At 45.8% G+C, this 54,024-nt stretch overlaps 1 protein-coding gene across 1 annotated transcript; it reads right to left on the reverse strand.

Moving 5' to 3' along the window:
* Positions 1-16,454: 16,454 nt before the first annotated feature.
* Positions 16,455-21,772, reverse strand: noc (zinc finger protein no ocelli). Its single transcript, XM_086916508.1, has 2 exons — positions 21,168-21,772; positions 16,455-20,710 (listed from the first exon to the last, which is right to left on the reverse strand). Exons 1-2 carry the CDS (start codon positions 21,252-21,254, stop codon positions 19,211-19,213), a joined length of 1,587 nt encoding a protein of 528 aa, XP_086772634.1. The 5' UTR covers positions 21,255-21,772; the 3' UTR covers positions 16,455-19,210.
* Positions 21,773-54,024: the final 32,252 nt, after the last annotated feature.

Genomic DNA, 54,024 nt, shown 5'->3' on the forward strand with positions numbered 1-54,024 from the left:
CCTGTCCCCTTCCAACCTTTCCTTCCTCTCCGAAAATTTACCGCGCTTCCACTGTTATAACCGTTCGATCCGATACACAGTTTAAATGTGTAGGCAATCGATCGTGAGATAACGGCGGCCGACCACACGTCGAAACTAATAAAACTGTTGCACAATCGCGTTGTGGGAACGGCGATCGTTGTCTCTCCTAACCAGCCTTATTCTTCGTTGTGTACGATTGTGTTGATTACCCGTTCGACGCTATCTTGTACGCGCGAAACCTTGCGTTACCTTGCTTGCTAGAATAGGGAGAACGCAGCCAACGTCGATTTTTGCTCAACAATACCATTCAGGATGGATGTTTGGTTGGGGAGGAAGCAACGTGGAGAAGGAAGAAAGTATGCGGGTTATAAATACAGAAGCAACGTTTGTAAAATATCGCCGCACCTGTGACACATAAAACTGGTTGAAATCGCGCGTGGGTAAAACGCGTTTGAGAAAAAGAGAAACGAGCTTCTTTAAAGGAGGGCCGGATGAACGCACCCTCCGCGTGACTCACTCGACAAACTATCGATGCAAACTCCCTTCTCCTTCTTCTATTCCGCGAGAAGGAGGAGGAGGAGGAGGAGGAGGAGGAAGAAGAGGAGCAGCAGGGCGTCTATTTTTGCGTTTAGTTTCGACTTCCTTCCTTCCTTCCTTCCTTCCTTCCTTGCTACGGTTACGGTTCGGATATATATACGATCGAGTAAATTCTTTTTACAACACGGTTAAATCAGCGTGAGATGAAAGGCAGGGTGTAGGAGATCGGTCGGTATTAATGCGGACAACGCATTAGACACGTCTCCGTGAGTAGTATCTAACAAAGATAAAGGCGTGGAACGAGGAGCGAGAGAGAGAGAGAGAGAGAGAGAGAGAGAAAGAGAGAAGTCTCTTTGATCCGCTTAGGCTGGCTGCGCCATCAAAGTAATCCGACGGTAGATTACTCTCGATACATACGTGTACGCTCGGTTGTCCGGCACCCGCGTTAAAATCCCTCGCGTGTGGGTGTATCCGCGTTTGTACTCGCTCGTGTCTACACGTATCTACCGCCGATTTATGCGGTCAACATCGCGATATCTCGTTCGTATACCGTCTCGGCTACGAAAATAGCGGCCGGGTATGCAGAAAACTTTGTATGCCTACGATTTCTCCGAATCTCTCCTCCAATTCCAACCGATTAGTCCGCCGGAATACGACGATTTATTTTACGCGCTCCTTCTATTTCCCGCCTAATAATAATAATAATAATAATAGTAATAGTAATAATAATTCTCCCCTCGACGAATCTTTACAACAGTTGAAAAGATGGAGTTGGATTCGCGTTGGATTAATTACACGCGGCAGCCACCACCCGTCAATTAGCGCCACTGTCGCATTACCATAACTATATATATATATATATATATTACACGTAACTCTCGTTTCCGTTCGAGACTAGTCGCCTCTTATCCGCTCGATTAACGTTCAATTAGGTTGGCCTGACAGCAGCCGTTCAACGCGAGCGCACCGAATTATTATTTTCACCCGTTCATCTCTCCGTTTCTCATCCTCTCCCTCGATCAATCCAGCTAGTTCCAGCCAATTCCTACCTTTCTAATATAATCCCGCGCGGCAATACCTCGATAAGGTATAGCTGTCAGCCTGTTAATTCTCGTTTCCACTAAGGTTACTTGCCTGTTGCTCGTTCGATTAACGGTCGATTAAGCCTGTCGGGCGGCCGTTAAGGAGATGCGGGGGGAGGGGGGAAAGATATGAAATGCGAGATACTTTATAATTTGAGATAACGTTATGAATGGTAACGAGCGCTCCCCGCCTTCTACGGTGCGTGCGAGCGAGCAACGTAACCGACCGAGCGTCGGTGTGACTAGCCAGCTCCACAGGAATATATATATATATATATATATAAATTCCTCTCGGCCTTTAATCGAATGGAAACTAACGAAGCCGAGCGTTATGCCGCTATAAATTTTTTTACGCGATTCGCGCGTTTATCGCGAAACCCGTCATACCGCGAAATCCAACTTGCTTCTCAATTTTATTATTATAACTTTATGAATTTCGATAGCCCCTCTCTCTAGCAAATTTTATTATCCCGCGCGTATAAATTTCAGGATCGATCGCGTTGTAAAACCTGCCTCGCGATATCTGTTCTTCCACTTTTAAATTTGTCACAAATTACACGAATGTGTGTGCGTGTGCGTGCGTGTGCGTGTGCGTGTGCGTGTGCGTGTGCGTGTGCGTGTGTGTGTGTGTGTGTGTGTGTGTGTGTGTGTGTGTGTGTGTGTGTGTGTGTGTGTGTGTGTACACAAATATTTACGCGCATAAATTAATGATCAACGAGCGGAAATATTTACGATCGAAGATAAAATCCGTTTTTTCGTTCGTTTATCCGGCCGTAAGATAGCCTACTTTGTGTACCGCGATTCAAATCTTTTTCGAAAAGAATTATCCCCCTTCCCCTTCTCCTCGAAGAGGATTAATTTTTCGAAAACGATCTCGTCATTTCCGATCATCGAAATTTTAAATGCGCGAAACCGTCTCGAATAAGAAATGAAATTTATAAAGACGATTGATATACGACGTGTTTTTAAACCGAAGCCGATATTGCGAGCGCGTGTAATATGCAAATAACGAAACGAGCGACGTTTTCTTTGAACCACCTTTTATTGCGTACGTGCAACGTGTGACATACTGCCGCTAAAATCAATAAACAAATTTTGTTTGCCGAAACAAATTATTATTATTATTATTATTATTATTATTGTTATTATTGTTATTATTGTTACTTAATAGCCGGTGGGCGAACCGTAAATTCCATTTGCACGGATAACGGGTATATTTTATTCTCGCGACTCGATCGATATTCTCGATCGTATATTCGTATACGCCGCTCGATTATTGCGATTCTAATTGGCGCAAACATTCCTATTTCCTATTTGCGTCGCGATACGCCTCAAAAAAAAAAAAAGAAAAACGTATGTTATTATTTCGATCGAGAGAGAGAGAGAGAGAGAGAGATTTGCGTCGATTTTCTACGACGCAAAAAAAAAAAAAAAAAAAAAGGAAAAAAATGAAAACGAAATTATCGATCGATCTCTTCAATTCGATCGAATTATTCGCGCACGATGCTTTTCTACGCGTATTCGTGGTCGCGTCTAATCTCCGCGTGAATCTTAATAACCGCGCGAATCACGTTCAGAGACAATTTCGCGAAAATTACGGAATAATTCAAGCGAAAGCGTTATCACGGTGGGAAAGTGGCCCGGCTATTGTGCTCCGTTTAAGCCGCCTCTTTCATATTACGCAGCCGTGTTTCACACGCGTAGGTGTGTAGTATCGCGTAATCAAAGAGATTAATTTCAACGTTGCTTTCTCGTTTTAGAAGCGGCTCGATTGAAAACGTTTCCCCACGCTCGCAATTCCCGACGCGTTCCACGATTATTATTATTGTTATTATTATTATTATTATTATTTAATTATAACGTAATTAATACACGAGCGGATAGAATTTTAAATATTTTTTTTTTTTTTTTTTTTTCACAATTAAAAATAATCGAGGCGAGGCGAGGAGCGATCGTTTGTACGCCGATGCCAATTTTCCAAAGCTCGCGTATTTTTCATTTCGGTTCGAACGCAACAATGTAACGCGTAATTTTCAACGTTTCGATAAACTTATCGCGAGTTATGGCATTAACCTTGCGCTAATTGAACCGATAAACGCGCGTATCTACGTTTCTTTACCTTTTTCAAAAAGAGAGAAAGAGAAAAAAAACACGAGCAACACTATAATTCTATAATTCGCGAGCGCGAAATAATTATCGCGAAATAACGATGAATAAGCGGTGGAACGACGGGTGGGGGGAGGAAAGTGATAATTTTCACCTCCTAATAGTTTAACACACGAAACTGTACGAAGAGTAGGATATGGAAAGGAAAATCGCGGCAAAACGCGACGATACATCGAGACGAATACGAAGGAACGAATTGATCGCTGGAGGCGGCACGTCGTTACGACACACCGTCGTGTCTCCATCCATCCGTCCGTCCGTCCGTCCGTCCATCCATCCATCCATCCGTCCGTCCTCTTTGAAATCGCGGTTCTTTGTTCAACTCCTTTCTCGACGCCTCCCCTCGGCCGAGCGGAACGAAACGTATTAGGTTATGGACCTCGGTTTTCCAGGCGCGCAAGTTATAAATGGCCGTTGCACGCCGAGCTGAAACGTGTGTGTATACATATATATATATATATATATATATATATAGGTTGGTTGGTTGGTTGGGTGGGGGGGGGGGGGGGAGGACGAGGACGCGGTTAGGCCGCGAGTTAGAAGCAGGAGCGAGATCGCGACACGGTGGCGCGAGACTGGAAGCGGGACTAGCTCGACGTGGTCGATGGAGGCGCGCGGGCTAGTGGACTCGGATTTATGAGACCGTCATATTTCGCAAGTTGCGAGCCGGTAATTCCTGGCCGTGCGCCGATTTATGGCCCTGCTGTGTCCCGCCTGCGCCATTAATCCTTCCCTTTCGCCCTGAATCGAACTTCCACCTATCCTCCGCATCCCCTCCCCTCTCTCTTCTTCCCTCTCCCAAATCATTCTATCCGAAACTTAAACTTTCGTCTGATCGATCGATCGATCGATCGATCTCTCGTCTTCTTTTTACGAGATGATAATTTCCTTTCGAAATATTTCATCTCTCTTTGTACATAACCTCTCCCAAATCATTTTATCCGAAACTTAACTTAAACTTTCGTCTGATCGAATCGATCGATCGATCGATCGATCGATCTTTCGTCTTCTTCCTCTTTTTACGAGAAGATAATTTCCTTTCGAAATATTTCATCCGTCTTTGTGCATAACCTCTCCCAAATCATTTTATTCGAAACTTAAACTTTCGTCTGATCGAATCGATCGATAGATCTATCGATCGATTCGATCTTTCGTCTTCTTTTTACGAGAAGATAATTTCCTTCCGAAATATTTCATCCGTCTTTGTGCATAATCTCTCCCAAATCATTTTATCCGAAACTTAAACTTTCGCGTAAATCTCGTCGAAATCGATCTTTTATCTTCTTCCTCGTTTCGAAATATTTCATCCGTACGTATCTATATGCATATACGGTAGCGCGATAATCTTCGTTCGAAGAAACGAAGAAAAAAAAGAGTACTTTCTTCCGGATGAAAACTCGTATCTACGAATCGATTAGACGCGTTTTACGTAACGAGGATAGCCGTCGAGTGGCCGGCAACGAAATAATTAATCCCGGCGCTGTCAGCGATCCTTATAGAAACGGCCGTCGAGCCAGAACTCGTCCATCGTACCATTTACAAGCGACGTCCGATAAACGGACAAATTAGCGATCGGAATCGGAGGGTTTCGAAATAAATAATTCGAAAATTTTTCGTGTTGCTACTATTCCTATGAAAGAGAAAGAAGAAGAAGAAGAAGAAGAAGAAGAAGAAGAAGAGGGAAAGAAAAGTGGTCGGTGGAGAAAATAATTAATCGGAACGATCGGCACGACGCGGTGCCTCTCTCTCTCTCTCTCGTAGAAACGAAGAGGAGCCGGTTGCGCGTCAAGTATTCGCGGAATGAAAACTGTCAGCGGGCTGACACGACGGACTGGTTGGGGGCGACAGCTCGCTAAATGCGCAACCACCCCGGCTGACTCTAGTCAACGTCTGCATACCATCTACCTGCCTCCATCACCGCCTCTCCAAAGTACGCGCGCGCTTCCCGATACATCCGCCATTTTTCCACGCTTGGAAAAGGAAGCCGTGTGCGTGAAAAAATATTACACACAGAAATGAAGAGGAGAAGATTCTTTCTTTTTTTGGATGCGCGCGACATCGACGCGTCCAATAGTCCATTAACCTGCCGGCAAGGCAAGGTTGGAAAGATAGGACGAAAACCACTTCAACTGGTTACCGCGAGACCGCAATGATTCGACTTGTCGATATCGATTTCCTGGACCGACGAGACCATCATCTTTTTCCCATCCATACGCGCGTATGCGACGAGCGTCAAAACTTGGACGAAAGAATGGAATAATTTATGGTATTCTTATCGACGAACGGAAGGATCGTTTTATTCGTTCGTCGTAGGTGAATTCTTTGTCCGCTCGTGAAAAAATTGGATGAATTATTTATCGCGACGATAATACTGGAATCTCTCTCTCTCTCTCTCTCTCTCTCTCCCTCGTACGAGTTTGCGCACGAGGGACGGTGACGTGGCCGATATTAGTATAACGTCAAACTTATAATTGGCGTGTCCCGATCGATATTTTAATTTATCTAAGGGGAACGCTCCAGTGATGCTGTCAGTACACTTAACGAGTAAGGACAGCTTGCCGAACCGGTGAGTAGAAAATTGAAAACGTGACGCCAGCTATTCAGATGTCGCATACCCGCATCGTTCGGCCTGTCAGGAAGTAATAAGTAAAAATAGATCTTTCTCCTTCGAGCCGCCAATTAGTTTGACAATTATTCGATTTACCATGCGGCGATCCCGATCGCAAACAGCCTTTCTTCTTTTTTTTCCCGCGTAACGAAACGATTAGAAAGTGTTCCACTCTCGAATTCGCTCGATTCATTGACGAAATTTCGCCAAATAAGGTGGTGCGGTTAGCAAATTTTCGAGAATCGTAAATATTCCAAAGACTTTGTTGCGCGCATGCCATTTCAATAGCCTTCTTCGATTTCCAATCGAAAGCGAAAAATAAGCAGAGTTGCTCAAAAGTTGGTGAAGACTCTCGTTAAAAACGAAAGATCAAGAGTTTCGTAAAAAGGACATTCTCGAATCGCCGCGTAACGGCTAATGTTTCGCGTTTGGCGAAAGGACGAGGGAAGAAGGGAGAAAGCGTTCTCGGAACGAGGGGGGGGGATGCAAAGCCGGCGAGACACGATCGAATCATGCAACGGGCCCATTGTCCCGCGGTAGATTGGCTGATTTCGTCGGGACGTTTGACGAAGCCCCACCGCTGTTGCGTTCGAGATTGATTGGCAGTGATAGGGCCCGATCGACAAGTACGACCGGCACAGAAGCTCGACAAAGGTAATTAATGGCTCGATCCGACTGTAGGTGTTCCGGTCGAGGACGTTCTTAAACGAGAGTTACGTCGATCTCCCCCCCCTCTCTCTCTCTCTCTCTCTCTCTTGGTTTTATTTGGGACGACTCGAGCTACGTTCCTTATATATATATATATCGAAACAAATAAGTAATAGATTCAAGGAGAGAAGGGATGATATAATATTTTATAGAGATAATGCACGAGATCTCTAGCCTCATCAGGCGAGGAAAATTCGAGAGTCGCGCAACAGGTGCGAATCTGGAAATTTCATCGAGTATGATTTAAGCGAGATTACTGTTTAAGATAGAAGGCGTGGAAATTAAGATCGCCCCGGTGTGGGAAGGAAGGTTTTTTTCCTCGCACTTTCTCTCCTCGCCGTATTTAATCCGTTTTATCGAATTATCGTAGGTCGAAAAGGAGATTCTTTTTGCGAAATTCTTGCTCGATTGTGGACGAATAATCGATACTCCTATCCCACGAATAGGTATTTCCAACCTGGCCGTTATTTATTTCACGACGCGATCTAATCCGACATCTTATCTCGATTATTAACCGAAAATAACGAACACGATCCCCCCACGATGTATCAACAATCATCGTGTACAAACGAATAAATTATTTTATTTCGAGTATGAAATGTCCACGAATGCGTTTAAAGATCGATGTAAACGTCGAGGAGGATTCGAATAGGAAAACGCGGTGGCGGGCATTCGTTTCAATTTAAACGGGGAAAGATAATTACGACGGGAACACGGAGTGTAACGCTGGTGTTCGGGTATGACGCGAAACAAGGGCGGAATAGGGCGAGGGGGGTGGAGACGAAAGCAGAGAGCGCGGAAGAGAAGAGAGCGAATCACGTTGGTCTGGTTGGTTGGCAGACTCGGTTGACGTTACTCCGAGACAGGATAGTTCCTGTCAAGCTACATGGAGACAAACGAGCGACCGGCAATCAACCGCTGTTAGCCCCGTCCGACCTTTCGCCAACCGCCATCTGACCGTTCCTTTTTGCCCCTAGAACCGTTTCATCATAATTTATTGTGATACTGTCACGTTAATAACTCAATTTATTTCGCTGGAAACCCTATTATTTTTATAGCTACAGCCTCCAGCTGGTCACCCGTCCTTCTTCTTCTTCTTCTTCTTTTCTTTTCAATCTCCGGTTCGATCTCGGATATTTCTCGAAAATTCGCAAAACAAGAATTTTCCTCTCGTGTGCGTCGTTCGAAGATACGAAATTTTAATTCGGAGGATCTTGAATTTGGGGGCGAGGAGAAGAAATTATCCGCGCGGTTGAAAAACTGGTGGAGCTTCGATCGCGGACATCGAGAAACGATGCGGTTATAAATCTTGGGCTGGAAATCGTGGGGAGGAAGAAAGAGGAGGATGGAATTATAGTTGCGAGCTGTTGAAGATCCGTAAAGTGTGCTCGTTAATTTGAAACTTTAATAGGCGGTTGTTCGTTCCTACCGGCTAATCACTTCATAAACATAGTGTGCCAGATACAAGGCAGATACAATGTCCGCATTAATCGTAAGAATTGCTGGTTTACGAGCGATGCGCGCCGCGATGTGTCTTTCGTTTCGTTCCGTTTCGTTCCGTTCCGTTCCGTTCCGTTCCTGCGCCGCGTCTGCATTACATCACGTGGCTAATTAAGCCCTCATTATTCTTCGTGAATTATGGCAGTAATTCACCGACTTTCTCTCACACGCAAACCATCGCGAGGATCCATCCAGTTGAATTTCAAATGAACGCCCATTTCCAGCCGATTATAAAGAACCACTTTCCCCCCTCCCCTTCTGCGATACTTTACACACCGATATAAAATATATCTTAGGCGGCGTGTAACTGCTAATTTATTCGATTTCGGAATAATGTTTCGGTTGCCCGATAACGTAACAACCTGCTGACAACCTGCGAATGAATCATAAGTTATTGCGGGTATTAGAGGCTTAGAAATTTCGTTCACTTCGTTATCGCTGCGATAATAAAACGGTGGGGAGGAGGAGGAGGAGGAGGAGAGAAAAAATGAAAGAAAAGGAGGATTGTATACGAAACTCGACCATTTTCAAAATCGAAATCGGTGTCCAAAAGATCGGGTTTCGTACGATCCTGTAATTTCCATAGATACATATACATATATATATATATATATGTATATGTGTATGTATAATTAACCCGTGCCGTCGATAACGAAGAATTACGACGTATTTTGATTCGAATCACGATCTTCATCGGGCATTTCTGCGTTAATAGGATTATAAATTTTAACGACGGATTTTTATCCAAAATAACACCGAATGAATCATTACGTTTAAAGGATGACAATCGTAAAACTTGAGGTTTATAATAAATGTGTCCTCTGAATAAAGAGAGAGGAAGAGAGAGAGAGAGAGAGAGAGAGAGAGAGAGAGAGAGAAAGGAACAAGACGGAGAGAACGGGTATTTAAATGTAAGCTGTTTCGTCTTGAATTTTAATCGAACCTGTCCGATCAACTTTCATTACGAACATTTATACTAATTTAAAGAAACGAAATTGCTCGTCTCGATCGGCGAGGTGTAATTCGATCGAATGAAATATATAATTATCACTTTTTTCCCCCTTCCCCGGGCTATATTTTATACCCATAAAATAAACGGACGTTTCTCGAATAATCCATTATCCCCAAGTTGCTTTCAATTATTTATATTTGAATAAACGCACAAACGATCGAAAATTTAATAAGCACTTCATCCATCCATCCGCGTATCATCGTCCTTCCTCGTAAATTCGTCGAACCAACGATCGTCGAGTCGTAAATTGAGAAACGAAGTCGTTCTCGAGCCGAGAGATAAATTTTCCCTTTCCTAACAATTTCCAGACAAGATGAAGAATAGATCGACGAATTCGTCTTTTTTTTTTTTTTTTTTTTCTCTCCTTTTCTTTTTCCTTTTTCTTGTAACGTTTATACCACGTTCGAGACGCCTCGCTCGCTCGCTCGCTCGCTCCTTACTTGGAATTCGTTCCAGCCACCAATTGAATCGCCGTACTCGGAATCGCTTAGCCGCACGCACACGCGCACCCCACTTGTATAATTCTGTTTGACGTTAATGAAATAAGTGTCAGAAACGATACGCTCGAACGTGATTACGAGGACAGCCACGTCGAGGATAATCGACGCTTTCGTTATTAAAACGTAATTCCAATCCGAAATCGAATTCGATATCGACACTTTTTTTCGCCCGCAATAACATACTCTTCGAAGGCTTACGTTTTTTAAGTACGTTCCTCGCGAAATGTTACTGTCGGAAAGTCGTAAGAACGAAAGTAGTTTTAATATTTTTATTTTACATATATAGGTCTTAACCTTTTCATTAACCAATTCTGTTACAACACCAATTAGTTGTTTTCAGTGTCTCTGCTTCTATTTCTTCGCTTCCAAAGCCAATCTTAAGCCTCTAAGTTGACTTTAGTCCAACTTTGTACGGTATCGGTGGAAATTCGTAACAACACTTTTCATTCCAAAGTATATTTTATATTATATAACTGTAAATGGTTAAAAATCATATTTTTCTTGAAGAGGAAAGCGTTCATACGTGTGATGATTAATAATAACGAGCCTTGTTCGAACGAAAATCTGTTTAGATTTAATTTAGCTCGTGTTTGGGAAGGGAGAGAGGTTCGTTAAGACGAGATTCGTACGTGTTAAGATTGTTAAAACGGCGCGATAAGGAGCGCGTCGTTCCACCCGAACCTACTAGCTCGAGTACTTATATCTAGCCTCGATTCGGCCGGATATATACGGGCTGGGAGGATAACGCGAGGCAAGAGATAGCTCGGGTTTAACCTCTCGGCACAAGCACCGCTATACCTCTCCTCTTACTTACCAACTCCTTGCCTCCTTATCACCAGCCCCGGCTATAACCAACCCAACTTTCCTCATCAATGTCCCATCCAACCTGCCGTCTCCGACTTCCTCCCCTCCGCTCCCTTTTGTCGCCAACATTTCACTTGGAAATTAACGATATCGATCTTTCGGTTTAAGGTTTTCGAAACAACAAATTCCGCCAATTCCGCGGAAAGGTATAATGAACGGATTCCACCTTTCTTTCCTCCTCCTCCTCCTCCTCCTCCTCCCGATCGAAAGAGTGGAAAGTGTATCGTTGTTTTGAAATAAATTTAAAATAAAACCGGAAGAGAGAGGATTCAAAGTTTTTCCAATCGAATTTTGGAAATCGGTAAAAAAGCGGGGAAAAGAGAAAATTTTTCTCGAAGAAGAAATTAAGTAAATATGCGATTGATTCGGTGGAGATGCGACGTAGTAACGTCCGTTGTCAGCCGGCTCCGTTACACCGATCACAATTACTCGGGCGGTTCCTTTGTAGTCGGCTAGATTGAGAGATAACTCGCTCCTTCATGCTCGATCCAATAATTTAACGTAATTACAAGCGTAGCATGCTGGTAGATAGGGCGGAGACGAAACTGCGTTCCACGCCGTATCACGGGATCGTAACGTGAAATGTCTTTTAATCGGGTTTGAAATTAATTCTGAATTCGCTTTGGCGGGGCGAAGGGAATCGTGGTAAAAATATTTTGTCGCCGTTTCTCTATGAATTTCGAAATAATTCAACGACGCATCCAATTTAATACTCCACCTCTCGGCTCAATCACGCTCGACCGCGCGATTATTTAATTATTATCGCAAGGTGAAAATCTTCGTTTCTTCTCTCTTAATATCTCGCGCGTTTAAGCGTTAATAATCGATATAATTGACAAGCTTGAATTAACGTTATTCGTTTTAACCGATCAAAATTATATAATCTTATTTGCATTGTCGTACTCTTCTACCCGATTTACAGACGCGTTATGTACATTTTGTTTAAATTTGTCTCGAATCGTTTTCTTCCTTCCTCGCCGTGTAAATCGCGAATAAATTGTGCGAGTTGTTGTTACGTTTATATAATATTCGACGATACGATAAAATGTGGTGGAATAATGATACGATGATTCGAAAAAAACACGTTTTTCAAATTATTCGATCCCCTTTTTTATCGCTTTGCATAAATATAAAAGTCGTGTTTGTATAATTACATTGTAATTTATGTTTCTCAATTTTCGTTACAAATATCTCGACATCTTACTTCTCGAGAGAATGCTTCGATCGTAATATACCGCAAAATCGTAATATACCTTTCAAAAGTGAATATTTATATACGTAAAAACGCGATAAGATATATTTTATTATTATTATTATTATTATTATTCCACGTATATCGACTATGTACGGCTATATAGCGTTATAAAAATATACTTGGTTTTTTTGTTACGCGTTCCAATATGCGAAACAAATGGTCAACGGTTCGTTTTTGTCCGAATATTACCGCGCAAAAAATATACAAGTACACGGGTACTTGGGTATTGGAGACACGAAATTCTAGCCTCGCTTTATCTCGTTTTCCCAATTAAACGTCGAGCATAGACAATAAACGATGAAAGACGAGAAGCGAGAGCTCGAGCGCGGGAAGAAAAAAAATTGGAATGAATGTCGTCGCGTTATTCGCTTCACCGGGTTCGAAGAAGATATCTCCACCTCGGAATGACTGCCGAGCATGTATCCGCGAGAAGAACTGGACGGGGATATAACGAACAAATACACGAAATTCTAGCCTTATTTCTCTCTTTTTTTGCCGATTACGAACGATGGCGAAACGCAGGCAAACAATGACAGGTAAGGAAGGAGCGAAAGAGAGGGAACGAAAGCTCGAGCACTTGACGAGGAAAAAACTTAAATGGCCGTGTTTCGGTGTCGCATTAGTCGGTTGGCTGGGTCCAAGGGAGATATCGAGGAGTCCAAGTGGCGAGAATACTCGAGCCGTGTATGTATATATATATATATATATATACACCTGCGAGAACAATTTGTGGCCGGTATCCAAGGCATACAAGGAGATAACGAAGGAAAGAAAAATGTTCGTTAACACCGAGAACGTTTTCGTTTTCGAACGGTCGACGTCGCGACGCAGACTCGAAGAGCGGGGGGTAAAATTTCCCGGGGGGTGGAATTTCGAAGGAAGAAAAGAATTACGGATGGAATCGCGCCAAATTCCATTTTGATGGATGAAATTAAACGAAGATTCGCGAAAGCGTCGATCGATTATTACCGTGCTTAGACGTGTAACGTTTTAGCGACAACCAACTAATAAAACGTGGAAGAGAGAGACGGTAAAGTGAAATGGAAGGGAAAGGAGCCGCGTGAAAAATGGTTAACGCTATACCATTAAGAAGAAGGCTACGATATACGACTCGTGCAACATTATCAGCCATCCGGCGGAACCTATGCCTTTCCTTTCCTTGCCTTGCCCCTTTCACCATCGCGACTCGACTCGACTCGACTCGGTTGATCGCTATGCCACTGTCGTATTATGTAAATTCTTCACATCTCGACATCTCTGACCCCGCGATTAGTTATTCGCGTAAAGTTTCGCGTAAGTAACTCTTTCCCCCTTCTCGAATTCTCCCCCGTATTTTTCAATTTTTCACCGCTTTCGATATCGATCGAAAATTGAATCGAGCACCGATTATGATTAACCTTATTATATAAGGGAGCGAGAAGAAGGATGGACGGTGCGCGCTCGATCGGGGAAAGGGAAAATGGAAGAAGCAGCAGCAGCAGCAGCAGCTCGGAGGTGATCCTTTACGCCGTTTCCAACGAGCTGTCCGACGATCGAGAAGATGAACGCGCATAGTCAATACCGAGTCAACGTCCAGAAACGTGTGGACGTACGTCGTGGAAGAGGAGAGAGGAGGACAGAGGGGGAAGAGGGGAGGGGATAACGAGCGGCGGAGAAGGAAGGGAGATGGAAGTGAGGTCGAATAACAGGGTACGCTCCGATCAACATTAATCACTATCCGAAGCGAGTAGATAGCCGTCGAATGCTCGCTTTCTAAAGCAAGGTGAAGGGGTGGCTGATAGATGGAGGTGATGAATGGCTCCGTGACGGGGAGCGATCCATCATCTCGGGGCCGACATCACGGGAGCTGCCTACCGCGAGAGCTAGCAGGAGAGATTTCGCGCGAGAGGTCACCTCGGCTAATTCATCATCCGGTCCGTCGCACCACCTCCCCCTCGCCGCTTAGCACACACTTCAACCCTCTCCTCTCAGTTTTTCACCCACTTTCCTCTCCACCTCTCTCTCTCTCCCTCCCTTTTCTTTCCTCTCCTTCCTCGTCTATCGCGATAACCAATAAGGCCGGAATCGTACGCGTCGTCAAATTCGAAGAAAATCCGAAATTCGATCTCGAATCGACCGTTTAAACCTTCGAATCCTTTCGTTTTTTTTCTCTTCCTCCGCCAATTTCGCCGTATAAATTAAAAATCCGAATATTTGAACGAGAACATACGAGAAAGATTGTGGGCGCCTCGTGGAAAAATATATAAAAGTATTTGTTTCTTATTTATTTTCAAACGGATGCGGCGAAAAATAAAGGGGAAAATATTTTCTACCACCGCTATCTTTCGAGCGATATTTCTTCGTCACCGAGACGGATGTCGTCTTCTCGACTCTCGCCCGATGATCGATGGAAATAATGTAGTAGCTGTCCCATGCTTTGCCGTGAAATGGATGCTACGGTAACGTGCCGTGATAATCTGTTTTACGATACGATACGCGCGATAAACGAAATTAATTAAAAAAGAAAGTAACGCGGAATTTTTCTTCCCGCCGATTATTCACCAGATAATGTAAACGAGATTATCCCTTGAACGGATCGAATCGTGTAGAAATAGAGTCTCTGAACTTTTACTCTGGTAAAAGCGTGGAAAAACGAAACGAAAAAGAAGGAAAAGATGTACATTGAAAGGATATTCAAAAGCAACGGGCTGTAACTTCTTACTTATATATATATATAATTGTTGGAAAAGAGGGAGCCGCGGGTAGGTCGAAATTAAATACGTTCGTACACGCGAACGGTGGGTGGCGGTCGTGCTGGGTGTAAATGGAAGTAAGAAGGAGGGACGATGCATCATAGCGCCGCGGGAGACGGGCTGCGTCTCATAATGACTAAATCGTGGAAAAATTGGATGGATTTGATTAATTACGTATTAATCAGGAATCGATCGGGAAACGTAACGATAATTGCGATAATTTTCACGCGGGGGGGGGGATTTTTTGAACGTTTCGCCTATCGATTTCGTCTTTCTCGCAATTTCTGGCGAAGGGAGGGGATCGAAGCTGTAGCTTATAGATGAATTATAGTTGCTCTTTGCTGTCGCGCGTTCAACGGTGATGTATGACTCGGCGGGAGATGGTAGGTAGAAAACATCCACGATGTACGGCCTGTTAATAACAGCAAGAATGAACGAACGGCTGCACAACGCGGTACACAGATGCCGCTGGCGGCTAGACCCCCTTTGTGTTTTATTACAAACGATACGTCAGCCACGATGTATGGGCTGCTTTTATCTGCGGCCTGTTATTGATGTGCTAAATTGTCCGCTCTGACTCGTAAGACTGGCCAGGACTGGTTGATTCCACGTCATTCGAGCACGCTCTCTCTCTCTCTCTCTCGATGATGACAAAAAGATCCGGTCAACCGTTTCTTCGTCAAAAATTGCACCCGCCAATTTCGGCGAGACCGCTTTTGCACGCCCATCTCCTCCGTCGGACGACTCGTCGATGAAAATCCGAAAGGATAGGATTCCTCTGTTCGAAGAAATTGAAAATTCGGGGGTTGAGGATAATAATCGAGCAAAAAGGAGAAACTCGAGATTATAAAACCGGATAATAAATCGTTCGTCACCTTTATTCGTGCCTCGTTCTGCACGTAACTACACGTTCCCGTTTTTCCCAATTATCAAGATAAACCTGAATAGAATAACAAAAAGACACGCCGGGCAAAAGAGAATACGCATTAAGTATGTACAATGTGCGCTGTAACTTACAAAGTAGTTGATAAATTGCCATCTGTCGCGTTTACGTTTTGAAAAACTGGCTAGGATGGATTTACAATCTCGTACGATTGCGCGCGCGCGCGCGCGCGAGAGAGAGAGAGAGAGAGAGAAAAAATAGTTATTGCAGGCATGACTTACTACTCGTTCTTGGGGGGAAAAAGTGGGAAAATTATTACGCCTCGATAAACGAGAAGTAACGCGTCATGCATTATCCCATTACTTTCATTGACGTTGCAATTTTGCGCGACCTGTAATAATAGTTGTATATCGATCGATGATTTTGCTTCCATCTTTCGAGTCGTGATAATTTTTGAAAACTTTGCTTTGTTTCGAAAAAGTCGTGTGGTTTTTAAGAAAAAGAGAGAGAGAGAGAGAAAGCATAACTCGTATATAATTGGCGTAAACGTTTCAACTTGTTGAAAACGTGAAGAAGAGGAAAAATATTTTTTTTTTTTTCTTTTTCTTTCAATTTATTTCGCACAAGTATATGAATACATTTCTACGTCGTTACATAAGTTTTCAGCCTTGAGAACATTTCATTCGTTAGGCCAATGTTGAAAATGTTTTTTTTTTTTTTTTTTTTTTATATATATATATATATAGTTACTCTTAAACGCTAAACTCGTTACATGATAAATAAAAATAATTACCTATCGGATTATCTTAGCTTCCGCAAGCTTCTATTTTATTTCATACTCTTATATATATATATATATACACGCTCGCATACGAAGTGAAGGAAACACTGTTATTTTATTGAAACGCGCAAACAACAACAACACGCCTGTACATATCTTTTCATATACTTTTACACACAGATATATATATATATAACACAGATATCGATCCCTTATAAACAAACAACAGCTAAAGAAGAAGACTTGTTGGCAGACTTTTGAACGAGGAGGGTGAGGGTGAGGTGGAGGAGAGGGAGGGTGGCGTGTATAACATAAGCGACCGCGTTAATACGTCAGCGATCGATGGGGAGAGAATGCGCGCGTGTAAATAGTCTAGTTGGAACAACGGACGAGTAGTCGCTAATTGAGATTCAACGATGCGCGTAATGGTGGCGAAATAACACGAATTCCAATCCGTGAAACGCGGGCGGGGAACGCGAGATACGAGGAAACTATTCATTCCGACGGTTAAAATCACCGAATATTTCAGGCTCGTGGAGAGAGGCACCCCGCAACTGTCGTGGAAACGACGGAGGGTTAGAACACGACGTGGAGGAGAGCCTTCCTCCTCCGCGTGGGTCTAAAAACCACCCACACCGTCTCTCCATCCCTCTCCCTCCGACGCTAGGCTGCGGATTTATGCGCTCCGCCGCTGATACCCGCGACTTGCCGCTCCGTCCGTAATGAAAGAAATAAATTTACTCTCCTACTACTCTACGTGTAGCGATCCCGGGGATCGAGCACCCTGGTGGCGCGAATCGGAAACCCACCAGACACCCCCTTCTTCCTCTCTTTCTCTCGTCGTTTTATCCCTCCGTTTCGTTCGCGATATCGTTGGGACGAACGTACACGCACGGAATACGGCTCGTCGCGATATGAAAATGACGAAATGAACGAGTGAGTGAATGGAAACTCGAAATTTCGGATTTTTTTTTAATCGAGGAAAAAGAAGAGAAAAAAGGGAGAGGGGGAATGGAAGACGGAAAAAACGTTCTAATGTTTGAGAAAAACGAGTAATGTTTTCTGCCCATCGAAATATATAGATGGGAAGGGAAGAAAAAGTGTTGATTCGTTGATCGGAGAAAAAAAAAAAAAGAAAAAAAAGAAAGAAAGAAGAAAAGAAGAGTTTTACAAGTATCAAGGGAAAAATTGACAGTTATAAAAGTAAGTGAATGAAAAGACATTTAATGATTTCACAAAACATTATTTTTATTAAAGCGGTATGGAAACTCAACGATATTTACAAGAGATATTTACAGTGCAAATAATGCGTTTTTTTTTATAATCGTACATTTTCTTCGATCGGAATATTATAGTTTCAATAAAATAAAAAAGAGAGAAAAAAAAAAAAAAAGAAATTAAAATCCCACGATTTTCATTTTCCGAGATAAATCGAAAAGATTTCGTTAAAAAGATATATTATTCCCTTTATACCAGTTGCATTGAAGAAAAAAAAAAAGATCCAAGAAACGATATATCGTAACACGATTTTCGGCTCGATCACACTCGACGACCATCACATCTCTCTTCCACATCTCCGTACAAACGATACGAATAAGTTAGACGATACACTTTTATAGATTACAGCGTTAGATACGATCGTTAATATTATCTTTATCTCCTATTAATTTCTCTCTCTCTCTCTCTCTCTCTCTCTCTCTCTCTCTCTCTCTCTCTCTCTCTCGAAAAAATAGAGTAATATCACAGTTATATTGTGGACATTAGAACATGCACGACCGTTTCAAAGACTCTCTCGCGCCGTCGAACGGCGTTTTTATCGTCGAAGAAAACGGGGATGGATGATGAGCGTCCTCGATTCACGTTCTCGCGCGATACACGGATTCCGTGATTAAGAAACGAACGAAGAAGAAGAAAGAAAGAAAGAAAGAAAGAAAGAAAGAAAGAAAGAAAGAGAGAAAAAAAAAGGAAAATTTCGACGACGTTTTCCGATGCTCGCGCATCATCGCGCCGTAGATAGATGATAACGAATAAAATTCATCCCTCCTCATCGGCGTTTTCGACGTTTTATATCCGGTGTACATGTTCCTTCCTACGTAACGATCAAAACGTCGGGGAGATTTTACACGTCGATATAATAGATTTTCCACGATGAAACGTCAAAAAACTCACGTCACGCGAGATATCTTTAGAAACTTGAGAAAATCTGTAATCTTGTTGTAATTTATACACGCACACGCACGCGCACGCACGCACGCACACATATATACATATACACATATGCAATATATATATATATATATATACACACGTATGCATATATATAGATATCTCTTTAAATAAATTTCTATGATACACGTTGAATTATTATTTACACAACAGCAACAACAGCAGCAGCAGCGGCAGCGGCGGCGGCGGCAGCAGCGATGGTGTTGGCGAGCGAACGAACGAACGTCGTCGCATCATATCTCTCGTCGGATTCGCTACGTTATATTACACTAACCGTATGACGGAGCGTACACTGAAAACGTTCGACACGATTGGCGGCCAGCATCGTCCACGATTCAAGGGTGTACAGCAGCACCGATCCTCTGCCCGTAGATCGCGTACGGGGAGTAGTAGGGTCCGAGCGCGTTGAACGCGCTGTAAGGCGAGGCGGCCAACGAGGCTGGAAGAGGCCCCGTCGGCGGTTTCCCGTACGGATGGTATCTAGCTCCGAGGGGGCTGAGCGAAGGCGTCGGGTAAGTGGCGGCGGCGGCGGCGGCGGCGCTCGCGCGGTGGAGAGCGGCCGACGGCGAGAGCAAAGGATGCGGATGCGGGTTGGCGAGGAGGGCCGCCGAGGAGGACGCCGCCGCCGCCGCGTGATCGCCACCGGCCAGGCTGGTGTGGCTGCGAAGATGCTGGAGAAGCTCGTCCGAGGTGGTGAACCGTTTCCCGCAGTAGGAATCGCCAGCGATCCAATTGCAAACGTACGGCCTGCCCCCGGTCAGCGTGGACGGGTAGGAGAGCGACGGGGGGGCCATGGGGCCGAACGACGATAACGCCATCGCCAGCCCGTACTTCTGATGATCGCACTGCGTGCACCCGCTCGGGCACGTACCGGTCCCCATCATCAATTGCGCGCTGTGCATACTGTATTGGCAGCCGGTGCAGTAAGGATCCTTGCACACGGGCACCAACGCCTCCCCGCCGGCGGGCGTCTTGACGCGAGCGTAGCTCAGATACGGGTTCCCGCCCGTCGGGGTGCTCGACGGATAACCGAGGAGGGCGGCCGCGGCCGCGTGATGATGCGAGAAAGGGGACGCGCCGGCGAACGGCGGTCTGAACGCTGGATTCTCCGCCAAACCGGGTGGGCAGCACAACGGATTTCCCGAGAATCCTGCCAGGGTGCCGGGCTTGTACGCCGCCAAATTGCTGCTATCCTTGGCGTGGCCGCCCGAAAGGATCTCCATACCGGATCTGATGATCGGGCTTGTTCCGTTGTTGTTGTTGCTGCTTGTACGGGGCGATCCGTCGGTTTTCTCTCGATCCGCGGGCGTCTTGCGATCGATGATGGACGGTGTGGTGCTCGACGTGGCCGTCGCTTGACTCGCGGGCGAGGCCGACTTCCGACCGACGGGAGTACGATTTCCCGACGACTTTTTCTCCGCGTGATTCCCGCTATCACTCGCACTCATCGCACCACCACCACCACCACCACCACCACTGCCGCCGCCACCACCACCACCACCACCACCTCCACCACCGCCGCCACCGCCACAACTCTCTTGACCACTGACACTGTGAACACTAGCTTTGGAAGCAGGCCTACTCTCGTCGGAGGACGACTTCTTCGAGACAACGTTAGTCTCGTATGGTTTGAACGCCAACGATTTCCCGTCCGACGGGCTGCTGCGTGTACTCCGTTCCAACTTGGCGGCTGGTGGAGATTTCGCATTCGTACCGGTATTCATGCCTTTGGACGTTTTATCCAGCGGGGAAATCAAAGGTTTTGTCGGTGAATCGGCACCTATTTGACTGCATGTTTGAGCCAATAAAGCTAAAGGACTCTTCTTCGCATCCAACTGTAAAATAAAGTTGAGCAACACGTTACACTTTTACAAATACGACGAAATAAAAATGGGTATTCGAGATGTTTTGGAAAATGAAATAGAAATAGAAGAAATTCGATCGGGAACACGCGATCGAGATATAGACGTGTACGGTATACAGCAACCCGTCGGACAACGCGTACCGTCGCTAGCTTCACTATCGTACGTTATACAACATATCGATAGATCTCGAGCTATTCGTTCTTTTTTTCCCTCCCCCGCACGATATTTTCGGGAGAGAAACTTGTCCTTTCTATCGTTTCGCGATAGAAAAAAGAAAAAATAGTCTACGAGAAAAAACGTTATTTCTCTCTCTCTCTCTCTCTCCCTCCCTTCCTCTTTTTCTCTAAAAACCTACTTAAAAAAGGAGGACGAGAATCGAGAAAAAATAGGAATTCAAAAATATATGTATATATATATATATACTGACCGTGGTTGGAAGCGGAGAAAGATAATCCGGTTGTAAATATTGATTATGTCCAGTGGTCAGCATACCGCCTTCCTCGAGAACAACCATTTGGTTTTGCACTTGTTAAGCGAATCACTGCACGAAACTACGATTGAACAGAGGGCACAGACGGAATAAACGTAAAAAAAAGCGATATATTTCGCGCATTCGCGAGGCACAGTTTCGCGTATATATATATATATATATATACATATATATATATATATATGCGATATATATATATATACGCGTTTTGGTCGATCGATCCTTCCGTGATACGAAATATACGGTATACGAAACGGAAACGATGCACACCGAACGGAATCCAGGAAAATAGTAGCAGCTCTTGACCGAGCTGTGCGGTGCACGGAGTGGAATGCGACCGCAGCGCCGTCTGCCGACCAGAACCGTTCTCTTCCTCTCCTTCTCGCTCGGCCGGGCCTCCCGTAACCTGTCCTCTCTCGCCCGCCCCCACCACTTCCAGCCGGAGGATTATGGTGGGAGAATTGCGGTGGGGTTTGGCCCTGTGTGGGGTGTGGGAAGGCATTCTAATTCAACACGCCACCCATGATGTTGGCCCGACGATGACAGCTCCCATCCCGGCTTTGATATTTCACCGCTTTTACAGCCGTCCATCCCCTCCGTCCCTCCCACCCTCCCTGCCTGCGCCCCTCCGGCTCCGCAGCTCCCCTCTCGGCCCCCCTCTCCGCGCGCCCCTACCCCGCAGCCTGCCATAGCTACCTCGACACGGAACCTCGTCCCTGCCACCACAGCAACCCGATATTTTATACCGTGAAACCTGTCTGTCTCTCCGACCGGCCCCGCTTAATAAGCAGCTTTCAAAATAGAAATGTAATGGGTCGGTGGGGAAGGGAATGTCGGGTGATTGATTGCTCGCTCAGCGACTTACCGACTTGCCACAGCCCACGGGGTAACGAATGACAGCCACTTAAGCGCTGTTTGCCTACAGTTTTGTAAAAGCGTTTTAATTATCGCCCCGACCGCGCCTCGAGTTTGTCGCGTACGCTCATCCACCGTATATACATATATATATATATACATATATATATATATATATCTATATATCTATATATATATACATATATATATATACCTACCCGAGTCCCGATCTCTTTCGACTCTCCTCAACGAGGCGAGAGATCCCGCGTCCTATCTTCGTCGACGACTTTCCAATTTTCGTTTCGTTCCCTCTCCCCCCCTCTCTCGAACGCGCGCGCGCGCGCGAGCGCGAAACGACCGCAAGTCGATCGTGACCCGATTTGTAAAATATACCCAGCTTATAAACACGGTTCGACGCGGTTGCAAGATTGTGACACCGTTTCACGCGATACGATTTTAAATAAGATAAAGCGATCGGTCGGCCGACCGAGTATGTTACGTTACAAGGTAATTACGACGAATTATCACCGCGCGGACTGCGTATTCGCGGTAAACCGATAAAGTTAGTCCGAGTAGAGGGTTATTTCGCGTTGGAATGCAAACTGGTATATAATATATAATATGGTGTACAGCGAATGTATAGTCGTGTGTCAGTTGTTGTCGTTTCGATTTCAATTCGTAACGTTTCGCGCGCGGACGAGAAACGCGCGCGATAAAGTGCGATTATTTTTTCCATCGCAAAAATTCTAGATAAGATTTAAATTTTAAATCAACCGTTTGATCAACGAGGGGAGAGAGAGAGAGAGAGAGAGAGAGAGAGAGAGAGAGATTTCGCCGTATCGAACGGATGGAAAGAAAAAAAAAAATAACTTTATCCAAGCTATAATCATCGATTCGAAGATAATTCCAACTTTTTTTTTAAAAATAAATTTACATATACATCCGACAACGAATACAAATAATCGTAAGGATTATATTTATACGGATAAGGATGATCGTGTACGCGTTGAATTTCCATTTTCAATCAACGGGATTCGAGACGAGGTAATATTAAATCTTTCTATATCTTGTAATATTTCCCAGAAGAAATAAAGGTCTCTGGGAGTTCTACTTCCATTGTATATCCGTCTTTGTTTTCCCGTTCATCTCTCTCTCTCTCTCTCTCTCTCTCTCTCTCTCTCTCTCTCTCCCTCCCTCTTGCTCCGTTTCTGCGAAGTTACGGCGCCGTTAATACCCCCCAATGGCAAGTCTTTGACGTTTTGACGCTGACGGATGAGTTTACGGCTAATATAGTTCTCTTTCATCTCCGCCGCTCCTTCAGCCCACGTTTCGGAGATTTCAAAACGACAGCTACCAGACGGATAAAGATTCAGCTTTGATGCTTTAGTGACAGATGTAGCGACATAAACGATGTTTCGTAAAAAAAAAAAAAAAAGGAAGGAAGGAAGGAAGGAAGAAAAATCGAGTAATGGCCAACAGTATGACCAACTGAAATTTATTGTGAAATTTATTTGTCGTCTCGATAATATTTTGGACAAATAAGCGGTAAAAGGAAAAGAAAAGAGAAAAGGTGCTCCTTGTTACGTCGTACGTGTAATATTTTCGATTTTTCCTTTTAGTTATCGTTCCTCTCTTCATTCGCACACGATTGGCAAGTAAATCATACTCGGTGTTGGCCGATACACAGGACAGGATATAATAATAATAAAAGCGCGACAAAGGTAGTAACAAGGTAGCGTCTAAACGAATTTCCAAACGAGCGAAGGGTATTGTTATACCCAATTTCGGGGCATTTGTCGTCTCCTCCGTCGTTTTCGCCCGAATTATTATTATTATTATTATTTATTGTTACAACAGGAGGGGAAAAGGTTTCCCTCTCGATAATAATACGATAATAAGATTTTTACGATCGTTGCGTTATTGTAAAATCGTCAAGCAGTCAACGACAAACGTCGTAAATAAGTGGAGGTAATTTGTAGCCATATTTCACGAACGCTTGGAGAATGGAAACGAGGCGTGTCGATGAATCAGACGCTTTCCGCGAAAACATATATTGCGTTCTATTCGAGATCTACCCGTTTCATTCATTTATCGGCCATCTTTTTCAACGAGAATTTCGAAAACCAATATACATACGTTCGTACGTGTATCCACGATATGGAAGAAGGCTTAGGACGCGAAACGACAGCTGTCTTCCGAATCTTGTTGTTGGACGAGGAAGAAGAAGAAAAAGAAGAGGAGGAGGAGGAAGAAGAAGAAGAAGAAGAAGAAGAAGAAGAAGAAGAAGAAGAAGAAGAAGAAGGCTCTCTTCATGGAGAGTGTATAATTTACACGATCCATGGCGTCTATTCGAATCGGGCATTAAACCGCAATAGCTTTTCAAACGTCACCGCTATTCTCGAACGAAGAGATTGGACGATACTTTGGCAATACAGGAGGATGATCGTTGCTCGTGACGTATTGTGACCAAACGAATTCGCCTCGGGGACAATAGATACTAGAGAACGGTGGATAAAAGTGTAAAAATGCTGACAAGCGGATAATAAAGGAGGCAGTCAGTCACTTTGAGAGATGGCGCGGAACAAAGGGGGTTGAAGGGGGGGAACGGGAAAGTTGAGCTCGGTGAGCCGTGAAAGGGAAAAAGATGGATGAACGCAAACGCAGTTGGCGCGCACCAAGGAGAAACAGAATTTGCGGCTGGTAATAAATCATAGCGGTCTTCTTTCTTTCTCCGCCTCATCCCCCTTGTTTCTTGTACCATATACACACGTATACACACACACACATATATATATATATATATATATATATATATATATATATCGAACCATATACACGAGAAGGAAAAGAGGGGTGAGATGCGATTATACACGTGTATATATATAAGTTGCTTTTAGAATTCGACCTATATAGAAATCCCATCGATCGATCGAGAAAACAACATCGATTCGATCGATGTCGAGATTCGAGGGAGAGAAAAAAATGAAAGGAGCGTATATATATATATATATATATAGAGAGAGAGAGGGGCCCGTAAGCGATAACGGTAACGAGCGCTCAAGCAACAATAACATAACTGCGCGCGACTGGCTCGTAATTATTTCTGACACGGCATTTCATCGGCACGGTGATCAAACAGGTCACGTCGTCGGGCTTCCGACGGTGTGACAGTCTATACGGGAAAAGGGGAAGAGAGAGGGTGAGGGGGAGAGGGGGGTGGGGAGGGGAAAGAAAAAAGGAAAGGAGAGAAAAACGTATGCGGCAATAATAATAAGAGGAAGGGGGAGGGATGGAGACGTAGACAGAAATACGAAGCTGGTGCAGCGCGGACAACTCGGCAAGGGCCTCGGTTGCCTCATGTTTAAATCAGCGATAACGAGAAGCCTCGGTGACATATGTCACTGTCGCTGTCAGCCGGCTACACAATCAATATAGTCACCCACCCGTCCGTTCGTTCGTTCGTTCGTTCGTTCGTTCGTTCGTTCGTCCGTCCGTCCGTCCGTCTGTCCGCCAGCTAGCTCGCTCTCAGCCTGCCTGCCCGCTAGCTTGCCCTCCAGCCTGCCTGCTTTTCAACCTTCACATGCATACACCGTATTCCACCCGATAATGTATTCGGTACGTGACTTCGTATTCGACAAATACAAGAGCGTCCGGCGACGATGCGACCCGGACCGACCATTGCCAACTATCTTCCTTCCCTTGCTGGCCAAAACGCGTTTGCTTCTATGGGGGGGCGGGGGAAAGGTAAGCGGGATGCTTTTCAACCGCCGCTTTCCTTCTTTCGATCGTGTCTCGTTACGAATCGAGTGGATTTTTTTCGAGTTTAGAAAAAGGAGATTTCGTCGACACGCGGTGTCGATAGAAAAAAATGTGGCGAGATTAATTAATACCGAGTTGGAATAACAAGTATGACGTTGGATCGAGTCGTACGACTTAATCGAGGCGACAATTTGTCGATCGTTCTTATACCTCCTGTTTATATACGCGTGATTAAATAGCTTTATCAGCCGTGATCAATAACGGCCGACTTGGCTGCTTTTCAGCCATTTACTTATCTGTACACGCATCCTCCTCCTCGATTCATCGATTGAAAATAAATTTTAACGAGTCGTCGTTTCTTTTTTTTTTTTCTTCTTTTTTTTTTTTTCGTCGATTTCAACCAAAATTAAAAAAGAAAAAAGAAAGAGAAAACGCACGGACGATTGTCGTCAATTATAAAGTTGTATTCTCATAACACGCGTATACGAACGGGAAAAAATCATATAATATTTTTTTGCTTCCCTTCCATTATGGTGATTTACGCTTTTACGTATTTAAGATAGATAATTATTAATATATATATATTTAATGTTAATTCGGATGCGTTATAAATCTCTATAACTCTTAATTACTCGAAGCACAAACATCTGTTTATACGGCTTATAAATATGAATGAAGCAAGACGAAACACGAAGTGTGGAGATATAAATCATTCATCATGCTCAAAGCCTGGCACGGTTATGTAAATCGTATTAATTTGTGTAATAATGGATAGACTATTATACATAATTGTGGTAAATAAATTGCACGTGTATATATATATATATATATACAATAGTATATAACCTGCTATATGAATTTCGTTCTTGACACGTATACATTATATATATATATATATAAATTTGTACCTGTAACGATCGAAGGAATAATCGTTCGATACTCGGTGAGCAAGCAAGTAAAAGCGAATACGCGTCGATCGAATAAATAATACATCATCGCTTCGAACCGCTGACTTGCGCAGAAAACGTCGTAGTAGCGTTTAGAACGAAATTAAGTCGCAGCTGACGAAGGAAAACGAAAGAGAGAGGAAAAAAGGAAGGAAGGAAGGAAGAAGAAAAAAAGAACATGATCGGAAAGGGAGTTTCAGGTATATATATATATATATATATAGTAAATTTATTATAGGCACTGTACACAGGCATCCTCTCCGATCCCCACTCCAAACTATACCCCGGGGATCATATTTTATGTTTTAATCTCTCCATTGTTCCAGGTATAACGGAGTTTAGAAAGAAAAATAATGCCTACTCGGAACGCACAAAGCTGTCGGCCATAAAACACCCGTGTCGGGTCACCCAGCCAATGCGCAGGCGTGCACGACCTGCATTTTTATGTCCGCGGTCAGATCCGCGTACAGATTTTCTCGAAAACGCGGGATAAAAACGAACAGGGAGAGAGAGAGAGAGAGAGAGAGAAACGTAATATTACAATAGCATCCGGCTAGATTCCTTTCTACTACCTTCTCTTTGTTTAATCGTTCCGTCACGTTCACTCAATTCAATTCCACCGCTTTATTTCGATCGAAGAGCACCCTCTCCTAGGCCGCCCAAATCGGACGAGAATCGTTTCGTGCCGATTAATCATTGTTTCGAGAACAGTTAATATAGAATTTAGAAATCTTTAGAAGAGAAGTGTATTATTGTTGTTGTTGTTGTTATGATTTCGTCGCGTTCTCTGGTTGGAATTTTGGAAGTGGCGCGTGTAATCAGAGACGACGTCTCGTCCTCGTGGCGGGAGAGAAGTCGTGGCGTCTCGTCACTCGGCCGTCTGCTTTCAACGCGACACCCGTCTCTCGTTCGATGCTAGACGTCGCCTCCCGCGCTCTCTCCACCAATATGTCGACTCCCCGCAACGTGCATTCGAACGTGAAAACCTATCGTGACAGCCGATCCTAACTGTTTCACGCTTACCACGCGGACGGGAAACACGACGCGCTTATTACACGAATTAATCGACTAAAGTGCCATTCCGCTTTCTCCTCCATTACGCCTCTTCTTCCCCCAATTTTCCCCTCTTCGATCGCTCGCGTAAACGATTCTCCTTTTTCTTCCTTTTATATATACGCGTGTTATATATATATATATATTGTTCCTTCGTTTCAAAGTTGAAATTTCAAATGGAGTGACGCCCGCCCGTTAACGAAATATCCTGGCGGACGAACGCAGCGTACGAGCATTAACAGTTTTTTACACGCATACGTATGTACATGTATACGTATATGTATATATATAGGAGCCGCCTTCAAAGTCGGCACGACGGTGAAATTACTGGCGACGCGGGTAAGGGAAATACGTCGGGTTTTGAAATATGACAAACGCACGTGTGTTGTCCATGGGTAAATTTTGTTTATACACCGAGTTGTACGGGTGTTGCTCGCCTCGTGTCTGCACAACGCGCTCCTTTGATGAGGAGAGACGAGCCGTGCAAGAGTCGTAAGCGAACGAGAGATCCGTTGCAAAAACCGAACCGAACCGGTGGAAATTTTTTAAAAAATCGACTCTTCCCTCGAATACCAAAAATTACATTCGTTTCATCGTGGTATCATCGAGTGGATTATTATACGCTATAAACGGCGCGTAATATAGATACAATCCATTTTTCCATATTCACAACTTTCTGTTAATCGTTTTTACTTTTTACATTTTCTTGCTTCAATGGTCATTTGACCATTGTAGGAATAGGTATACGTGAAATATCGGTAGGTTTAGTGTTAAAACAACGATTATTCCGGCGGTGGAGGTAAGGTTCGAAAAATCGTATATATACAAGTACAACGCCTAGAACGTCTAATACGAATTGTCGTCGTGTTGGATCGAAACACTGGAAGGCAGGAAAGAAAGAAAGAAGGATGAATTTAAATCTCGCTCGAATCCTTGGAGGATCGGCGTGAAAGAGGCGCGGGTGGTGGCTCGCGAGAGATCCCGTGTAATTTGTATTTGTCGTTGGGATACGCGTAAAATCGGATGGTAGACGACGACGACGACGACGGCGGTGGCGGCGTTGCACGGCCGACGTAGAACGCGGCGTTTCCATCCTGATGTACGACACCTGGCGTATGACAGGCGTGATTTATCAGCTACCGAACACGGGCTCGCCCGACCCACCATGGAAAATGGAGATGAGTTTTCTCCAACACCCCTCCCCGCCCCCCATTTCCTCGCCCGTCCATCCTGCCAACGGTTCGATAATTTATCGGGGAGGAGAGGGGTCGAATCGAAAGAAAGAAAGAAAGAACTTATCACGATTGTATACGTAAGGTAGTCACGAATCAGGACGTCCATTTGTCTCTAGCCGGCCGACTAACGGAACGCGTGTTATATCGTCGCCTAACACGCTACCTACCACGTTGACAACCAACAGCGTTGAATGAGACGCGCGATACTTATCTCCGGACCCTCGTCCCTCCTCCTATCTTTCATCGCGAGAGGAGGATAATTTAGACCGAACGTTTTCACTTTCTTTCTTTTCTCTCTCTCTCTCTCTCTTTGTGTTTCGCAACGATATATGAGAATTAAAAATCGACGATATATGTGTGTGTGTGTGGATATATAGGCGAACGTAGAGACGAAGATTTTTGTAAAAGATGGAGGAGGGAGAGGGAGAAGGCGGCGAGTGACAGGCGGACGTAGCGAGAATGACACGCTCGTTTCCATTTGAGCAATTTCAGCGCGACTCGAGACGGCGACCACGGTTGTCTTGCTGTCAGGGGGGAAGAAAGCCGACGAAACGGGAGGAACAAAAGAGACGAGACAGGGGTGCGCGAGCTGTCACCTGCATCGCGTCGTTGCTGCTTTCCTACGTAATTCTCCTCCTTTTCCCTGGCCTCGTTCTTTCGTACAATAGCCAACGGCGCTCTCCCCGCGGTCTAATCGCCGTTGGCCGGCCACGGCCACTCTCCTTGCTATTCAGACGTTTAATTAACTCTATTGCGATCTCTCTTTCGGATCTCGTTTTACTCCCGATTATTGTCAAGGCCCGACAAGGCCCAAGGCGTCTTTATCCCCCCCCTCCTCGATCCTCGATCGGGAGGATCTCTCTCTCTCTCTCTCTCTTTGTGCCTTTGATCAATCCGTTTTATTCCATTAATTCCCCGTTTCCTGGCTTATGTATCCTGGCTTTAAAATCCGTCTCTCCTCCCCCCGCCCTTTCCAACCGTTTCGAAAGTTTCCGGCGGAAAACTCTTCTCTCCCTTTCTCTCCCTCCTCCTTCTTTCTCTCGTGTAAATAATTCTTTTATTGTTGTTGAAATTTCGTCGTTGCGAAAAATAATCCTGGTGCAGGAGCAACACCGTCGAAAGGAACCTTTCCCTTTCATGTTTCTGCGAGAAACATACCTACCTACATAACGGTTGGGTATAGGATAGGTCAGGTAGGTGGGACGCAATAAGCAAAACAGGCACTTGGGCCCGTCAATAATATTTTATTATACACATTCTCCGTGTTTTCGGTTGTATTGTGTACGCATTACGGGATTATATATATACCATTATAACGCGCAATTAAGATAAAGATAAACGGGCTTTTAGATTTATAACTCGAGTAGAGTCGTTTCCTCTGGGACAAAGGAGCGAGGACAAGGTCTCCTCCCACGATATATACCTGCCTGCCTGATCTTCTTTCGAAACCAACGATAACCGACGACGAATCGTCGAACGATCGGGGAAAAGAAATTTGGAGAAATTTTTCTCCACGTTTCTGGATCGGATCTGAGGGGGAGGTTTTCACCGTTTCTGCGCTGCTACGACTGTTATAAATTTCGAGGGCGAGCTGTCGAGCTAACCTATTCGGCTCGAATCCAACAAGCGAACAACAAGCTGCCGCCGGCTCGTGTATTTTAAGAGTCGATGCTGGTAGACGTATTATGCCGTGGATTTCGAATGCACGGCTGCCGCCACGTTTCGTGCGGGCACATTGAAGATCGTGGATACTGGTTCCATAACAGCGTGCGCGCCGTTTAGATACGGACGTCATTTTGTATTCGAGGCTGGAATGCACTTTGGGCTCAGCTTCGCTCATATTTATTTTCGTATCTGCTTCATCTTTATTCGCGTGTTTAGCTGTGTTAAATGTCCCGCGATACGACCCGTAGATCGTGACACTTTGTGTCAAACCGGGAAATTACAAAAGCTGGCAACGGCGAAATATTTCACCGTGTTTTATTCGATCGCCGATCGACTATCGCTATCCCGATAAAAAAAAATTCGACCAACCGAGAGAGATCTCCCTACGATCCCTATTATTTACGCTCTTTCTTCTCCTCCTTCTTCTCTTTTCCCTCCCGTGCAATTACAACAATCGTGCAAATATGTACGCGTGGATCGTTCTTGGCTTGGCCCCGAGGTGTCATTTTCGTTTCTGCGTTGCCAACTGTTAAATTCGAAATCGCCGACAAGATTCGTTCGTCGCAATATCGCGGATAAACACATTTTATCGAGGCCTGGCGAGTTTATAGCGAATATATATATATATATATGTACGACCGGTTAGATATTATCGTTCGACGCACATTTATCTTATGCAAATCGAATCGAACGAGTGAACGAGCGAGTGAATTACGCGTTTGATATTGAAAAGAATAATATATAATAATAACGAGTGAAAAACACAGTGGGAAACAATCGATGCAAAAATATAAATACACATATATATGGAATACTACGTGAATTTTTCTTATCCTTGTACTTTGTTAAACACGGATAATTAGTCGTTTCCGTTTTTTCATTACACACGTAAACGTATCTCTTTTTTATTCGATTTATATTCCCAAGATGGCGTGTTTATGCGCATAACATTAATGCATCGTGCGGGTAAACAAACGATCACGATCGATGAAATATCATTGCTAATTACCAATCGCTTCTAACGATTCCTCTCGACGCAACAACCGATTATTCAATCAACTTTCGAGAGATAATTACGGCCCGTCTCGCGTGAAATCCAAATATAATTAAACGCTTTTTAGAAAAAAAGAAAAAAACTATTTCCATCCGTTGGTTTTTCACAACGTGTACGTTGTATAACCTTTAACTTTATTGCTGCGTGCTAAAAAAGAGGAAAAAGACGCTGCACACAATACTGCGCGTTAAACTAAAATACTTTTCATACTTTACGCGCGTGCGTATTATACGATACACGGTGGTAATTTTTATCGAGAAGAAAACTCGTATTTCTAAAGATTTATTATAAAAATATTTATCCTCGATCGATCGATCATCCATCCATTTTATCCAAAACTAAACTCCAAGACTAAAAATAGGGATAAAAAGAACGCGTGACACAGTTTTCTCTCTCTCTCTCTCTCTCTCTCTCTCTCTCTCCCTCCCTCTCTCTCTCTCTACGATTCTTATTGCGACCGTTGTCGTTCGACTTTGAACCTTTTCGGTAAATGTACACGCGTATACGTATACAGGAACGCGTACCGTCGGTCGGTATTTTGCGATCGTTAAGCTTGTAACGTATACGTTACGTGTATACGCGAAGCATCGCGCTACCTCGTAAAAAGTTGAACGTATTACACGTTCGCGCTGCGGCTCCGGCCACGTTGACATTTCGTGTATAAGCACGCAATATAATTAGCGGCCATAACCATAAATAAGATAATTTGCATGTATTTTGTATAATAAAGCTATTTTACGCCGTGGCACGAATCTCGTGCTTTATGACCGGGCTGTGCAGGGGAGAAAAAGGAGGGGAGGGGAAAAAAGAAGAAGGAATATTCCGTGGAAATGTAATGTCGACCGAACTAACCTGACCAACCTACCGACCGAACCCGGCCAGTTTTCGCCGTTTTCATCGCCAACCGCTACGCCTCCCCTTAGGAATTTATAAATCCTAATTACTCGAGAACGAGCACGGTGTTCCGCCTCTTCCGGCTCCTTCGTCACACGCTCTGACGATTATCATCGCGGCGAGAGAGAGAGAGAGAGAGAAAGGAGAGACGAGTGGCCCCGTTTCCACGCTTCATCCAATAACGTAACGCGGCTCAACTTGTCGTCTCCTCTCTCTCTCTCTCTCTCTTTCTTTGGGCGAACGTAACTGTAATGCACGGGAGAGGAGGATATCGGCGAGGATGATATAAATTTGGAAGGACGAGAGAGAGAGAGAGAGAGAGAGAGAGGAGGAGAGGAGAGGCGGAAAGGCAACAACCAGTCACCCGGTCGAGGCCCCCACAGTTCCTCGCCTAGCATACAAATGAAGAATATAAACATGTCGTCATTATCTGCCGGATTTATAATAGGTAAAAGGTTGACGCACAGGTGGCTCGCCATCAGTGGTTCCCATCCGTGGATCTTCTCGTCAAATCCGCGATCTCGACGAACGAATGCTGTCCATCCGCTCGCGTCTTACGATTTCGGGGGAGAGAGAGAGAGAGAGAGAGAGAGAGAGGGAGGGAGACGTGTCTTTGTCTTTGCGTGGATTAACCCTTTTTTTTCAGAGAGATGGAGAGACAACGAATGGAAATGGACGAGAGAAAGAGGGGGGGGCGGGGAGGGGGGGGGGAGAAAAACTCCTTATTAAAGTGAATGACGTGAGAAGTAAGTTGTGCACGATGGTAAATTCGCGATAAACATCGAGGAGGAAGCTACGTACGTACGAAAACGTTGAACGGGGTATCGCGTTGAAGATTTATTTCCTCCTATTGCTATTAGATTAATTAACGAGATTGAAGATCGAAGGATAAATTAAAGCGTAAAAATACCGTATCGTTGAATAAATATTATAACGATGCAAGAAATATTAAACGCGGAGAAAAACACGCGATGCGCATAAACAAGATGATAACTCTTTTTTCTTCCCCTCCCCCTCCTCGCTCCTTAAAAATTATTATCGTTCTCGACATTGAGGAGGACGATTTCTCCTTTTTTCCCTCGATCGATCGATCGATTTACGAATTTAATCCGAATTTAATCCGAGTTAACGCGGCCGAGAAGCGCGCTAAATGAATAAGAAGAGCGATAGATTTCATCGAGAGAAGGATAACGTACCCTCCCTCCCTTTTAATTTTCGCGCAACAAGAATTATGGAAGAAGCGAGTTGTTGCGTGCGCGACACACGAAAGGGTAAAGCGGTAATTAGCCGAACCACGTCTCCATCGGCGCTCGAATCGATACTCGCGTCGCTTCATTAGGAGATAATGAACCGTTCGAGGTTAATAATTTCCTGCGAAAGGAACCGTAATTATATATCCCCGCGATATCTGGCCCCTCGTTACGAACGTTGTTAATTGGGATTAACAATGAGCGAGCGCCGTAATAATAATAATAATAATAATAATAATAATAATAATAAACGTCACGTTATTGTCACGTGTCCTCAAGATCCTTCGAGAGGAGGACACATCTCAAAAATTTACACGCGATAATCGAACCGTTTCAACATTTTCCAATTAACGTAAACTTAAATATTTAACAACAGATGCACGAATAATCCGTTAACTCCACTCTCCTCGAGTATACGGAGCGTACAATCCGCGTAGTATCCGCGTGTAATTCGAACGTTCGTTTCGGCGAGCTGTATATATATATATATATATATCCGATCTTAAGATTATTATTTTCTCGAGGAAAATAATACGCGTGTATACCTTGGAAGAAGGTTAACGCTAAACGAAACGTTTTCGGTCAAATGTCTTGTTGTACAGTAGTTACCATCGTAACGACTTTTTCCATAACGTACAGATACAACCCATTTTTTTCAATATTCGCAACTTTCTGTATCGTTTACTTTACGAATCCAATTAGCTAAAATCTGTTTCTAGAGATCAAGATGCAACAAATGCTCGTTTGCAGCGGTCGTATTAGGAGGTAGGGATAGGTATACGTCGGTTTAGCGTTAAGAGAAAGGCGATTATTATTAGATCGGGGGGGATGGAGCGAGGCGCAAAAGCTGACCGAGGCGTACGTGTTCGCATTATGAAAAAAAGAAGAGGAAAAATAAGAGCGAACGCGCGGGAGCTTCCCTCCGCAGATTTTTCGTGACAAGATAAGCCACGTCCTGTTTACTCTGGACTGGTGTGTGGCGTACGAAGATGCTCGTTAAGCCTTTTAGCGGCGGCGTATCGCGCGAGCACCCACAAAGTCGTACATCACCCGGAGGGGGGGGGGGAGTTTGTTTCCTTCGCACGGAAACCCCTGCGGACAACGATTCTACATTAAGTACTCCTCCTAGCTCTATCAGCCTCCCCTCCCCTCCCCCTCCCCCCCCCGATATTCTTCGAGGAAACGTGGACGACGCGTCTCGTCTTATTTTTCTCTGCAACGGTGAATTTTTAGATTAGGAAGAAGGAAAGAGGAGGAAAGTATATTATATACGCGAACCGCAAGATCCAGGATCCGATATACCGGGCCGAGGTGAGGTACGAAGCAATAACTGGTCATGTCGCCCAGTAATTCAGTAGCCAATTAGTTAGACGGCGGCGGGAGAGCCGGCGAAGATGTCTATCTGGCCTCGTACGAGCGCCGGCCAAGCTGTTGCAGCAGCTTCCTGCACCGTTACGGCACCTACACCAGCGCCGTGGACGAAGCGCAACCACGACGGGGCGGTGGAAGGGGGCGAGGAGACAACCTCCTCAACCGTGATTTCTGTTCTCCTCCGGCTCCTAAGCTCGATCCTCCGCGATACATCGGCGGCCGTGGCAGATCTTTCGGGTCGTTGCACCTACCACCGCTCCGTACTTAAAACTTTTTCGATAAATCCTCTCGAGGGAGAAGGAAACGAAGAGAGAGAAAGTTTTTTCGAAATTTCGAAATTCGGAAGGGGAGCGAATTTAAGAAAGTGGGTGGGTTTCAATTAGGGCGCGAACGAGGAGAAGAGAGAGAGGTGGCCGATAAAATAACGAGGAGCCAAGCCCTTGCACGAACGAGAGAGAGAGAGAGAGAGGTAAACCCACACTTTCTTGGCTCGGGTGAATTATGCTCTCCCCGGACCGTAACTTACCCACACCGAGTTAATGCGTGCTTGTGCAATCTTGCCTGCCACGGTCCAGCCTACCTGGGCTAATGAGTAGGTGTTTGTTGGACATTCTGACACGTTTTACGACTCACCAGATTACTTCCCTCCCTCCCTCCCCCCCCGATAGAGATAGAGAGCCGTTCCGAGTGTGCCGCCGCCGCCAACAAAGATCGGCCAATAGTCGGCCGGCCGTTGATTTACTACGAGCAACCCGTACTACCACTACTACTACTACTACTACTACTACGATTTCATTCGAGGATACGCGGCCTCGTTACTCTTCCTCCTCGATCTCGTCGAATCGATCCGAATCCGTTAAAAATTACCCGCCGCCGCCCCCTGCCCCTTGCCGATTTTTCCAACGGGAAAGAAAAAAAACGTGGATATAACAGCCTCGGTCGGATTTGTCCAGCTCGCGCCAAGGAGCTCTCGGTCCGAGATAACGTCGGCCAACTTGTTTCCCGGCGGGGCATACGATATCGCACCCTCCTTACCTTCCTATCCTATCTACCCTACCTACGCTACCGACAAAAAGCTCGCAGGGTTTATCTGATTTTTGGGCTCTTCGTCTAAATAATTCTAAATAGCCGGGGAGCTCGTCGTTCTTTTTCCAGTATTTTCTCTTCTGGTTATCGCGATGCTCGCTCGTTCCTCGAACGAAGGTCGTCGCGTTAACGTCGGACGCGCTATTTCGGTTCGCGCCGCATCCGCTCGTAAAAGTCGCCCAAGGCGTGGGCATCCATCCTAATTAACAACCGTGGAACCAGGTACGGGACCATCTGATACCGCGCGGAGAGAGTATAATCCGCTCGTTACCAGCACGAACCACCGCCCCTCCCTACCACCGCTGCCCCTCTCTCCCCCTCCTCCGCCCCGGGCAACGGATTTACGATTCCGGAAATTTGTCCATCTCTCGACGCAGAGGAAATCGAAAACTTGTTGCGTTTCAAAAATGGGGGAGGAGGAGGAGGAGGAGGAGGAGGAGAGAGAGAGAGAGAGAGAGAGGAGGTATAAATTGGGAAGGTGAAAGATAAGGTGAAACGGCGCTAAGTCGGTTATAAACAAAGATACAAACTCACGCATGGCTGCCGGCGATAGAGGCGGCCAGTTCCGCTTTATGATCCCATAAATATCTCAATAGGATCTTAAATTACCCGGTGGCGGGGGGCGATTCCTCCCTTCTCGCCGGCTGCTGTTCTCCGCCACCGCCGCTCTGGATATACGTTCACCCGGCCGAGTTTTCGGTGGAGACGTTACCGTTATTTATGACCTCGTTTATCAACGCGCCACCCCTTTCCCCTATCGTTGCAGACTATCCCCAATCCCCGAGATATATCGCTTCGATACCGATCTCTCTCTCTCTCTCTCTCTCCTCCCTTCTTTCGACTTTTCGTGTCGCTCGAGGGCGACACACCCTCTTGAGAGAGAGAGAGAGAGAGAGAGAGGGATCGCGGGCAATTAGCGGTGGCATCGTTGACGAGGAGAAACTCTCGCGAAACGATTGGAGCACGAGTTTCGAGCACGCGTTAACCTTTCGTAGCGTCGGTAGTTTTAAGTTGCGCCGGGCGGAAGACAAATAGCGGCGGTCGACAGGCAGAGCCCACTTTGTCCCCGACACCGCAAGCCTCCTACTTTCTTGCACCAACGATCCGCCACTTTGGGGATTATCTTCGATAATCCCGATTAATTTTCCTCGATCGAATTATTTTCCAACGTCGAGAGAGAGAGAGGGGTTGATAACGTAAACTGTCGTACAGGAGGAGTATAATGGATAAAAGCTGGGGATGAAAGAGGAGCGGACGAAAGATAAATAAATAAAGGAAACGGCGCAAAGGGAAGCGATATCCACGACTGCGATATCGAACTCGAAAGCTAATAGCTACTCGCTCTCTTCTCTACTCTCCTTTCGCTTCGAACAGGCTTCGATTGATACTCGGCGACAGCTGCGATAAACTCGGTTTTCGGTATCCCAGAGAGAGAGAGAGGAAAGATCGAGATGTATTCTTTCTCGGAAAGAATAAACGTCGGGAAAACGATTGGAAGGGAAACGAAGGCGAGTTGTTTTCGGGCGTTGATCGGGATGGAGGGCGAGAACCGAGTGATTTAGTGGGGTGGCCACTCGACGACTGACCGAGATAACCCGCCTGTCCACGGAACAACCCCATTTGTCCGACGTCTTCCGCTACGAAACTGCCCCTCCGTCTCGTCCTTTCCGTCCTTTAACCACGCCTTTTAATCCTCCGCGAGAATAACAATTCTCTGGTGAATCATCGAAAATTGACGTCGCGAAACGGAGAAAGGTGCGATCGATCGGTCGGGGGCAGCGTGGAGCGACGTGGTGGTGACGCGGTCGCGAGGTGGCGGTCTCGGTCGGTTTCTCGGCATTATAGTGTGCGTGTAGCGATCGCGAATAAATATATATATATATATATATATATCGCGAGGAGGGGGGGGGGGCGAGAGGGAGCAAAGGCGGAGTCGGAGGATGGTCGAGAGAACGAAGGAGAAAGAAGAGACGGGCGAGCGAGGTGGGCCGTGGATTTATATCCCGGTCAACCACTTTGAGCCATCAGCGGCTCGTTTGAAGTTCAGCCGCGGCCGCGCAGACGTTATAAAGACAAACTATGCCTACGGCACCGTCATGCCCCACCACTTCGTACCATAATTCTTCGGGCCGATCCCTGAAACGGTCCCCCCTCCCTCCACTCCTCCGCGGCTTTCGGTACCCGCGTATATACACGCATACCCCGGCGCGGGACCCCTCCTCCTCCTCCTCCTCGTCCGCCCGACTCGTTTCCTTTACGGTTAGTGCCCGAGGGTAATAAAGATGGTTCTGCTTATGTACAACCGGCAACTGGAGGCGGAGCCAGGCTGCCCTCTGTGGGCAGGACTAACGCAAATGACTGTTCCATGCAAGATGGCGTAGGCATACACCGCGCCGCTCCACGTCCCGCCGCTTATATTTAGCATGCAACGCGCTATACCTCCCTCTCCGCCCCCCCTTCTCTCCTCCACTTCCACCACGCGCTCCGATACATACTCGCTCTCTCGAAACGGACGCTCCTCTTTTTCCGAATTATCCCTCTCGCGGAAAAAATATCGAATCGATCGGGGCGAACGAGGAGCGGTGGAACGAACGATCTTGAGAGAGAGAGAGAGAGAGAGAGGTTGCGTCGCATACCACGGCTCGATTCGCGCGATTTTTCGTTCCACGAGTTTTCCACCTGTTAATCGCGACCTTACACCCCCTTCGTTGATTCCGGTAAGGAAACGGCCGGAAGGATACGAACCGCCTCGTAGAAGCCACGATTATCTTATTAGATTTATCCGAACGGCTTATATAAGAAACCGAATCGTTTATTTTACGACTAATCGAGGACGAGTCTTCTCGATCGGACAAAGTTTTTCGGTTTTTGGCCTCCTCTTTTTTTTTTTTTTTTTTTTTTACAGCTAGCTATTCTCGCTCTCCGCCGTTGTATCGACCGTGATACGTGGTGGAGACACGAGAGTAAAACGGAGGAGAGGTATAGGGCGTGGGAAGACAGTTTTATAGAGACGAATTCTCGTCGTAAAAACGTCGAGGGGCCACCTCCGCAACTCTCGTCTTCGCGAAAGCATTACGAGAGCTTCGGGAGGATTCACGACCGTTCCCCTTCTCCAACGAATCTGCTAGCTTTGGCTATTTCCAAAATCGGGAATTCGAAATTTCGATTCTCGAAAAAGAAGAGAGAAGAAATGGATCTACGTTGGCTGAGGAAAGAAACGAGTTGGGAAAAGCAGGGAGGGAAGGGAAGGGATGCGGCGCGACAAAAATGGTGGAGAAGCATCGCTGTTAAATGTTAACAACTGGAGAATTCCAGAGAGAGAGGAGACCGGAACGCCGGTCCTCCTTTGATACGACGGTGGTGGAAGGAAGGAAAGGGGAGGGGGGGGAGGGGTGTCTCCTCGCCGAGTTTAAGACACATGCCTGGTTGCTAAGTAGCGGCTTCTGCCGGCGCGTCTACGCGTCTCTCGCATCGGCGAAGACAACGGACGAGGAGCAGCAGGACTGATGTCGGTCCGCTTTGCCGTGGCCCACGGCTCTTCGTCTACGTCTCGAGGCCACGATTGATGGCCCTCGTGCCTCTCTCTCCCTCTCTCTCTCTTTCCTTCCCAGCCGGAACCAGCGCTCGTCCCGACATCTTACATTTATGGAATATCTTGAAATCTCCGGCGAGCTCGACGGTCACCGATCGACCGATTGTTTCCTCCCCGTGCATCTTTATCTCCCATCTCGCTTTTCGAACGTATTCCGCTCGTAATAAGGGATTTACGTTATTTATCTACACGTATATATATATATATATATAAAACTTTCGTCTCGTTTCCACAACGAAATGATATCGGTAATAAATCGAAATAAATGGAAAATTTTCCCTCCCTTTCCGTCGATGCGTGTATATAAACACACACACACATATATATATATATATAAAAGTTCCATCTTCTCCCGACTTCTTCTTCACCTTGACGCCCCGTTCTCTTCTGATGGTACGTAATGGAGAGTGTAGGGTCTCCATGTTGAATCTGACAAGCTTTTTCTGCTACGATAAAAGTCAGAAAGGGGCAATCTATTATACCTTCCCCCCACGAAGGAAGTCTATCGAAGGAAGAAGGAGAAGAGGAGGGCTGAACCGGACCGAAGGTTCGAGTCGGTCGGCGCCCTTTGATCCATCCCGACTTCCATCCGGCTACTGGAATTTTCTATTTACCATTTAAGCGCGCCGCTTGATATCGTCTCTCGTTCGCGTTTCATCAAAATTATAAAATACGCGTCTCTCTGCGCGTTTACGAAAATTTATTTCGTAATATCGCGATGATCGGAAGTGGTGGAGGAGGATCGAAGGAATTCGAGGGGAGGATGAGAAGGGCGGATTGACAGGGCGCGGTCAGAAGAGATGGTATGCGTGCACGCGCTTACGAGAGGGCAGCGAAACGAAAAGAATCCAATCCGTTTGGTAAAACTGAGGCCGTAGATCTCGCGGCGCCGTTGATGTGACACGCCAGTGTCTCCCGCCGGTTCCTCCTCCTCCTCCCCTTCCTCTTCTTCTTCTTCTTCTTCTTCTTCTTCTTGCGGCCGGTGCTGCCGGCTTTCGATACCCGTCCGTCACGAGCCCGTCATTAAGCCCCGACCAGATTCCTATCTGAGGGAGGGAGGGAGAGAGAGAGCATTAAAGCCGCCGACGGAAGAGCAGCAGGGTCAAGGCTTCGACAACCCCTCGTCAACCGTCCGTTAGGAACCTATCGATCAGTGTCGGCCTCCTCTCCGCGCCGACTAACTACTCCCGCGGTTAGATTTGCGGAAACCCACCGGGGATCGGTGAATTTCAATGACTGACGGGACGTCCAACGTGATTAGTGTTCCCCTTTTTGATCTTTCCTCGCCCCCTTTATTTCGTAATTGGAAAATAGCGCGGCTCGAATATTAGATTTATTTTTAACTATATATATATATAGTTGTGGTTGGTTGGGAAAGAAAAGGGGCGAGGCGTGGCGATAGCGAAACGAGGCGTTGATTCAGCCACAAGGAGCTGTCAACCGTTATGGAGGCTTATGCATCATGGGTGATGAACGATGGAAAGGAAAAAAGGGGCTCGCGAATCTAAAAATCTGATCCAATTCTACCCGAGATGTAATCCACGATTTTTCGTCCAGTTCCTCGCGAAATTCTTTAATACCGATTTCGACGAATACGAGCCTGTGAATAATTTTAAATTTAAAATTGTATAAAAATGCAGAGTGATTCGCCAACGAATCATATCTCGTCCCTCTTTTCTGTTTCTATTATTCTTAAATTCTCTGATTCCAAAGTATATCTTATATATATATATATTTCGCTAAATTTCTCTTAAAATTCCGCTTATATACGTATAATATATAATTATATATGATACGTTCTGAAGGGTCCTTCTTAGACTCGATCGATAACTTTCTTCGATATATAAATACAAAAATTCATTCGAAGAAGAAGAAAACGTTGTTTGCTGTCGTTACGCTATTAGATCCCGAGTTACGTTTAAATTCCTGCTCCCTTTCGTGGATAGAAATTCGAGGGGGGAGGAAAAAAATTAAAATCGAAATCTCGGCGGATATTCTTATTGCTCGGAATCGTTCGAATCTCGAGGCGAGACGAGAATGCTTGCTATTTCTCCGGTGTTGCGAATTAAGAAAGATGCGGCAGCGATAATAGCGATTGGCGTATACACGTGGAATTGCAAAATGGCGAAGGGACGGGCAGTAAATCAAGATACGAAGCTCATTGGGTAGCCGTGTATCGCGACAGTTATACGAGCCATCCATCATCATTTAGAGGTGGCATCTATCAGCGTCACCACTCGTGAGAGCGATAATGACGATTCCATGGCTTAGCGGCTCGCTTTGACCCAAGACAACCTCTCTACAATCGTTAATTTACGGACATCTTTTCCCTCCATTATTTCTTTCTCCATTTTACGCGTTCTTCTCTCTCTCTCTCTCTCTCTCTCTCTCTCCTTTCTTCCTTTCCTTTTTTTCTTTTACGATAATACTCATTATCGCGCCGTCATAATCGAGAGAGAGAGAGTTCGTTCTTCCCACGAGCCTACCTTCTCTTTTTTTTCTCTTTCGAGATCAAACTCGATTATTATTTACACGAAAAACGGAAGGGGGAAGAAAAAAAAAAGAAAGCGTTCTTACGATTAGCGTTGAATACGGAGGAGCGTGAAGAGGTGAGAGCGTAATTACGTCGAGGGACCGTATGGAGGTGAAGGTTTTGGAAGGTTGTTGTCCGCGGGGGGAGGAGGAGGAGGGCCGTGTTGCGGAGCATTGTGCGCTGATAGATGTGTCAAACGCGGGCCGAGATATTGTACCGGCCGAGATAAATGGAGGCCGAGTGAAGAAGCAAAACACGCGCCTTTGTTGCCACTCCGCTCGTCCAAGATAATTTAAACCGGCTTTCGGCGATTTCGTCTCCATGCTTGCTCGATATATATATATATACATGCAGGCGCAAAAATGATCGAAACAGAGAAGGAGGAGAAGAAGCAAAGGGGAGAACCGTTGCTCTATGATTAGCTGCCTCTCGAATAAGCATCGACGCGTGTGAGCGGATGAGAGGAAGGTCGGTAGTTGCACGTCATCCAAGAAAGATGCATCGTTGAGGGCGGTGTCGAGAGAGAGAGAGAGAGCGAAGGCAATGCCACACTCTGCCACCCTGGCGACACGGCTGGGTGCAGAGCTGAAAGCGAGAATTCTCCCGCAGCGTGGAGACGCGGCACTCGCTCCGCATAAATCATCCCGCTTCTGCTCCGAGCAGGGAGGCGAAAATAGATGGAGTCCTCTCTCTCTCTCTCTCTCTCTCTCTCTCCTGACTTTCGCCTCTATTTTATTTATCCTCGCCTGTTCTCCGCTGCGCTGCTCTACTCGCGCATTTTTATCGAATTTTGACGTAAGAATTTAGGATCGAAAGTTTGGAACAAAGACCTTCCCCCTCTTCCTCAAAAGTATCCTGATTACTTTTGACCGTGGCGGCGATAAGAATCGGAGGAGGAAAATGAATCCTTTCGAATTTTACAGGCGTTTGTTCCTCTTTGTAATCGACGATCCCTTTCTCTTCTCTCGCTCAGCATCACGCTGCGGAGAGCGGAGCGTGGTGAGCCATAAATCTTCGCCCTGTTTTTACGTGTTTGACCCCCCGAGCGACTATACCATTATTAGAAGCAGCTTTCAACCTTATCCCGCTGTAAGAATTTCACGAAACCGCACCATAACTAAACCCCTATATCCCGCCTCGCTTCCTCCCTTTTCTGACGTTTATTGACCGGCTACGAGTTTTCCCCTGTTCTTCTCGAAGAAGGAAGAGGAGAAAAAAAACATCTTTCGATTTATCGCCTCGTGTCACCGGCTACCATCCTATCCAATCCTGCCCATCCTTTGAAATCGTAACCTCTTCGTGCGATGAACGAAGCGTTCGAAATAATAATGACAAATGAAAAATTTGAACAATTGAATCCGAGGGGAGAATTCGGCGCGAGAAACGGAATAAGAAAAAAATGTGGGGAAATATTTAAATTTCACGATATGCACGATCGGAATGTAATCGGAATCGGTCAACGCTATCGCTCTTCCGTGTCGTGAATTTGTAAGAATCGGCATTCCGCAGTCGTCCGGGTATTTCGGTCGTAATTCAACCGGGGAAACGAATTATTTGGAAAGAACGCCAGTGTCTCTCAAACGTTTTTCGCGGTCAAAGAAACATCCGCTCGATGGAAAATTTTCTCAATATTTCTCCTCCGCCGCCCCCTTTCGACGATTTCCTTTTAATTCCTTGCGCGGAATATATTCGTGCGAGATCGAAAGTCGACAAATGGACCGCGCAAACGAAAATGAAAAATTGCCGGCAATAGAGAGAAGCAATAACGAATGGGAAACCGTTTAGTCGGACGGCTCGACTTTTTCACCTTCTCCCCTCCGCTCTCCTCCGGGTGAGAACATCTCGGAACGAGTAATATCACGATGACAGTAATTGCCGCTTTGATCAATGCGGAGCCGGCCGCGGGTAGGCAGCCCGTGTCACGCCGCCTCCGTCCAGACGTGGACGTCGCTCACGACCACCGCGCTATCTTACTACTCCTCCCGCTTCTTTCGAACGAAGAGATTCCGAGGAGAAAAAGGAGGAGGAGGAAACGAAAAGAGGAGCGGTTTGAATTAGAAATTACGACACGGTGGAAAATCGGCGATGCCATTAGAAGAAGGGCAGACGACGGGTACAGAGTTGTCGGGAAGTGGAAGCGGCCTTCCTATCCTTCTCGCCCTTCATCTCCAAGTTTTATTTGCGGCGGAATAAATAAAAATTTACGAGCAATTTACGGAGGGTCCTCAGCCAGGTCAGGGGGATCCATCAATTTACTCCGAAGTGCTCGTTTGGCGCGCAGGCTACAAAATCGTCGACCAACTTCTCTTTATGAAGCTAGAATAGATTAATGCTCTCGTTTGTTCGGTAATGGCCCCGATAAATTATCTTAATAGCTCGAGGCGGCTATAAATATATTCCTGCGCTCTTACGCTTGTTTTCCTGGTATATCGCTGTCTCTCCGCGCGCCGTCCAACTGCCATGTTTTCCGTGTCGCTAATTCTAAGAACGCGTTCGGGGAGAGCGAAAGCGAGCAAAGCTTGGTAAAACGACGTCGTTTTGGCAGCCGAAATTATATTTCGACACCTCCCTGTGCATTGTATCCCTATCCTTACGGATTTACCCTTTTTTTTCTCTTTCTCCTCTCCTCTCCTCTCCTCCTCCTTCTCTCGCGCGCGAGCGTCTCGATGGATGGAGGGGCGCGCGCTTAATATACACGTCTCGGACAGGAGCGAGAAGAGAGGAACGGGTGAAATTAGGTTGGCGATACATCAACGGCCGGGGAGCACTTAACGCCGTAAAGTCGTTCGACGCTATCACCCCTAACAGTTGGTAACGGTCGGACGCACGGTCGCGGAGTCTGACACCGCAACCGTGAGTTATTCACTTAATGCGGCCATTACGCGCTCCTCGATGCCGCTTCATCCTGATTTACTCGACAAGCATTTATTGCCTCTATCTCGGATATTAAACCCTCTCTCTCCTCCGTCAACCTTCTTCATCCGTTCCGTTCGATTTTCGTTCGAGGGAGGATTAGAATTTCGGCCGGGGATAAACGGGGGATAAATAAATAGGGGAAAGGTGGAAAGTTGGAAACTCGGCCTCGGTTGAAACCTCGTAAACCCCGGCAACGACCAATTAAACGAAACGAGCACCGCCGCTGATGCACTCTCCGCCGGCATTACCTACGGGTTATACGACTCGCGGAATTACCCTCAAATTACACAGTTGGTACCGATGTGTGCACCCCCTCTCCCCTCCCCTCTCTATGCTTACTTGGGATAACAACCGGTCTGCCGGCCGCTCCTCTCCTTCGGGGAGAGGAGTCGAAACGTCCCGTCATCTTTTCCTCCTAGCGTTATGCGCTAGCGTTCGAGAATATAGGTTCCGGGAACCTATAAACCCTTTGTACCCCTTCCTTTCCAAACGGAAACGTTTGTATTACGGTGTCGGTTTCTTTCCTTTTTCTTTTTTTTTCTTTCTCGTTAGAATCTTTGGAAAATCGGAGGAACGAAAACCGGGGGAGGGGGGAGACGTTCGTCGGATACATTAGCGATTCCTAGCAGGCGACGCGGCGTAATGAATGTTTCCGGTGACAGGCCGACAGCGGAGAATGCGACAAACAATGCGGTTCTCTGTTCATCGAAACCGCTTCTTCTTCCTCCTCCTCCTCCGCCGCCGCCGCCAAAAGGATTCGTCGCCGCCACCCTTGCGTCGTATACGCTTGAAATTCGCCGCTTCGACTAGGCTCACAAAGGAGGAGCTACATCCAACTCTTCCCTCCTCCAAGGTTAATTGGGCGACGTGGTTCTTGGAGCGTGGGTGGGATAGGATCGAGGAAGGAGAAGGGAATGAGTTTGGGAACGCGGAAAATTGGCGCGAAACTGGACTCGCGGCCGCAATTCCAAACTCCGCTTCCACCGCTTTCCATCGGTATCAACCCTTTGCATTCCGGGAATATCTTATACTCAACTCGAAACTCGAAAGTAACTCGGATCGAAAGCACGAGATGTTTCGCTAATGGAGGTAATTTCAAACATTGAAAATATAGTTTGGAACGATATCTAACCATTCGACTAATCCACGGAGATTGGATGTGCGAAAGATGGATCTGTTTTGAAAAAGATTTTCGAAAAAAGACGCGGTAATTAGCTGCGCGTTCAAATTTGATCGCACGCGTGATCGAATCTTGAATTTGGAAAGAAAGGAGCTTGTACACCCGCCGTTTCGATCGCGTGACAAAGGCAGGATTGTGTTACACGCCGCGTGTGTAATCTTACCGTGTTAACAAGCGTGCGTATATATATATAATATGCATACGAGTGATAAACTTGCAACCTGCGTTTCGTTGGCCAATAACCGTCGCTTAATTCATGTATATCCCCGTGGGCAACGCATTACACACCTCGACACGCGGATAATTCCAGCAGGCTCGGATTTACAAAGCGACGATTTCATTTGGAGAATTTTCCAAAATAACGGGCTCGCCCTCGACGAGTTTTCGCTTCGGCGAGCGAGAGAGGATTTAATTATCGCGTCAGAGGGAGGAATCTCTGCCGATCCGCGTATGGCTACGAGATTCATGCCAGTCCCCCCCTCCGCGCCTGGATCACGTAGCCTTTGGAGAGTCGTTGATCAGAGGCGAGGTTATCTCTTGTCTCCGCGAGAGGCGGTCGAATGAAAGGCACCGACAACGTCCAGCAGCGGACCATACATCAACTCGCGGCTTGAGTAAATAAGCGCTGCTCCGTCTTCTCTCCTTCCCTTCGCTTCGGTGTTATACCACTCCCGTTCCTTCTTCTTCTTCTTCTTCTCCTAATAACCGAGGCATTTTTACCTTAACGTTTAATTCGCAGTATCGAGATTCGCACGGTGGATTACGTTTGCTTATTCTTGAAAATGAATTATTCTCTCGTTCTCTAGAAAGAGGGAGAGAGAGAGAGAGGAGATGATAAATCAGGGACAAGAAGAGCGAAAGAGGAGGGATTTGGAGCGTAATTTGGGATGTTGTGGCCAGTTATCGAGCGTGTAACGCGTCGGTCGAGCGAAGGGAAACAGGACGAGGCAGAAACGCGGATGTTCGCGGTGCTAGCAGGCAGGACAGCTTACCTACCACCAACGTGTTTTCCCCTGTCACCGGTATAAACGCATTTCTACACGCCGTACATGTATATGTATATATATATTTTAAACATATATTCCGACGTACGATAAACGGCCCTAAAATAAAATAGCTATCGGGCCTGCAGATAAACCGGTAATATGTTTCAGGAGTAAATGGCCGGATCCTGATAAACGCAAGTTATGCGCTTACGCGCAATGTCTTTTCGGTCGTCCAATAAATTAAAGCCCTTTCTCTCTCTCTCTCTCTCTCTCTCTCTCTCTTCCTTCTTCGCCGAACCTCGAAGAGGAGGAGGGTGTTGCTACGATTATAATTTATTCTTGATTAGCATTAATCCTGCGGGCCTTCCGTCTCCCTTTCTCTCTCTTTCGACGTCAACTTCTGGCTAGGTTTATCGGCCTATTCGCCCGCCCGTAACTTACACTTACGATTATTAATGCCGACAGATTTATCGGAGATTGGCACGAGAAAATCTGAAACGTAAAATAGAATGGCGCATAAATACGATTCGGGGCGGGCAGTGGCGTGCACAGTGAGAGCGTTGTATTATTTGCTCGAAGTAGATCGTTGCATCCATCCCATCTTTGCTTACGTTCCCTTAAAATCCTTAGAATCGTAAACGATCGGATCGAACACGTCGACATCGAACATTTATCTGTCTCGTCGTTTGGAACATTTTTCAACGCGGTTGAAAATGCAACGAGTTTCGAGTAATTATAGAATGATAAAAGTAAAAAAAAAAGGGGGGGGGGATCGAGCGACGGTTATCGATATTTGCACGCGGTGGAACGATATTATCGATAGTCGGAGTGGAAGGCGCGGTATTAACCGCGGTAAGAAAAAGCATTAATAACTGCACGCGTCTAGGCGGCACATTAGTTGTGATTAATGGGCTTTACCGCTACGTTGACTGGTGATGGATGAAGAAAACATTGTTTCTCGATACACGTTCCTCGTACGACTAAATGATAAATCCATTTATTCTCTATTTAATATGGATTCTCTTCTTCCAAGAATTTCTCGCAATTTGTATTTTACGCGTATTTCGTAAAAATTGTAATTGATGGATTCTTCGAGAGAGAGAAAGTTTTTAAACGCGTTTTTTAAAACAAGTTTCGTATTCGAAAAATTATGATTCCGTATCGTTTCTTTCAAGGGTGAAACTTAAAAGAGCGTGTCAACTCCGCAGGCGTTATATATTCGAAATAGGTAGATAGATTTTCGCGCGCGCGTATACGCTGTATACACACGTATATCGTGTATTCGGTCCCGAGACGAAACGACATTAGCCGCTCTTATCCATTCAAACAAAATGTCAAAGTGCCAGATGATAATGCGGAGAAGATAAATCAAGCATGCTGAAAAGATGACGGTGATAAATGTAAACCCGTCTGCCAGGCGGCCCCGGAGATAGTTACCGAGATACACGACGAGTCGTGACTGATGGCGATGTCGTGAGATGTGGTATCATAATAATTCATAAAGGCCGAGGCCAGAGGCTTAATCGCTGATTAATGAAAGGACAGACTTGTCCCGATCTCGTTCTTCCTTTTTCTCGTCCCACTTCTCTCTTTCTTTCGCCGCTATCGCTCTTCCTTTCTCTTCCTTCCTCCCTCCTTCTCCTTCTCTTTCTCCTTCTCCCTCTCCCCGGAGTCGTAGTCGTCGTCTTCTTCTTCTTCTTCTTCTTCTTCTTCTTCTTTGTCGACAGTGCTGCCGCCTGACGTATGTATATGTAGCAACCGAGCGAGGAGACGAGTAATCCGACATGTGTTCGTTTCGGCGATAGAACCAATTAATGTTGCGGCGGCGACGTTACCCCCGTCGAGTCCATAATTCACCGAGCAATCTCCTTCCACGGGGATTCCTCGTAACGTAACTTCGAATCCAGGAGACGGCTATCCAAACTCATCTCGTCCCTCCATCGACCGCGTTGACTAATCGTTTTTCCCCGTTTCTTCGCGTTCTTGTCGTGTATGTTGTACAATTGTTGTTCAGTAATAACGATGATACGATCTTGTATAAAAATATCGGTGCGAAGGATTTTTTTTTAAAAATTCGACGGAGAACGGAAAGAAGAGGATGGATGTTTTGTCGTGTATATATAGTATAAAACGATCGATCATTTTTCTTTTATCGTTCGCGATTGGGATTCTAGCGTTTCGACGAAAGAAGAGTTTCGGTAAAGAAAGATAACGGCTTTACCGACTACGCGATAACCACGTATTTACCGCCATCTGAAGCGATCCCCGATCAACTTCCAACTTGGAATTTACAAATATAATTCGAATAGTGAAGAATCGTGTCACCGTTCAAAGTTATATAAATATTCGAGATTGTTCTCACCTCTCGTTCGTAAATTTCACGATACGCGCGATTCCTAACCTCTTCGTTGCGAGCGAACATTTTGTCGGAATCGATCGATCGATACGCTCCCGTCGGACGTATCTCGAAAGAAACGCACGAATAATTATATCGATCTCGTTACACGCGCGTTCTTTCTTAATTGCGAAGGAACGAAAAGAATTGCTCCACGAACATTCCACGGGACGGGAGGAATTTTCCTCCGGATAGATTATCGATCGTACGCGAGCACCGATCGATTTAATTAAAATTATCCGTATTTGTTCCGCTCGGTTGGTGATCCGGACCGCATTTTTCACCTCAACTTTCGACGAGGAAATGCTCGAATCGAATCGAAACAGTGAAAAAACGACGAATTTCCGAGTTTCCCTTCTTCTTCTTCTTCTTCTATTCTTCTACTTTTAACAAAGAGACGAAAAGTGAGGATCGAAGAGTGAGTATCTCGCGTTCAAGATATCTCTCTCTCTCTCTCTGCTCCATAACTTTGCTCTTTCGCCACGGATATAGAAAACAGAGATTCGCCTACATTCTCCAGCCTCGGCTCGTAAGCCGCGATTATTTATCGCCAACCGTTCGCGCGTTTATTACGCGTTCCAGCGGCCGAAACGATTCCGTGGTATTCCGCGTTCTGACCGATGAGGATGTAACAGGAATTTGTGTGCCGACCCTCCTCCTCCTCCTCCTCCTCCTCTTCGATCTTAATCCTCCCACGACGATTTTCAACCATTTTCGACGTTTCGGCGAGCGAATGAAGCGAGTAATAATAGCAACGAAGAATCGGGAAGCGTGTAGACTTACTTATAGATATGGACAGGGTATTAGAAGAGGTGAGGAGGCAAGCAAAGAGGAGAGAGAGAGAAAGGGATAGAGCGAGAGGGGAGCGATGGGCGAGCGAAGCGAGAAAGAGTGGGGAGGGGGGGAGTAAAACGCAGGGCTGCGTGCCTGCCGGTAATCACGCGTCGGGATAAAGTTATTCCGGGGCATAAATAACCGACATGTCTGGAATAAGGCATTAATTTATGTTATTTATCGCCCATTACGCAGCAAAGAAACATTCGCATGGGAAATAATGTATCATTCTCAACACGCGTCCGCGGCCAACTCGGGGAATCGAGAATGATTCAGAATGCCAACGAACGGGCGAACAGTACGTACGTATGTACATCGCGCTCTCCAAGAACCGACAGAAGTAATGTCCCACGTGTGTATACGTGGCCGCGTACGCGTCGTTGCGTAACCTAAACGTGGACTCTCTCGCTCCTCTTTTATATATATATATATATATATATATATACGGACGACACCGCCTCGCCTCGATTTTCTTTCTCCACGCCCGTCCAGATTAATCGTCGACTCGATCCTGCCTATTAAGCCGTTTATCGGTAACGGTAAACTCTATAATTAAGTGTATACGAGCTTTCGTCCCTTTGTACATGTGTAAAGTCGACGAGTGCTATTCAATAGGCAGGTAAAGGAAACGTTACGACGGATATTTTCAATAGATGCGCGTCTCTCGAGGGAAAACTTGGCTTAACAATTTTCGTCTTGTTGTGAATTTTCGGATAATGGAAACAATAACTCTCTTTTGCATTCTCTTTTGCATTTTTCTCATTCTCATTCGAAGGACCCCATAAATTTTTTTATCCCTGCTAATCTCGTCTGCACTTTCACTTTAGAAATCTTTAATCATTCTTCGTTTCTCTTCGATAGTTGAAACTACGCGTTCCCGTTTACCTGTGCTCGTCGTTACCGATACTCGTCCTTCTCCACTGCGAGTCGATACGAGCGATTACGTTTAACCGACCGAACACAGCCAAGCATTGTTATTACGCGTTCCAAACGCGCGTTGTATTTACGTTACGGTTCAAGTATAAAGGTAAACATCGAGCGGAACGTAGAACGGACAGAATGGAATTTATTTAAAAGTATATTATGAAAAATGGATATTTTCCGTCGATCGCATCGAATTCGCGGCCTAATCTCGCAATTATTCAACCAACTTGTCCGGTCACGTGAGCTGTAACGCGTATTATAGGCTTGGTAATCGGATACGAAAGAAAGAAAGAAAGAAAGGAAGGAAGGAGAAAACGAAAGAAACGTCTTTCTAAATGCACGCGACGATCGATCGTATGTAAATCGTGACACGGTTCGAAAAGTGGGTTGAAAAAGTAACGATCACATTTTCCTCGAGTTTTCGATGGATAAGATGGAAGAGAGGATTGATCGTGAAGGGTGTAGAGAAAGAAAGTGGGTGACTCTCTCTCTCTCTCTCTCGTCCTTCCTTTGTAGGCGCGTAATTTTTCGCGGTCAAGTTCAATACGGGCGAGTCTTTCCAATCCCGATTTATAGTTTTATACCTGCGGTCGAAGGGAAGAAGAGATAGCTAATAGACAAGATTTACTACGGCACGCCCGTCTCAATTGCGGAACAAATTTATCTTCTCTGTGGTCAGCGGCCTTCCCACCGCTTCCCAGCCTCAATCTTGGTTCCGTTCCTCGTGAAATATTGGCTTACCCCCGGACTCGAAACTTACCACCACCATCACCACCACTACTACTCGACCGACGAATGGACGTGTACGGTCGAAGGGGCAATTCCGGTGGGGACCTGCAGCAAACTTTTCCGCCTCGACACAGGCCTTTTTTCCTTCGCAAAAATTTTTTCCATCGATCGAAGAAACTTTTTCCCTTCGAATTAACAAGAGAACAAGACAAATTTCGAGTTTCCAAGTTTTGTTCCGTTCGAGAAGAGGCGCGATTTCCCGTCTCATTGTGCGTGAAACCGAGGCGCGTAAACCGGAACAGGTCAAAGCAAGCCTCGACCAAGGAAAGTCAAATACTTAAGAGTGTTTGGACAAGCCGTCACTCCGTAACAATGGGCTTTTCACGTCGAGCCGTAAATATACGAGGGGCTTTCTTCTCTCTCCCCTCCCCTATCTATCGATCGCCCCTCCTCCCCAAAAAACTTTTATCTTCCTCCACTCTGGTTTGTCAAGAATCAGAGATTTCAAAATTTTCGAAAGTCGAATGGATCGGTGGTGGATTGGCGATTCGCGCCCGACTCGGCCACGACAGGTGGGTACATAGGATACACGTTTGCAAACGCGGTTAATGGAGTCGTTGCTCGGTCGGGCGAGGCAACGACCGAGGGGGGGGGGAGGGGGGAGGGCACCGTTAATACGTTCGATACCGCGTAATCTTTGGGAGGGGGAGGTCGGGGAGGCAGGAGGTAATTAGCGGTAACGGACAGTTACGTCCGATATAGGAACAATGGGACAAGCGGGCGATGCGATGGGAATAGGAAGAGGGTGATGGCCGGGCGGAGTATGATAAATGAACGGGCGGCTGACAAGCGGCCATCGTTGGCCGATGATGGATGGCCGACCGCTCCTCTCCCTAATTATTTCATACTTTGCAATCGGAACGATAATCCATCCGCGGTACCTGCACCCTGTCACGGATAAATCATCGGTTATCATTCCTGAGTCATAACACGTGTGCACAGCGACCAGTGTCACGAACAATCGGCGAAACCTCGTGGCGGCGCATTAGCGTCAAGGCGAGTCGTTAATTCCGGAATCGTTCCATGAATTTTCCATCGATTCCCCTCTACCTTCCTTTCCCCTCCTCCTTCTCTCCTCCGTTCATCGCGTGTTCGTCGATAATTTTTAGAGATTTTCTCTTTTTTCTCCATCTCTTAGGGACGGGATGGAGAGGTATGCCGAAATCTCTTTGTCCCTAAGAGGAACGAAAACGCGATAATTTACGACACGGTGTTATTTCACTCGGACTTGGCCGGTTTCTACGATTCTCTATTTGCATTCGACGGCCAACCTTGCCTCTCTTTATTGCCCTTTCTTCCTTCCCCCTTACCTCGCTTATTTACCTCGGATATAGTGGTTAACGATAATAGAAGAACGTGCGTGTGTTTCGCGTCCACCCTTTCCATTTCCAAAACGATTTTTATCGTCGCGATTAGAAAGAAGAAAAGGGATGGATTTGGGATAATTTGTCATGGCGGAGGAGCAGCCTTTTTCGG

The sequence above is a fragment of the Apis florea genome, unplaced genomic scaffold (genome assembly GCF_048593485.1).
Source record: "Apis florea isolate Af1SG1 unplaced genomic scaffold, ASM4859348v1 contig_3802_pilon, whole genome shotgun sequence".
Classification (NCBI taxonomy): domain Eukaryota; kingdom Metazoa; phylum Arthropoda; class Insecta; order Hymenoptera; family Apidae; genus Apis; species Apis florea.

Coding starts and splice junctions, on each gene's coding strand:
- noc (XM_086916508.1), bottom strand. CDS start 21,254: ATGGTTGTTCTCGAGGAAGGCGGTATGCTGACCACTGGACATAATCAA. Junction 20,711..21,167: donor TTTCTCCGCTTCCAACCACG/GTCAGTATATAT, acceptor TTTATTTTACAG/TTGGATGCGAAGAAGAGTCC.